Source organism: Chiloscyllium plagiosum, unplaced genomic scaffold (assembly GCF_037043375.1).
Source record: "Chiloscyllium plagiosum isolate Xiang-an unplaced genomic scaffold, Cpla_swu_hap1 HiC_scaffold_29, whole genome shotgun sequence".
In the NCBI taxonomy this organism is placed as follows: Eukaryota; Metazoa; Chordata; class Chondrichthyes; order Orectolobiformes; family Hemiscylliidae; genus Chiloscyllium; species Chiloscyllium plagiosum.
In genome coordinates, this window is record NW_028270167.1 from 84,588,309 (window position 1) to 84,660,397 (window position 72,089).

Genomic DNA, 72,089 nt, shown 5'->3' on the forward strand with positions numbered 1-72,089 from the left:
TCACTTTCTGAGGTATTGAGGTAGCACTTTCTGAGGTACTGGGGGGACACTTTCTGAGTTATTGAGGGAGCACTATCTGACGTACTGAGGAAGCACTATCAGAGGTACTAATGGATAACTATCTGAGGTATTGATGGAGCACTTTCTGAGGTACTGATGGAACACCATCTGAGGTATTGAGGGAGCACTTTCGAGGTATTGAGGGAGAATTACCTGAGATATTGAGGGAGCACTTTCTGAGGTACTGAGGAAGCACTATCTGAAGTATTGAGGGAGCACTTTCTGAGGTACTGAGGAAGCACTAGCTGAGGTTCTGAGTGAGTACTATCTGAGGTACTGAGGAAGCACTTTCTGAGGTATTGAGAAAGCGCTTTCTGAGGTATTGAGGAAGCACTTTCTGAGGTTTTGAGGGAGCACTATCTGAGGTATTGAGGAAGGACTTTCTGAGGTATTGAGGAAGCACTTTCTGAGGTACTGAGGGAGCACTTTCTGAGGTATTGAGGGAGCACTAACTGAGGTACTGAGGGAGCAAGGGCTGATGTATTGTGCACGCACACTCTGAGGTACTGAGGGAGAACAATCTGAGGTATTGATGAAGCACTTTCTGAGGTATTGAGGGAACACTATCTGAGGTACTGAATGAGCACTTTCTGAGGTATAGAGGAAGCACTTTCTGAGGTATTGAGGGAACACAATCTGATGTATTGAGGAAGCACTTTCTGAGGTATTGAGGGAGCACTTTCTGAGGTATTGAGGGAGCACTATCTGACGTACTGAGGCAGAACTATCTGTGGTATTGATGGAGCACTTGCTGAGGTATTGAGTAAGCACTTTCTGAGGTACTGAGTGAGCACTTTCTGAGGTACTGAGGGAGAACTATCTGAGGTACTGAGGGAGAACTATCTGAGGTACTGAGGGAGCACTTTCTGTGGTATTAAGGGAACACTATCTGAGGCATTGAGCGAGCAATATATGAGGTACTGAGGGAGCACTTTCTGAGGTATTTAGGGAGCACCTTCTGAGGTACTGCGGAAGCACTATCTGAAGTATTGAGGGAGCACTTTCTGAGGTACTGATGAAGCACTATCTGAGGTATTGTGGGAGCACCTTCTGAGGTACTGAGGAAGCACTATCTGAGGCACTGAGGGAGCACTTTCTGAGGTACTGAGGGAGAACTATCTGAGGTACTGAGGGACCACTTTCTGATGTATTGAGGGAGAACATTCTGAGGTATAGAGGGACCAGTATCTGAGGTATTCAGAAAGCACTTTCTGAGGTATTGAGGGAGCTCTTTCTGAGGCATTGAGGGATCACTTTCTGAGGTACTGAGGAAGCACTATCTGAGGTATTGAGGGATCGCTTTCTGAGGTACTGAGCGAGAAATATCTGAGGTATTGAGGGAGCCCGCTCTGAGGTATTGATTGAACACTTTCTGAGGTTTTGAAGGGATACTTTCTGAGGTATTGAGGGAGCAATATCTGCGGTATTGAGGAAGCACTATCAGAGGGACTGATGGAGAACTATCTCAGGAATTGATGGAGCTCTTTCTGAGGTATTGAGGGAGCACTTTCTGAGGTACTGATGGAACACTCTCTGAGGTATTGAGGGAGCACTTTCGAAGTATTGAGGGAGAACTACATGAGGTATTGAGAGAGCACATTCTGAGGTACTGAGGAAGCAATATCTGAGGTATTGAGGGAGCACCTTCTGAGGTACTGAGGAAGCACTATCTAAGGTACTGAGGGAGCACTTTCTGAGGTACTGAGGGAGAACTATCTGAGGTACTGAGGAACCACTTTCTGAAGTATTGAGGGAGCACTTTATGAGGTATTGAGAAAGCACTTTCTGAGGTATTGAGGAAGCACTTTCTGAAGGTATTGAGGGAGCACTTTCTGAAGTATTGAGGGAGCACTATCTGAGGTACTGAGGGAGCACTTTCTGAGGTATTGAGAAAGCGCTTTCTGAGGTATTGAGGAAGCACTTTCTGAGGTTTTGAGGGAGCACTATCTGAGGTATTGAGGAAGAACGTTCTGAGGTATTGAGGAAGCACTTTCTGAGGTACTGAGGGAGCACTTTCTGAGGTATTGAGGGAGCACTAACTGAGGTACTGAGGGAGCAATGTCTGATGTATTGAGCACGCACACTCTGAGGTACTGAGGGAGAACAATCTGAGGTATTGATGGAGCACTTTCTGAGGTATTGAGGGAACACTATCTGAGGTACTGAATGAGCACTTTCTGAGGTATAGAGGAAGCACTTTCTGAGGTATTGAGGGAACACAATCTGATGTATTGAGGAAGCACTTTCTGAGGTATTGAGGGAGCACTTTCTGAGGTATTGAGGGAGCACTATCTGACGTACTGAGGCAGAACTATCTGTGGTATTGATGGAGCACTTGCTGAGGTATTGAGTAAGCACTTTCTGAGGTACTGAGTGAGCACTTTCTGAGGTATTGAGGGAGCACCATCTGAGGTACTGAGGGAATAAGTTCTGAGGTATTGAGGAAGCACTCTCTGAGGTACTGAGGGAGAACTATCTGAGGTACTGAGGGAGAACTATCTGAGGTACTGAGGGAGCACTTTCTGTGGTATTAAGGGAGCACTATCTGAGGCATTGAGCGAGCAATATATGATGTACTGAGGGAGCACTTTCTGAGGTATTTAGGGAGCACTTTCTGAGGTACTGAGTGAGAACTATCTGAGGTACTGAGGGAGAACTATCTGAGGTACTGAGGGAGCTGTTTCTGAGGTATTGAGGGAGCACTTTCTGACGTACTGACGAAGCACTAGCTGAGGTTCTGAGTGAGTGCTATCTGAGGTACTGAGGGAGCACTTTCTGAGGTATTGAGGTAGCACTTTCTGAGGTACTGAGGGGATACTTTCTGAGGTATTGAGGGAGCACTATCTGAGGTATTGAGGAAGCACTATCAGAGGTACTGATGGAGAACTATCTCAGGTGTTGATGGAGCTCTTTCTGAGGTATTGAGGGAGCACTTTCTGAGGTACTGATGGAACACTCTCTGAAGTATTGAGGGAGCACTTTCGAGGTATTGAGGGAGAACTATCTGAGGTATTGAGGGAGCACTTTCTGAGGTACTGAGGAAGCACTATGTGAGGTATTGAGGGAGCACTTTCTGAGGGACTGAGGAAGCACTATCTGAGGTACTGAGGGAGCACATTCTGAGGTACTGAGGGAGAACTATCTGAGGTACTGAGAGAGCACTGTCTGAAGTATTGAGTGAGCACATTCTGAGGTATTGAGGGAGCACTATCTGAGATACTGAGGGAGCACTTTCTGAGGTATTGAGAAAGCACTTTCTGAGGTATTGAGGAAGCACTTTCTGAAGGTATTGAGGGAGCACTTTCTGAAGTATTGAGGGAGCACTATCTGAGGTACTGAATGAGCACTTTCTGAGGTATAGAGGAAGCACTTTCTGAGGTATTGAGGGAACACAATCTGATGTATTGAGGAAGCACTTTCTGAGGTATTGAGGGAGCACTTTCTGAGGTATTGAGGGAGCACTATCTGACGTACTGAGGCAGAACTATCTGTGGTATTGATGGAGCACTTGCTGAGGTATTGAGTAAGCACTTTCTGAGGTACTGAGTGAGCACTTTCTGAGGTATTGAGGGAGCACCATCTGAGGTACTGAGGGAATAAGTTCTGAGGTATTGAGGAAGCACTCTCTGAGGTACTGAGGGAGAACTATCTGAGGTACTGAGGGAGAATTATCTGAGGTACTGAGGGAGCACTTTCTGTGGTATTAAGGGAGCACTATCTGAGGCATTGAGCGAGCAATATATGATGTACTGAGGGAGCACTTTCTGAGGTATTTAGGGAGCACTTTCTGAGGTACTGAGTGAGAACTATCTGAGGTACTGAGGGAGAACTATCTGAGGTACTGAGGGAGCTGTTTCTGAGGTATTGAGGGAGCACTTTCTGACGTACTGACGAAGCACTAGCTGAGGTTCTGAGTGAGTGCTATCTGAGGTACTGAGGGAGCACTTTCTGAGGTATTGATGTAGCACTTTCTGAGGTACTGAGGGGATACTTTCTGAGGTATTGAGGGAGCACTATCTGAGGTATTGAGGAAGCACTATCAGAGGTACTGATGGAGAACTATCTCAGGTGTTGATGGAGCTCTTTCTGAGGTATTGAGGGAGCACTTTCTGAGGTACTGATGGAACACTCTCTGAGGTATTGAGGGAGCACTTTCGAGGTATTGAGGGAGAACTATCTGAGGTATTGAGGGAGCACTTTCTGAGGTACTGAGGAAGCACTATGTGAGGTATTGAGGGAGCACTATCTGAGGTACTGAGGAAGCACTATCTGAGGTACTGAGGGAGCACATTCTGAGGTACTGAGGGAGAACTATCTGAGGTACTGAGAGAGCACTTTCTGAAGTATTGAGTGAGCACATTCTGAGGTATTGTGGGAGCACTATCTGAGATACTGAGGGAGCACTTTCTGAGGTATTGAGAAAGCACTTTCTGAGGTATTGAGGAAGCACTTTCTGAAGGTATTGAGGGAGCACTTTCTGAAGTATTGAGGGAGCACTATCTGAGGTACTGAGGGAGCACTTTCTGAGGTATTGAGATAGCGCTTTCTGAGGTATTGAGGAAGCACTTTCTGAGGTATTGAGGAAGCACTTTCTGAGGTACTGAGGGAGCACTTTCTGAGGTATTGAGGGAGCACTAACTGAGGTACTGAGGGGGCAAGGTCTGATGTATTGAGCAAGCACACTCTGAGGTACTGAGGGAGAACAATCTGAGGTATTGATGGAGCACTTTCTGAGGTACTGAGGAAGCACTTTCTGTTGTATTAAGGGAGCACTATCTGAGGCATTGAGCGAGCAATATATGAGGTACTGAGGGAGCACTTTCTGACGTATTTAGGGAGCACTTTCTGAGGTACTGAGTGAGAACTATCTGAGGTACTGAGGGAGAACTATCTGAGGTACTGAATGAGCAATTTCTGAGGTATAGTGGATGCACTTTCTGAGGTATTGAGGGAACACAATCTGATGTATTGAGGAAGCACTTTCTGAGGTATTGAGGGAGCACTTTCTGATGTATTGAGGGAGCACTATCTGACGTACTGAGGCAGAACTATCTGTGGTATTGATGGAGCACTTGCTGAGGTATTGAGTAAGCACTTTCTGAGGTACTGAGTGAGCACTTTCTGAGGTATTGAGGGAGCACCATCTGAGGTACTGAGGGAATAAGTTCTGAGGTATTGAGGAAGCACTCTCTGAGGTAATGAGGGAGAACTATCTGAGGTACTGAGGGAGAACTATCTGAGGTACTGAGGGAGCACTTTCTGTGGTATTAAGGGAGCACTATCTGAGGCATTGAGCGAGCAATATATGAGGTACTGAGGGAGCACTTTCTGAGGTATTTAGGGAGCACTTTCTGAGGTACTGAGTGAGAACTATCTGAGGTACTGAGGGAGAACTATCTGAGGTACTGAGGGAGCTGTTTCTGAGGTATTGAGGGAGCACTTTCTGACGTACTGATGAAGCACTAGCTGAGGTTCTGAGTGAGTGCTATCTGAGGTACTGAGGGAGCACTTTCTGAGGTATTGAGCGATCACTTTCTGAGGTACTGAGCGAGAACTATCTGAGGTATTGAGGGAGCCCTCTCTGAGGTATTGGTGGAGCACTTTCTGAGGTATTGAGGTAGCACTTTCTGAGGTACTGAGGGGATACTTTCTGAGGTATTGAGGGATAACTATCTGAGGTACTGAGGGAGCACTATCTGAGGTACTGAGGGAGAACTATCTGAGGTACTGAGGGTTCACTTTCTGAAGTATTGAGGGAGCACATTCTGAGGTATAGAGGGACCAGTATCTGAGATATTAGGGAAGCAATTTCTGAGGTATTGAGGGAGCACTTTCTGAGGCATTGAGGGAGCATTATCTGAGGTACTGAGGGAGCACTTTCTGAGGTATTGAGAAAGCACTTTCTGAAGTACTGAGGAAGAACTTTCTGAGTTATTGAGGGAGCACTATCTGAGGTACTGAGGGAGCAAGGTCTGAGGTATTGAGGAAGCACACTCTGAGGTACTGAGGTAGAACTATCTGAGGTATTGATGGAGCAATTTCTGAGGTATTGAGGGAGCACTATCTGAGGTACTGAGTGAGCACTTTCTGAGGTATTGAGGAAGCACTATCAGAGGTACTGATGGAGAACTATCTCAGGTATTGATGGAGCTCTTTCTGAGGTATTGAGGGAGCACTTTCGAAGGTTCTGATTGAACACTCTCTGAGGTATTGAGGGAGCCCTTTCGAGGTATTGAGGGTGAACTACCTGAGGTATTGAGGGAGCAATTTCTGAGGTACTGAGAAGCACTATCTGAGGTATTGAGGGAGCACCTTCTGAGGTTCTGAGGAGGCACTATCTGAGGTACTGAGGGAGCACTTTCTGAGGTATTGAGAAAGCACTTTCTGAGGTATTCGGGAAACTCTTTCTGAGGTTTGAGGGAGCACAATCTGAGGTATTGATGAAGCAGTTTCTGAGGTATTGAGGAAGCACTTTCTGAGGTATTGAGGGAGCACTTTCTGAGGTATTGAGGGAGCACTAACTGAGGTACTGAGGGAGCAAGTTCTGAGGTATTGAGGAAGCACACTCTGAGGTACAGAGGGAGACCTATCTGAGGTATTGATGGAGCACTTTCTGAGGTATTAAGGAAGCACTTTCTGAGGTATTGATGGAACACAATCTGATGTATTGAGGAAGCACTTTCTGAGGTATTGAGGAAGGACTTTCTGAGGTATTGAGGAAGCACTTTCTGAGGTACTGAGGGAGCACTTTCTGAGGTATTGAGGGAGCACTAACTGAGGTACTGAGGGAGCAAGGTCTGATGTATTGAGCACGCACACTCTGAGGTACTGAGGGAGAACAATCTGAGGTATTGATGGAGCACTTTCTGAGGTATTGAGGGAACACGATCTTAGGTACTGAATGAGCACTTTCTGAGGTATAGAGGAAGCACTTTCTGAGGTATTGAGGGAACACAATCTGATGTATTGAGGAAGCCCTTTCTGAGGTATTGAGGGAGCACTTTCTGAGGTATTGAGGGAGCACTATCTGACGTACTGAGGCAGAACTATCTGTGGTATTGATGGAGCACTTGCTGAGGTATTGAGTAAGCACTTTCTGAGGTACTGAGTGAGCACTTTCTGAGGTATTGAGGGAGCACCATCTGAGGTACTGAGGGAATAAGTTCTGAGGTATTGAGGAAGCACTCTCTGAGGTACTGAGGGAGAACTATCTGAGGTACTGAGGGAGAACTATCTGAGGTACTGAGGGAGCACTTTCTGTGGTATTAAGGGAGCACTATCTGAGGCATTGAGCGAGCAATATATGATGTACTGAGGGAGCACTTTCTGAGGTATTTAGGGAGCACTTTCTGAGGTACTGAGGAAGCACTATCTGAAGTATTGAGGGAGCACTTTCTGAGGTACTGAGGAAGCACTATCTGAGGTATTGTGGGAGCACCTTCTGAGGTACTAAGGAAGCACTATCTGAGGCACTGAGGGAGCACTTTCTGAGGTACTGAGGGAGAATTATCTGAGGTACTGAGGGACCACTTTCTGAAGTATTGAGGGAGAACATTCTGAGGTATAGAGGGACCAGTATCTGAGGTATTCAGGAAGCACTTTCTGAGGTATTGAGGGAGCACTTTCTGAGGCATTGAGGGATCACTTTCTGAGGTACTGAGGAAGCACTATCTGAGGTATTGAGGGATCACTTTCTGAGGTACTGAGCGAGAACTATCTGAGGTATTGAGGGAGCCCTCTCTGAGGTATTGATTGAGCACTTTCTGAGGTTTTGAAGGGATACTTTCTGAGGTATTGAGGGAGCAATATCTGCGGTATTGAGGAAGCACTATCAGAGGGACTGATGGAGAACTATCTCAGGAATTGATGGAGCTCTTTCTGAGGTATTGAGGGAGCACTTTCTGAGGTACTGATGGAACACTCTCTGAGGTATTGAGGGAGCACTTTCGAGGTATTGAGGGAGAACTACCTGAGGTATTGAGAGAGCACTTTCTGAGGTACTGAGGAAGCAATATCTGAGGTATTGAGGGAGCACCTTCTGAGGTACTGAGGAAGCACTATCTAAGGTACTGAGGGAGCACTTTCTGAGGTACTGAGGGAGAACTATCTGAGGTACTGAGGAACCACTTTCTGAAGTATTGAGGGAGCACTTTCTGAGGTATTGAGAAAGCACTTTCTGAGGTATTGAGGAAGCACTTTCTTAAACTATTGAGGGAGCACTTTCTGAAGTATTGAGGGAGCACTATCTGAGGTACTGAGGGAGCACTTTCTGAGGTATTGAGAAAGCGCTTTCTGAGGTATTGAGGAAGCACTTTCTGAGGTTTTGAGGGAGCACTATCTGAGGTATTGAGGAAGGACTTTCTGAGGTATTGAGGAAGCACTTTCTGAGGTACTGAGGGAGCACTTTCTGAGGTATTGAGGGAGCACTAACTGAGGTACTGAGGGATCAAGGTCTGATGTATTGAGCACGCACACTCTGAGGTACTGAGGGAGAACAATCTGAGGTATTGATGGAGCACTTTCTGAGGTATTGAGGGAACACTATCTGAGGTATTGAGGGAGCACTATCTGACGTACTGAGGCAGAACTATCTGTGGTATTGATGGAGCACTTGCTGAGGTATTGAGTAAGCACTTTCTGAGGTACTGAGTGAGCACTTTCTGAGGTATAGAGGAAGCACTTTCTGAGGTATTGAGGGAACACTTTCTGAGGTATTGAGGGAGCACTATCTGACGTACTGAGGCAGAACTATCTGTGGTATTGATGGAGCACTTGCTGAGGTATTGAGTAAGCACTTTCTGATGTACTGAGTGAGCACTTTCTGAGGTATTGAGGGAGCACCATCTGAGGTACTGAGGGAGCTGTTTCTGAGGTATTGAGTGAGCACTTTCTGACGTACTGAGGAAGCACTCGCTGAGGTTCTGAGTGAGTGCTATCTGAGGTACTGAGGGAGCACTTTCTGAGGTATTGAGGTAGCACTTTCTGAGGTATTGAGGAAGCACTATCAGAGGTACTGATGGAGAACTATCTCAGGTGTTGATGGAGCTCTTTCTGAGATATTGAGGGAGCACTTTCTGAGGTACTGATGGAACACTCTCTGAGGTATTGAGGGAGCACTTTCGAGGTATTGAGGGAGAACTATCTGAGGTATTGAGGGAGCACTTTCTGAGGTACTGAGGAAGCACTATGTGAGGTATTGAGGGAGCACTTTCTGAGGTACTGAGGAAGCACTATCTGAGGTACTGAGGGAGCACATTCTGAGGTACTGAGGGAGAACTATCTGACGTACTGAGAGAGCACTTTCTGAAGTATTGAGTGAGCACATTCTGAGGTATTGAGGGAGCACTATCTGAGATACTGAGGGAGCACTTTCTGAGGTATTGAGAAAGCACTTTCTGAAGTATTGAGGAAGCACTTTCTGAAGGTATTGAGGGAGCACTTTCTGAAGTATTGAGGGAGCACTATCTGAGGTACTGAGGGAGCACTTTCTGAGGTATTGAGAAAGCGCTTTCTGAGGTATTGAGGAAGCACTTTCTGAGGTTTTGAGGGAGCACTATCTGAGGTATTGAGGAAGGACTTTCTGAGGTATTGAGGAAAAACTTTCTGAGGTACTGAGGGAGCACTTTCTGAGGTATTGAGTGAGCACTAACTGAGGTACTGAGGGAGCAAGGTCTGATGTATTGAGCAAGCACACTCTGAGGTACTGAGGGAGAACAATCTGAGGTATTGATGGAGCACTTTCTGAGGTACTGAGGGAGCACTTTCTGAGGTATTTAGGGAGCACTTTCTGAGGTACTGAGTGAGAACTATCTGAGGTACTGAGGGAGAACTATCTGAGGTACTGAATGAGCACTTTCTGAGGTATAGAGGAAGCACTTTCTGAGGTATTGAGGGAACACAATCTGATGTATTGAGGAAGCACTTTCTGAGGTATTGAGGGAGCACTTTCTGAGGTATTGAGGGAGCACTATCTGACGTACTGAGGCAGAACTATCTGTGGTATTGATGGAGCACTTGCTGAGGTATTGAGTAAGCACTTTCTGAGGTACTGAGTGAGCACTTTCTGAGGTATTGAGGGAGCACCATCTGAGGTACTGAGGGAATAAGTTCTGAGGTATTGAGGAAGCACTCTCTGAGGTACTGATGGAGAACTATCTCAGGTGTTGATGGAGCTCTTTCTGAGGTATTGAGGGAGCACTTTCTGAGGTACTGATGGAACACCCTCTGAGGTATTGAGGGAGCACTTTCGAGGTATTGAGGGAGAACTATCTGAGGTATTGAGGGAGCACTTTCTGAGTTACTGAGGAAGCACTATGTGAGGTATTGAGGGAGCACCTTCTGAGGTACTGAGGAAGCACTATCTGAGGTACTGAGGGAGCACTATCTGAGGTACTGAGGGAGAACTATCTGAGGTACTGAGGGATCACTTTCTGAAGTATTGAGGGAGCACATTCTGAGGTATAGAGGGACCAGTATCTGAGGTATTGAGGAACCAATTTCTGAGGTATTGAGGGAGCACTTTCTGAGGCATTGAGGGAGCACTATCTGAGGTACTGAGGGAGCACTTTCTGAGGTATTGAGAAAGCACTTTCTGAAGTACTGAGGAAGAACTTTCTGAGTTATTGAGGGAGCACTATCTGAGGTACTGAGGGAGCAAGGTCTGAGGTATTGAGGAAGCACACTCTGAGGTACTGAGGGAGAACTATCTGAGGTATTGATGGAGCACTTTCTGAGGTATTGAGGGAGCACTATCTGAGGTACTGAGTGAGCACTTTCTGAGGTATTGAGGAAGCACTATCAGAGGTACTGATGGAGAACTATCTCAGGTATTGATGGAGCTCTTTCTGAGGTATTGAGGGAGCACTTTCTAAGGTACTGATTGAACACTCTCTGAGGTATTGAGGGAGCCCTTTCGAGGTATTGAGTGTAAACTACCTGAGGTATTGAGGGAGCACTTTCTGAGGTGCTGAGAAGCACTATCTGAGGCATTGAGGGAGCACCTTCTGAGGTTCTAAGGAGGCAATATCTGAGGTACTGAGGGAGCACTTTCAGAGGTATTGAGAAAGCACTTTCTGAGGTATTGGGGATTCTCTTTCTGAGGTTTGAGGGAGCACAATCTGAGGTATTGATGAAGCAGTTTCTGAGGTATTGAGGAAGCACTTTCTGAGGTATTGAGGGAGCACTTTCTGAGGTATTGAGGGAGCACTAACTGAGGTACTGAGGGAGCAAGTTCTGAGGTATTGAGGAAGCACACTCTGAGGTACTGAGGGAGACCTATCTGAGGTATTGATGGAGCACTTTCTGAGGTATTGAGGAAGCACTTTCTGTGGTATTGACGGAACACAATCTGATGTATTGAGGAAGCACTTTCTGAGGTATTGAGGGAGCACTTTCTGAGGTATTGAGGGAGCACTATCTGAGGTACTGAGGCAGAACTATCTGTGGTATTGATGGAGCACTTGCTGAGGTATTGAGTAAGCACTTTCTGAGGTACTGAAGGAGCACTTTCTGAGGTATTGAGGGAGCACTATCTGAGGTACTGAGGGAATAGGTTCTGAGGTATTGAGGGATCACTATCTGAGGCATTGAGGGAGCAATATATGAGGTACTGAGGGAGCATTTTCTGAGGTATTTAGGGAGCACTTTCTGAGGTACTGAGTGAGAACTATCTGAGGTACTGAGGGAGAACTATCTGAGGTACTGAGGTAGCAATTTCTGAGGTATTGAGTGAGAACTTTCTGACGTACTGAGGAAGCACTAGCTGAGGTTCTGAGTGAGTACTATCGGAGGTACTGAGGGAGCACTTTCTGTGGTATTGAGGGATCACTTTCTGAGGTACTGAGGAAGCACTATCTGAGGTATTGAGGGATCACTTTCTGAGGTACTGAGCGAGAACTATCTGAGGTATTGAGGTAGCACTTTCTGAGGTACTGAGGGGACACTTTCTGAGTTATTGAGGGAGCACTATCTGACGTACTGAGGAAGCACTATCAGAGGTACTAATTGATAACTATCTGAGGTATTGATGGAGCACTTTCTGAGGTACTGTTGGAACACCATCTGAGGTATTGAGGGAGCACTTTCGAGGTATTGAGGGAGAATTACCTGAGCTATTGAGGGAGCACTTTCTGAGGTACTGAGGAAGCACTATCTGAAGTATTGTGGGAGCACTTTCTGACGTACTGAGGAAGCACTATCTGAGGTATTGTGGGAGCACCTTTGGAGGTACTGAGGAAGCACTATCTCAGGTACTGAGGGAGCACTTTCTGAGGTACTGAGGGAGAACTATCTGAGGTACTGAGGAATCACTTTCTGAAGTGTTGAGGGAGCACTTTCTGAGGTATAGAGGGACCAGTATCTGAGGTATTGAGGAAGCACTTTCTGAGGTATTCATGGAGCACTTTCTGAGGCATTGAGGGAGCACTATCTGATGTACTGAGGAAGCACTTTCAGAGGTTTGAGGAAGCACTTTCTGAAGTACTGAGGGAGAACTTTCTGAGTAATTGAGGGAGCACTATCTGAGGTACTGAGGGAGCAAGTTCTGAGGTATTGAGGAAGCACACTCTGAGGTACTGAGGGAGAACTATCTGAGGTATTGATGGAGCACTCTCTGAGGTATTGAGGGAGCACTATCTGAGGTACAGAGTGAGCACTTTCTCAGGTACTAAGGAAGCACTTTCTGAGGTACTGAGGCAGCACTTTCTGAGGTACTGAGGGAGAACTATCTGAGTTATTGTAGGAGCAATATCTGAGGTACTGAGTGAGAAGTATCTGAGGTATTGAGGGAGCACTTTCAGAGGTATTGAGGGAGAAGTGTCTGAGGTATTGAGGCTGCACTATCTGAGCTACTGAGGGAGAATTATCTGAGGTATTGTTGGAGCACTATCTGAGGTACTGAATGAGAACTATCTGAGGTGCTGAGTGAGAACTATCTGAGGTACTGAGGGAGAACTATCTGTGGTATTGATGGAGCACTTTCTGAGGTATTGAGTGAGCACTTTCTCAGTACTGAGGAAGCACTTTGTGAGGTACTGAGGGAGCACTTTCTGAGTTACTGAGGGAGAACTATCTGAGGTATTGTGGGAGCACTATCTGAGGTACTGAGTGAGAACTATCTGAGGTATTGAGGGAGCACTTTCAGAGGTATTGACGGAGAAGTGTCTGAGGTATTGAGGGAGCACTATCTGAGGTACTGAGGGAGAACTATCTGAGGTATTGTGGGAGCACTATCTGAGGTACTGAATGAGAACTATCTGAGGTGCTGAGTGAGAACTCTCTGAGGTACTGAGGGAGATTTATCTGAGGTATTGTGGGAGCACTATCTGAGGTACTGAGTGAGAACTATCTGAGGTATTGAGGGAGCACTTTCGGAGGTATTGAGGGAGAACTATCTGAAGTTTTGAGGAGCACTCTCAGAGGTATTGAGGGAGAACTATCTGAGGTATTGATGGAGCACTTGCTGAGGTATTGAGGAAGCACTATCTGAGGTACTGAGGGAGCACTTTCTGAGGTATTGAGGGAGCACTATCTGAGGTACTGAGGGAACAAGTTCTGATGTATTGAGGAAGCACTCTCTGAGGTACTGAGGGAGAACTATGTGAGGTACTGAGGGGGAACTATCTGAAGTACTGAGGGAGCACATTCTGAGGTATTAAGGGAGCACTATCAGAGGTATTGAGGGAGAACTATCTGAGGTGTTGAGGGAGCACTTTCAGAGGTATTGAGGGATAAGTATCTGAGGTACTGAGGGAGAACTATCTGAGGTTTTGAGGAGCACTATCAGAGGTATTGAGGGAGAACTATCTGAGGTATTGAGCGAGCACTTTCAGAGTTTTTGAGGGAGAACTATCTGATGTATTGAAGGAGAACTATCTTAGGTATTGAGGGAGCCCTCTCTGAGGTTTTGATGGAGCCCTCTCTGAGGTATTGATGGAACACTTGCTGAGGTATTGAGGTAGCACTTTCTGAGGTACTGAGGGGACACTTTCTGAGTTATTGAGGGAACACTATCTGACGTACTGAGGAAGCACTATCAGAGGTACTAATGGAGAACTATCTGAGGTATTGATGGAGCACTTTCTGAGGTACTGATGGAACACAATCTGAGGTATTGAGGGAGCACTTTCGAGGTATTGAGGGAGAATTACCTGAGCTATTGAGGGAGCACTTTCTGAGGTACTGAGGAAGCACTATCTGAAGTATTGAGGGAGCACCTTCTGAGGTACTGAGGAAGCACGATATGAGGTACTGAGGGAGCACTTTCTGAGGTATTGAGGAGCACTCTCCGAGGTACTGAGGGAGAACTATCTGAGGGACTGAGGGAGAAATATCTGAGGTACTGAGGGAGCACTTTCTGAGGTATTGAGGGAGCACTTTCTGAGGTACTGAGGGAGAAACTATTTGAGGTACTGAGGGAGCAGTTTATGAGGTATTGAGGGGGCACTTTCTGACGTACTGAGGAAGCATTGGAGAGGTTCTGAGTGAGTACTATCTGAGGTACTGAGGGAGCACTTTCTGAGGTATTGAGGGATCACTATCTGAGGTACTGAGGGAGCAAGTTCTGAGGTATTGAGGAAGCACACTCTGAGCTACTGAGGGAGAACTATCTGAGGTATTGATGGAGCACTTTCTGAGGTATTGATGGAGCACGATCTGAGGTACTGAGTGCGCACTTTCTCAGGTGCTGAGGAAGCATTTTCTGAGGTACTGAGGGAGCACTTTCAGAGGTATTGAGGGAGAAGTGTCTGAGGTATTGAGGGAGCACTATCTGAGGTACTGAGGGAGAACTATCTGAGGTATTGTGGGAGCACTATCTGAGGTACTGAGGGAGAACTATCTGAGGTTTTGAGGAGCACTATCTGAGGTATTGAGGGAGCACTATCTGAGGTGTTGAGGAAGCACTTTCTGAGGTATTGAGGGAGCACTTTCTGAGGTATTTAGGGAGAACTATCTGAGGTACTGAGGAAGCACTTTCTGAGGTATTGAGGGAACAGAATCTGATGTATTGAGCAAGCACTTTCTGAGGTATTGAGGGAGCACTTTCTGAGGTATTGAGGGAGCACTATCTGAGGTACTGAGGCAGAACTATCTGTGGTATTGATGGAGCACTTGCTGAGGTATTGAGGAAGCACTTTCTGAGGTACTGAGGTAGCACTTTCTGAGGTATTGAGGGAGCGCTATCTGAGGTACTGAGGGAACAAGCTCTGAGGTATTGAGGAAGCACTCTCTAAGGTACTGAGGGAGAACTATCTGAGGTACTGAGGGAGAACTATCTGAGGTACTGAGGGAGCACTTTCTGAGGTATTAAGGGAGCACTATCTGAGGCATTGAGGGTGCAATATATGAGTTACTTTGGGAGCACTTTCTGAGGTATTTAGGGAGCACTTTCTGAGGTACTGAGTGAGACTATCTGAGGTACTGAGGGAGAACTATCTGAGGTACTGAGGGAGCAATTTCTGAGGTATTGAGGGAGCAATTTCTGACGTACTGAGGAAGCACTGGCTGAGGGTCTGAGTGAGTACTATCTGAGGTACTAAGGCAGCACTTTTTGAGGTATTGAGGGATCACTTTCTGAGGTACTGAGCGAGAACAATCTGAGGTATTGAGGGAGCCCTCTCTGAGGTATTGATTGAGCACTTTCTGAGGTATTGAGGGGATACTTTCTGAGTTATTGAGGGAGCACTATCTGAGGTATTGAGGATGCACTATCAGAGGTACTGGTGGAGAACTATCTCAGGTATTGATGGAGCTCTTTCTGAGGTATTGAGGGAGCACTTTCCGGGGTGCTGATGGAACACTCTCTGAGGTATTGAGGGAGCACTTTCGAGGTATTGAGGGAGAACTACCTAAGGTATTGAGGGAGCACTTTCTGAGGTACTGAGGAAGCACTATCTGAGGTATTGTGGGAGCACCTTCTGAGGTACTGAGGAAGCACTATCTGAGGCACAGAGGGAGCACTTTCTGAGGTACTGAGGGAGAACTATCTGAGATACTGAGGGACCACTTTCTGAAGTATTGAGGGAGAACATTCTGAGGTATAGAGGGACCAGTATCTGAGGTATTGAGGAAGCACTTTCTGAGGTATTGAGGGAGCACTTTCTGAGGCATTGAGGGAGCACTATCTGAGGTACTGAGGGAGCACTTTCTGAGGTATTGAGGGAGCACTTTCTGAGGTATTGAGGGATCACTATCTGAGGTACTGAGGGAGCAAGTTCTGAGGTATTGAGGAAGCACACTCTGAGCTACTGAGGGAGAACTATCTGAGGTATTGATGGAGCACTTTCTGAGGTATTGATGGAGCACGATCTGAGGTACTGAGTGCGCACTTTCTCAGGTGCTGAGGAAGCATTTTCTGAGGTACTGAGGGAGCACTTTCAGAGGTATTGAGGGAGAAGTGTCTGAGGTATTGAGGGAGCACTATCTGAGGTACTGAGGGAGAACTATCTGAGGTATTGTGGGAGCACTATCTGAGGTACTGAGGGAGAACTATCTGAGGTTTTGAGGACCACTATCTGAGGTATTGAGGGAGCACTATCTGAGGTGTTGAGGAAGCACTTTCTGAGGTATTGAGGGAGCACTTTCTGAGGTATTTAGGGAGAACTATCTGAGGTACTGAGGAAGCACTTTCTGAGGTATTGAGGGAACAGAATCTGATGTATTGAGCAAGCACTTTCTGAGGTATTGAGGGAGCACTTTCTGAGGTATTGAGGGAGCACTATCTGAGGTACTGAGGCAGAACTATCTGTGGTATTGATGGAGCACTTGCTGAGGTATTGAGGAAGCACTTTCTGAGGTACTGAGGTAGCACTTTCTGAGGTATTGAGGGAGCGCTATCTGAGGTACTGAGGGAACAAGCTCTGAGGTATTGAGGAAGCACTCTCTAAGGTACTGAGGGAGAACTATCTGAGGTACTGAGGGAGAACTATCTGAGGTACTGAGGGAGCACTTTCTGAGGTATTAAGGGAGCACTATCTGAGGCATTGAGGGTGCAATATATGAGTTACTTTGGGAGCACTTTCTGAGGTATTTAGGGAGCACTTTCTGAGGTACTGAGTGAGACTATCTGAGGTACTGAGGGAGAACTATCTGAGGTACTGAGGGAGCAATTTCTGAGGTATTGAGGGAGCAATTTCTGACGTACTGAGGAAGCACTGGCTGAGGGTCTGAGTGAGTACTATCTGAGGTACTAAGGCAGCACTTTTTGAGGTATTGAGGGATCACTTTCTGAGGTACTGAGCGAGAACAATCTGAGGTATTGAGGGAGCCCTCTCTGAGGTATTGATTGAGCACTTTCTGAGGTATTGAGGGGATACTTTCTGAGGTATTGAGGGAGCACTATCTGAGGTATTGAGGATGCACTATCAGAGGTACTGGTGGAGAACTATCTCAGGTATTGATGGAGCTCTTTCTGAGGTATTGAGGGAGCACTTTCCGGGGTGCTGATGGAACACTCTCTGAGGTATTGAGGGAGCACTTTCGAGGTATTGAGGGAGAACTACCTAAGGTATTGAGGGAGCACTTTCTGAGGTACTGAGGAAGCACTATCTGAGGTATTGTGGGAGCACCTTCTGAGGTACTGAGGAAGCACTATCTGAGGCACAGAGGGAGCACTTTCTGAGGTACTGAGGGAGAACTATCTGAGATACTGAGGGACCACTTTCTGAAGTATTGAGGGAGAACATTCTGAGGTATCGAGGGATCAGTATCTGAGGTATTGAGGAAGCAATTTCTGAGGTATTGAGGGAGAACTTTCTGAGGCATTGAGGGAGCACTATCTGAGGTACTGAGGGAGCACTTTCTGAGGTATTGAGAAAGCACTTTCTGAGGTATGGAGGAAGCACATTCTGAGGTATTGAGGGAGCAGTATCTGAGGTATTGAGGAAGCACTTTCAGAGGTATTGAGGAAGCACTTTCTGAAGTACTGAGGGAGAACTTTCTGAGTTATTGAGGGAGTACTATCGGAGGTACTGAACGAGCAAGTTCTGAGGTATTGAGGAAGCACACTCTGAGGTACTGAGGGACAACTATCTGAGGTATTGATGGAGCACTTTCTGAGGTATTGAGGGAGCACCATCTGAGGTACTGAGTGAGCACTTTCTCAGGTACTGAAGAGGCACTTTCTGAGGTACTGAGGGATCACTTTCTGAGGTATTGAGGGAGAACTATCTGAGGTATTGTGGGAGCACTATCTGAGGTACTGAGTGAGAACTATCTTAGGTATTGAGGGAGCACTATCTGAGGTACTGAGGGAGAACTATCTGAGGTATTGTGGGAGCACTAACTGAAGTACTGAATGAGAACTATCTGAGGTGCTGAGTGAGAACTATCTGAGGTTCTGAGGGAGAACTCTCTGAGGTATTGTGGGAACACTATCTGAGGTACTGAGGGAGAACTATCTGAGGTTTTGAGGAGCACTATCAGAGGTATTGAGGGAGAACTATCTGAGGTATTGATTGAGCACTTGCTGAGGTATTGAGTAAGCACTTTCTGAGGTACTGAGGGACCACTTTCTGAGGTATTGCGGGAGCAATATCTGAGGTACTGAGGGAACAAGTTCTGAGGTATTGAGGAAGCACTCTCTGAGGTACTGAGGGAGAACTATGTGAGGTACTGACGGAGAACTATCTGAGGTATTGAGGGAGCACTTTCAGAGGTATTGAGGGATAAGTATCTGAGGTACTGTGGGTGAACTATCTGAGGTTTTGAGGAGCACTATCAGAGGTATTGAGGTAGAACTATCTGAGGTATTTAAGGAGAACTATCTTAGGTATTGAGGGAGCGCTCTCTGAGTTATTGATGTAGCATTTTCTGAGGTATTGAGGTAGCACTTTCTGAGGTACTGAGCGGACACTTTCTGAGTTATTGAGGGAGCACTATCTGACGTACTGAGGAAGCACTATCAGAGGCACTAATGGAGAACTATCTGAGGTATTGATGGAGCACTTTCTGAGGTACTGATGGAACACTCTCTGAGGTATTGAGGGAGCACTTTCGAGGTATTGAGGGAGAACTACCTGAGGTATTGAGGGAGCACTTTCTGAGGTACTGAGGAAGCACTATCTGAAGTATTGAGGGAGCACCTTCTGAGGTACTGAGGAAGCACTATATGAGGTACTGAGGGAGCACTTTCTGAGGTACTGAGGGAGAACTATCTGAGGTACTGAGGGAGCACTTTCTGAGGTATTGAGAAAGCACTCTCTAAGGTATTGAGGAAGCACTTTCTGAGGTGTAGAGGGACCACTACCTGAGGTATTGAGGAAGGACTTTCTGAAGTTTTGACTGAGCACTTTCTGAGGTCTTGAGGGAGCACTATCTGAGGTACTGAGGGCGCACTTTCTGAGGTATTGAGAAAGTAATGTCTGAGGTATTGAGGAAGGACTTTCTGAGGTATTGAGGGAGCACTATCTGAGGTATTGAGGAAGCACTTTCTGAGGTACTGAGGAAGCACTTTCTGAGGTATTGAGGGAGCAAGGTCTGAGATATTGAGGAAGCACACTCTGAGGTACTGAGGGACCAGTATCTGAGGTATTGATGGAGCACTTTCTGAGGTATTTAGGAAGCAATTTCTGAGGTATTGAGGAACATAATCTGATGTATTGAGGAAGCACTTTCTGAGGTATTGAGGGAGCACTTTCTGAGGTATTCAGGGAGCACTATCTGAGGAACTGATGCAGAACTATCTGTGGTATTGATGGATCACTTGCTGAGGTATTGAGGAAACACTTTCTGAGGTACTGAGGGAGCACTTTCTGAGGTATTGAGGGAGTATTATCTGAGGTACTGAGGGAACAAGTTCTGAGGTATTGAGGAAGCACTCTCTGAGGTACTGATGGAGAACTATCTGAGGTACTGAGGGAGAACTATCTGAGGTACTGCGGGAGCACTTTCTGAGGTATTTAGTGAGCACTTTTTGAGGTACTGAGTGAGAACTATCTGAGGTACTGAGGGAGAACTATCTGAGGTACTGAGTGAACAGTTTCTGAGGTATTGAGGGTGTACTTTCTGACGTACTAAGGAAGCACTAGCTGAGGTTCTGAGTGAGTACTATCTGAGGTACTGAGGGAGCACCTTCTGAGGTATTGAGGGAGCACTATCTGAGGTACTGAGGGAACAAGTTCTGAGGTATTCAGGAAGCCCTCTCTGAGGTACTGAGGGAGAACTACCTGGGGTACTGAGGGAGCACTTTCTGAGGTATTGAGGGTGTACTTTCTGACGTACTGAGGAAGCACTAGCTGAGGTTCTGAGTGAGAACTATCTGAAGTACTGAGGGAGCACTTTCTGAGGTATTGAGGGAGCACTATCTGAGGTACTGAGGGAACAAGTTCTGAGGTATTGAGGAAGCACTCTCTGAGGTACTGAGGGAGAACTATCTGGGGTACTGAGGGAGCACTTTCTGAGGTACTGAGTGAGCACTTTCTCAGGTACTGAGGAAGCACTTTCTGAGGTATTGATGGAGCACTTTCTAAGGTATTGAGGGAGCACCATCTGAGGTACTGAGTGAGCAATTTCTCAGGTACTGAGGACGCACTTTCTGAGGTACAGAGGGAGCACTTTCTGAGGTATTGAGGGAGAACTATCTGAGGTATTGTGGGAGCACTATCTGAGGTACAGAGTGAGAACTATCTTAGGTATTGAGGGAGCACTATCTGAGGTACTGAGGGAGAACTATCTGAGGTATTGTGGGAGCACTATCTGAGGTACTGAATGAGAACTATCTGAGGTGCTGAGTGAGAACTATCTGAGGTACTGAGAGAACAAGTTCTGAGGTATTGAGGAAGCAGTCTCTGAGGTACTGAGGGAGAACTATCTGAGGTACTGAGGGAGAACTATCTGAGGTAGTGAGGGAGCACTTTCTGAGGTATTAAGGGAGCACTATCTGAGGCATTGAGGGTGCAATATATGAGGTACTGAGAGGGCTTTTTCTGAGGTATTTAGGGAGCACGTTCTGAGGTACTGAGTGAGAACTATCTGAGGTACTGAGGGAGAACTAACTGAGGTACTGAGGGAGCAATTTCTGAGGTATTGAGGGAGCACTTTCTGACGTACTAAGGAAGCTCTAGCTGAGGTTCTGAGTGAGTCCTGTGTGAAATACTAAGGGAGCACTTTCTGAGGTATTGAGGGATCACTTTCTGAGGTACTGAGCGAGAAATATCTGAGGTATTGAGGGAGCCCTCTCTGAGGTATTGGTGGAGCACTTTCTGAGGTATTGAGGGGATACTTTCTGAGGTATTGAGGAAGCACTATCAGAGGTACTGATGGAGAACTATCTCAGGTATTGATGGAGCTCATTCTGAGGTATTGAGGGAGCACTTTCTGAGGTACTGATGGAACACTCTCTGAGTTATTGAGGGATGACTTTCGAGGTATTGAGGGAGAACTACCTGAGGTATTTAGGGAGCACTTTCTGAGGTACTGAGGAAGCACTTTCTGAGGTATTGAGGGAGCACTATCTGAGGTACTGAGGCAGAACTATCTGAGGTACTGAGGGACCACTTTCTGAAGTATTGAGGGAGCACATTCTGAGGTATAGAGGGACCAGTATCTGAGGTATTGAGGAAGCACTTTCTGAGGTATTGAGGGAGCACTTTCTGAGGCATTGAGGGAGCACTATCTGAGGTACTGAGGGAGCACTTTCTGAGGTATTGAGGGAGCACTTTCTGAGGTATTCAGGGAGCACTATCTGAGGAACTGATGCAGAACTATCTGTGGTATTGATGGATCACTTGCTGAGGTATTGAGGAAACACTTTCTGAGGTACTGAGGGAGCACTTTCTGAGGTATTGAGGGAGCATTATCTGAGGTATTGAGGGAACAAGTTCTGAGGTATTGAGGAAGCACTCTCTGAGGTACTGATGGAGAACTATCTGAGGTACTGAGGGAGAACTATCTGAGGTACTGCGGGAGCACTTTCTGAGGTATTTAGTGAGCACTTTTTGAGGTACTGAGTGAGAACTATCTGAGGTACTGAGGGAGAACTATCTGAGGTACTGAGTGAACAGTTTCTGAGGTATTGAGGGTGTACTTTCTGACGTACTAAGGAAGCACTAGCTGAGGTTCTGAGTGAGTACTATCTGAGGTACTGAGGGAGCACTTTCTGAGGTATTGAGGGAGCACTATCTGAGGTACTGAGGGAACAAGTTCTGAGGTATTCAGGAAGCCCTCTCTGAGGTACTGAGGGAGAACTACCTGGGGTACTGAGGGAGCACTTTCTGAGGTATTGAGGGTGTACTTTCTGACGTACTGAGGAAGCACTAGCTGAGGTTCTGAGTGAGAACTATCTGAAGTACTGAGGGAGCACTTTCTGAGGTATTGAGGGAGCACTATCTGAGGTACTGAGGGAACAAGTTCTGAGGTATTGAGGAAGCACTCTCTGAGGTACTGAGGGAGAACTATCTGGGGTACTGAGGGAGCACTTTCTGAGGTACTGAGTGAGCACTTTCTCAGGTACTGAGGAAGCACTTTCTGAGGTATTGATGGAGCACTTTCTAAGGTATTGAGGGAGCACCATCTGAGGTACTGAGTGAGCAATTTCTCAGGTACTGAGGACGCACTTTCTGAGGTACAGAGGGAGCACTTTCTGAGGTATTGAGGGAGAACTATCTGAGGTATTGTGGGAGCACTATCTGAGGTACAGAGTGAGAACTATCTTAGGTATTGAGGGAGCACTATCTGAGGTACTGAGGGAGAACTATCTGAGGTATTGTGGGAGCACTATCTGAGGTACTGAATGAGAACTATCTGAGGTGCTGAGTGAGAACTATCTGAGGTACTGAGAGAACAAGTTCTGAGGTATTGAGTAAGCAGTCTCTGAGGTACTGAGGGAGAACTATCTGAGGTACTGAGGGAGAACTATCTGAGGTAGTGAGGGAGCACTTTCTGAGGTATTAAGGGAGCACTATCTGAGGCATTGAGGGTGCAATATATGAGGTACTGAGAGGGCTTTTTCTGAGGTATTTAGGGAGCACGTTCTGAGGTACTGAGTGAGAACTATCTGAGGTACTGAGGGAGAACTATCTGAGGTACTGAGGGAGCAATTTCTGAGGTATTGAGGGAGCACTTTCTGACGTACTAAGGAAGCTCTAGCTGAGGTTCTGAGTGAGTCCTGTCTGAAATACTAAGGGAGCACTTTCTGAGGTATTGAGGGATCACCTTCTGAGGTACTGAGCGAGAAATATCTGAGGTATTGAGGGAGCCCTCTCTGAGGTATTGGTGGAGCACTTTCTGAGGTATTGAGGGGATACTTTCTGAGGTATTGAGGAAGCACTATCAGAGGTACTGATGGAGAACTATCTCAGGTATTGATGGAGCTCATTCTGAGGTATTGAGGGAGCACTTTCTGAGGTACTGATGGAACACTCTCTGAGTTATTGAGGGATGACTTTCGAGGTATTGAGGGAGAACTACCTGAGGTATTTAGGGAGCACTTTCTGAGGTACTGAGGAAGCACTTTCTGAGGTATTGAGGGAGCACTATCTGAGGTACTGAGGCAGAACTATCTGAGGTACTGAGGGACCACTTTCTGAAGTATTGAGGGAGCACATTCTGAGGTATAGAGGGACCAGTATCTGAGGTATTGAGGAAGCACTTTCTGAGGTATTGAGGGAGCACTTTCTGAGGCATTGAGGGAGCACTATCTGAGGTACTGAGGGAGCACTTTCTGAGGTATTGAGGGAGCACTTTCTGAGGTATTCAGGGAGCACTATCTGAGGAACTGATGCAGAACTATCTGTGGTATTGATGGATCACTTGCTGAGGTATTGAGGAAACACTTTCTGAGGTACTGAGGGAGCACTTTCTGAGGTATTGAGGGAGCATTATCTGAGGTACTGAGGGAACAAGTTCTGAGGCATTGAGGAAGCACTCTCTGAGGTACTGATGGAGAACTATCTGAGGTACTGAGGGAGAACTATCTGAGGTACTGCGGGAGCACTTTCTGAGGTATTTAGTGAGCACTTTTTGAGGTACTGAGTGAGAACTATCTGAGGTACTGAGGGAGAACTATCTGAGGTACTGAGTGAACAGTTTCTGAGGTATTGAGGGTGTACTTTCTGACGTACTAAGGAAGCACTAGCTGAGGTTCTGAGTGAGTACTATCTGAGGTACTGAGGGAGCACTTTCTGAGGTATTGAGGGAGCACTATCTGAGGTACTGAGGGAACAAGTTCTGAGGTATTCAGGAAGCCCTCTCTGAGGTACTGAGGGAGAACTACCTGGGGTACTGAGGGAGCACTTTCTGAGGTATTGAGGGTGTACTTTCTGACGTACTGAGGAAGCACTAGCTGAGGTTCTGAGTGAGAACTATCTGAAGTACTGAGGGAGCACTTTCTGAGGTATTGAGGGAGCACTATCTGAGGTACTGAGGGAACAAGTTCTGAGGTATTGAGGAAGCACTCTCTGAGGTACTGAGGGAGAACTATCTGGGGTACTGAGGGAGCACTTTCTGAGGTACTGAGTGAGCACTTTCTCAGGTACTGAGGAAGCACTTTCTGAGGTATTGATGGAGCACTTTCTAAGGTATTGAGGGAGCACCATCTGAGGTACTGAGTGAGCAATTTCTCAGGTACTGAGGACGCACTTTCTGAGGTACTGAGGGAGAACTATCTGAGGTAGTGAGGGAGCACTTTCTGAGGTATTAAGGGAGCACTATCTGAGGCATTGAGGGTGCAATATATGAGGTACTGAGAGGGCTTTTTCTGAGGTATTTAGGGAGCACGTTCTGAGGTACTGAGTGAGAACTATCTGAGGTACTGAGGGAGAACTATCTGAGGTACTGAGGGAGCAATTTCTGAGGTATTGAGGGAGCACTTTCTGACGTACTAAGGAAGCTCTAGCTGAGGTTCTGAGTGAGTCCTGTCTGAAATACTAAGGGAGCACTTTCTGAGGTATTGAGGGATCACCTTCTGAGGTACTGAGCGAGAAATATCTGAGGTATTGAGGGAGCCCTCTCTGAGGTATTGGTGGAGCACTTTCTGAGGTATTGAGGGGATACTTTCTGAGGTATTGAGGAAGCACTATCAGAGGTACTGATGGAGAACTATCTCAGGTATTGATGGAGCTCATTCTGAGGTATTGAGGGAGCACTTTCTGAGGTACTGATGGAACACTCTCTGAGTTATTGAGGGATGACTTTCGAGGTATTGAGGGAGAACTACCTGAGGTATTTAGGGAGCACTTTCTGAGGTACTGAGGAAGCACTTTCTGAGGTATTGAGGGAGCACTATCTGAGGTACTGAGGCAGAACTATCTGAGGTACTGAGGGACCACTTTCTGAAGTATTGAGGGAGCACATTCTGAGGTATAGAGGGACCAGTATCTGAGGTATTGAGGAAGCACTTTCTGAGGTATTGAGGGAGCACTTTCTGAGGCATTGAGGGAGCACTATCTGAGGTACTGAGGGAGCACTTTCTGAGGTATTGAGGGAGCACTTTCTGAGGTATTCAGGGAGCACTATCTGAGGAACTGATGCAGAACTATCTGTGGTATTGATGGATCACTTGCTGAGGTATTGAGGAAACACTTTCTGAGGTACTGAGGGAGCACTTTCTGAGGTATTGAGGGAGCATTATCTGAGGTACTGAGGGAACAAGTTCTGAGGCATTGAGGAAGCACTCTCTGAGGTACTGATGGAGAACTATCTGAGGTACTGAGGGAGAACTATCTGAGGTACTGCGGGAGCACTTTCTGAGGTATTTAGTGAGCACTTTTTGAGGTACTGAGTGAGAACTATCTGAGGTACTGAGGGAGAACTATCTGAGGTACTGAGTGAACAGTTTCTGAGGTATTGAGGGTGTACTTTCTGACGTACTAAGGAAGCACTAGCTGAGGTTCTGAGTGAGTACTATCTGAGGTACTGAGGGAGCACTTTCTGAGGTATTGAGGGAGCACTATCTGAGGTACTGAGGGAACAAGTTCTGAGGTATTCAGGAAGCCCTCTCTGAGGTACTGAGGGAGAACTACCTGGGGTACTGAGGGAGCACTTTCTGAGGTATTGAGGGTGTACTTTCTGACGTACTGAGGAAGCACTAGCTGAGGTTCTGAGTGAGAACTATCTGAAGTACTGAGGGAGCACTTTCTGAGGTATTGAGGGAGCACTATCTGAGGTACTGAGGGAACAAGTTCTGAGGTATTGAGGAAGCACTCTCTGAGGTACTGAGGGAGAACTATCTGGGGTACTGAGGGAGCACTTTCTGAGGTACTGAGTGAGCACTTTCTCAGGTACTGAGGAAGCACTTTCTGAGGTATTGATGGAGCACTTTCTAAGGTATTGAGGGAGCACCATCTGAGGTACTGAGTGAGCAATTTCTCAGGTACTGAGGACGCACTTTCTGAGGTACTGAGGGAGAACTATCTGAGGTAGTGAGGGAGCACTTTCTGAGGTATTAAGGGAGCACTATCTGAGGCATTGAGGGTGCAATATATGAGGTACTGAGAGGGCTTTTTCTGAGGTATTTAGGGAGCACGTTCTGAGGTACTGAGTGAGAACTATCTGAGGTACTGAGGGAGAACTATCTGAGGTACTGAGGGAGCAATTTCTGAGGTATTGAGGGAGCACTTTCTGACGTACTAAGGAAGCTCTAGCTGAGGTTCTGAGTGAGTCCTGTCTGAAATACTAAGGGAGCACTTTCTGAGGTATTGAGGGATCACTTTCTGAGGTACTGAGCGAGAAATATCTGAGGTATTGAGGGAGCCCTCTCTGAGGTATTGGTGGAGCACTTTCTGAGGTATTGAGGGGATACTTTCTGAGGTATTGAGGAAGCACTATCAGAGGTACTGATGGAGAACTATCTCAGGTATTGATGGAGCTCATTCTGAGGTATTGAGGGAGCACTTTCTGAGGTACTGATGGAACACTCTCTGAGTTATTGAGGGATGACTTTCGAGGTATTGAGGGAGAACTACCTGAGGTATTTAGGGAGCACTTTCTGAGGTACTGAGGAAGCACTTTCTGAGGTATTGAGGGTGTACTTTCTGACGTACTGAGGAAGCACTAGCTGAGGTTCTGAGTGAGAACTATCTGAAGTACTGAGGGAGCACTTTCTGAGGTATTGAGGGAGCACTATCTGAGGTACTGAGGGAACAAGTTCTGAGGTATTGAGGAAGCACTCTCTGAGGTACTGAGGGAGAACTATCTGGGGTACTGAGGGAGCACTTTCTGAGGTACTGAGTGAGCACTTTCTCAGGTACTGAGGAAGCACTTTCTGAGGTATTGATGGAGCACTTTCTAAGGTATTGAGGGAGCACCATCTGAGGTACTGAGTGAGCAATTTCTCAGGTACTGAGGACGCACTTTCTGAGGTACAGAGGGAGCACTTTCTGAGGTATTGAGGGAGAACTATCTGAGGTATTGTGGGAGCACTATCTGAGGTACAGAGTGAGAACTATCTTAGGTATTGAGGGAGCACTATCTGAGGTACTGAGGGAGAACTATCTGAGGTATTGTGGGAGCACTATCTGAGGTACTGAATGAGAACTATCTGAGGTGCTGAGTGAGAACTATCTGAGGTACTGAGAGAACAAGTTCTGAGGTATTGAGGAAGCAGTCTCTGAGGTACTGAGGGAGAACTATCTGAGGTACTGAGGGAGAACTATCTGAGGTAGTGAGGGAGCACTTTCTGAGGTATTAAGGGAGCACTATCTGAGGCATTGAGGGTGCAATATATGAGGTACTGAGAGGGCTTTTTCTGAGGTATTTAGGGAGCACGTTCTGAGGTACTGAGTGAGAACTATCTGAGGTACTGAGGGAGAACTATCTGAGGTACTGAGGGAGCAATTTCTGAGGTATTGAGGGAGCACTTTCTGACGTACTAAGGAAGCTCTAGCTGAGGTTCTGAGTGAGTCCTGTGTGAAATACTAAGGGAGCACTTTCTGAGGTATTGATGGATCACTTTCTGAGGTACTGAGCGAGAAATATCTGAGGTATTGAGGGAGCCCTCTCTGAGGTATTGGTGGAGCACTTTCTGAGGTATTGAGGGGATACTTTCTGAGGTATTGAGGAAGCACTATCAGAGGTACTGATGGAGAACTATCTCAGGTATTGATGGAGCTCATTCTGAGGTATTGAGGGAGCACTTTCTGAGGTACTGATGGAACACTCTCTGAGTTATTGAGGGATGACTTTCGAGGTATTGAGGGAGAACTACCTGAGGTATTTAGGGAGCACTTTCTGAGGTACTGAGGAAGCACTTTCTGAGGTATCTGAGGTACTGAGGCAGAACTATCTGAGGTACTGAGGGACCACTTTCTGAAGTATTGAGGGAGCACATTCTGAGGTATAGAGGGACCAGTATCTGAGGTATTGAGGAAGCACTTTCTGAGGTATTGAGGGAGCACTTTCTGAGGCATTGAGGGAGCACTATCTGAGGTACTGAGGGAGCACTTTCTGAGGTATTGAGGGAGCACTTTCTGAGGTATTCAGGGAGCACTATCTGAGGAACTGATGCAGAACTATCTGTGGTATTGATGGATCATTGCTGAGGTATTGAGGAAACACTTTCTGAGGTACTGAGGGAGCACTTTCTGAGGTATTGAGGGAGCATTATCTGAGGTACTGAGGGAACAAGTTCTGAGGTATTGAGGAAGCACTCTCTGAGGTACTGATGGAGAACTATCTGAGGTACTGAGGGAGAACTATCTGAGGTACTGCGGGAGCACTTTCTGAGGTATTTAGTGAGCACTTTTTGAGGTACTGAGTGAGAACTATCTGAGGTACTGAGGGAGAACTATCTGAGGTACTGAGTGAACAGTTTCTGAGGTATTGAGGGTGTACTTTCTGACGTACTAAGGAAGCACTAGCTGAGGTTCTGAGTGAGTACTATCTGAGGTACTGAGGGAGCACTTTCTGAGGTATTGAGGGAGCACTATCTGAGGTACTGAGGGAACAAGTTCTGAGGTATTCAGGAAGCCCTCTCTGAGGTACTGAGGGAGAACTACCTGGGGTACTGAGGGAGCACTTTCTGAGGTATTGAGGGTGTACTTTCTGACGTACTGAGGAAGCACTAGCTGAGGTTCTGAGTGAGCACTTTCTCAGGTACTGAGGAAGCACTTTCTGAGGTATTGATGGAGCACTTTTTAAGGTATTGAGGGAGCACCATCTGAGGTACTGAGTGAGCAATTTCTCAGGTACTGAGGACGCACTTTCTGAGGTACAGAGGGAGCACTTTCTGAGGTATTGAGGGAGAACTATCTGAGGTATTGTGGGAGCACTATCTGAGGTACAGAGTGAGAACTATCTTAGGTATTGAGGGAGCACTATCTGAGGTACTGAGGGAGAACTATCTGAAGTATTGTGGGAGCACTATCTGAGGTACTGAATGAGAACTATCTGAGGTGCTGAGTGAGAACTATCTGAGGTACTGAGAGAACAAGTTCTGAGGTATTGAGGAAGCAGTCTCTGAGGTACTGAGGGAGAACTATCTGAGGTACTGAGGGAGAACTATCTGAGGTAGTGAGGGAGCACTTTCTGAGGTATTAAGGGAGCACTATCTGAGGCATTGAGGGTGCAATATATGAGGTACTGAGAGGGCTTTTTCTGAGGTATTTAGGGAGCACGTTCTGAGGTACTGAGTGAGAACTATCTGAGGTACTGAGGGAGAACTATCTGAGGTACTGAGGGAGCAATTTCTGAGGTATTGAGGGAGCACTTTCTGACGTACTAAGGAAGCTCTAGCTGAGGTTCTGAGTGAGTCCTGTCTGAAATACTAAGGGAGCACTTTCTGAGGTATTGAGGGATCACTTTCTGAGGTACTGAGCGAGAAATATCTGAGGTATTGAGGGAGCCCTCTCTGAGGTATTGGTGGAGCACTTTCTGAGGTATTGAGGGGATACTTTCTGAGGTATTGAGGAAGCACTATCAGAGGTACTGATGGAGAACTATCTCAGGTATTGATGGAGCTCATTCTGAGGTATTGAGGGAGCACTTTCTGAGGTACTGATGGAACACTCTCTGAGTTATTGAGGGATGACTTTCGAGGTATTGAGGGAGAACTACCTGAGGTATTTAGGGAGCACTTTCTGAGGTACTGAGGAAGCACTTTCTGAGGTATTGAGGGAGCACTATCTGAGGTACTGAGGCAGAACTATCTGAGGTACTGAGGGACCACTTTCTGAAGTATTGAGGGAGCACATTCTGAGGTATAGAGGGACCAGTATCTGAGGTATTGAGGAAGCACTTTCTGAGGTATTGAGGGAGCACTTTCTGAGGCATTGAGGGAGCACTATCTGAGGTACTGAGGGAGCACTTTCTGAGGTATTCAGAAAGCACTTTGTGAGGTATTGAGGAAGCACATTCTGAGGTATTGAGGGAGCAGTATCTGAGGTATTGAGGAAGCACTTTCAGAGGTATTGAGGAAGCACTTTCTGAAGTACTGAGGGAGAACTTTCTGAGTTATTGAGGGAGCACTATCGGAGGTACTGAGGGAGCAAGTTCTGAGGTATTGAGGAAGCACACTCTGAGGTACTGAGGGACAAATATCTGAGGTATTGATGGAGCACTTTCTGAGGTATTGAGGGAGCACCATCTGAGGTACTGAGTGAGCACTTTCTCAGGTACTGAGGAAGTACTTTCTGAGGTACTGAGGGATCACTTTCTGAGGTATTGAGGGAGAACTATCTGAGGTATTGTGGGAGCACTATCTGAGGTACTGAGTGAGAACTATCTGAGGTGCTGAGTGAGAACTATCTGAGGTACTGAGGGAGAACTATCTGAGGTATTGTGGGAGCACTATTTGAGGTACTGAATGAGAACTATCTGAGGTGCTGAGTGAGAACTATCTGAGGTACTGAGGGAGAACTATCTGAGGTATTTTGGAACACTATCTGAGGTACTGAGTGAGAACTATCTGAGGTATTGAGGGAGCACTTTCGGATGTATAGAGGGAGAAGTATCTGAGGTATTGAGGGAGCACTATCTGAGGTACTGAGGGTGAACTATCTGAGGTTTTGAGGAGCAATATCTGAGGTACTGAGGGAGCACATTCTGAGGTATTGTGGGAGCACTATCTGAGATGTTGAGGGAGGACTATCTGAGGTATTGAGGGAGCACTTTCAGAGGTATTGAGGGATACGTATCTGAGGTACTGAGGGAGAACGATCTGAGGTTTTGAGGTGCACTATCAGAGGTATTGAGGGAAAACTATCTGAGGTATTGAGCGAGCACTTTCAGAGTTTTTGAGGGAGAACTATCTGATGTATTGATGGAGCACTTTCTGAGGTATTGAGGTAGCACTTTCTGAGGTACTGAGGGGACACTTTCTGAGTTATTGAGGGAGCACTATCTGACGTACTGAGGAAGCACTATCAGAGGTACTAATGGAGAACTATCTGAGGTATTGATGGAGCACTTTCTGAGGTACTGATGGAACACTCTCTAAGGTGTTGAGGCAGCACTTTCAAGGTATTGAGGGAGAACTACCTGAGGTATTGAGGGAGCACTTTCTGAGGTACTGAGGAAGCACTATCTGAAGTATTGAGGGAGCACCTTCTGAGGTACTGAGGAAGCACTATATGATGTACTGAGGGAGCACTTTCTGAGGTACTGAGGGAGAACTATCTGAGGTACAGAGAGAGCACTTTCTGAGGTATTGAGAAAGCACTTTCTAAGGTATTGAGGAAGCACTTTCTGAGGTGTAGAGGGACCACTCTCTGAGGTATTGAGGAAGGACTTTCTGAAGAATTGAGTGAGCACTTTCTGAGATATTGAGGGAGCACTATCTGAGGTACTGAGGGCGCAATTTCTGAGCTATTGAGAAAGCACTGTCTGAGGTATTGAGGAAGGACTTTCTGAGGTATTGATGGAGCACTATCTGAGGTATTGAGGAAGCACTTTCTGAGGTACTGAGGAAGCACTTTCTGAGGTATTGAGGGAGCACTATCTGAGGCATTGAGGGAGAACTTTCTGAGGTATTTAGGAAGCAATTTCTGAGGTATTGACGAACATAATCTGATGTATTGAGGAAGCACTTTCTGAGGTATTGAGGGAGCACGTTCTGAGGTATTCAGGGAGCCCTATCTGAGGTACTGAGCGAGCACTTTCTGAGGTATTGAGGAAGCACTCTCTGAGGTACTGATGGATAACTATCTGAGGTACTGAGGGAGAACTATCTGAGGTACTGAGGGAGCACTTTCTGAGGTATTAAGGGAGCACTATCTGAGGTATTGAGGGAGCAATATCTGAGATACTGCGGGAGCACTTTCTGAGGTATTTAGGGAGCACTTTCTGAGGTACTGAGTGAGAACTATCTGAGGTACTGAGGGAGAACTATCTGAGGTACTGAGTGAGCAGTTTCTGAGGTATTGAGGGTGTACTTTCTGACGTACTGAGGAAGCACTAGCTGAGGTTCTGAGTGAGTACTATCTGAAGTACTGAGGGAGCACTTTCTGAGGTATTGAGGGAGCACTATCTGAGGTACTGAGGGAACAAGTTCTGAGGTATTCAGGAAGCACTCTCTGAGGTACTGAGGGAGAACTATCTGGGGTACTGAGGGAGCACTTTCTGAGGTACTGAGTGAGAACTATCTGATGTACTGTTCGAGAACTATCTGAGGTATTGAGGGGGAACTATCTGAGGCATTGTGGGAGCACTATCTGAGGCATTGAGGGAGAACTAACTGAGGTATTGAGGGAGCACTTTCAGAGGTATTGAGGGAGAACTATCTGAGGTATTGAAGGAGCACTATCTGAGGTACTGAGGGAGAACTATCTGAGGTTTTGAGGAGCACTATCTGAGGTATTGAGGGAGAACAATCTGAGGTATTGAGCGAGCACTTTCAGAGGTTTTGCGGGAGAACTATCTGATGTATTGAAGGAGAACTATCTTACGTATTGAGGGAGCATTCTCTGAGGTATTGATGGAGCACTTTCTGAGGTATTGAGGTAGCACTTTCTGAGGTACTGAGGGGACACATTCTGAGGTATTGAGGGAGCACTTTCTGAGGTATTGATGGAGCACTTTCTGAGGTATTGAGGGACCACTATCTGAGGTATTGAGGGAGCACTTCCTGAGGTATTGAGAAAGCACATTCTGTGGTATTGAGGAAGCACTTTCTGAGGTATTGACGGAGCACTATCTGAGGTATTGAGGAAGCACTTTCTGAGGAACTGAGGGAGCACTTTCTGAGGTACTGGGGGAGCACTATCAGAGGTACCAAGGGAGGGATGTTCTGAAGTATTGAGGAAGCATACTCTGAGGTACTGAGGGATAACTATCTGAGGTATTGATGGAGCCCTTTCCGAGGGATTGAGGGAGCACTATCTGAGGTACTAAGGGAGCACTTTCTGAGGTATTGAGGGAGCACTTTCAGAGGTATTGTGGGAACACAATCTGATGTATTGAGGAAGCAATTTATGAGGTATTGAGGAAGAACTTTCTGAGGTATTGAGGGAGCACTATCTGAGGTACTCAGGGAGACTAATCTGTGGTATTGATGGAGCACTTTCTGAGGTATTGAGGAAGCACTTTCTGAGGTACTGAGGGAGCACTTTCTGAGGTATTGAGGGAGCACTTTCTGAAGTACTGAGGGAACAAGTTCTGAGGTATTGAGGAAGCACTCTCTGAGGTACTGATGGAGAACTATCTGAGGTACTGAGGGAGAAATATCAGAGGTACTGAGGGAGCAGTTTCTGAGGTATTGAGGGAGCACTATCTGTGGTACTGAGGGATAACTTTCTGAGGTATTGAGGGAGCACTATCTGAGGTATTGAGGGATAAATTTCTGAGGTATTGAGGAGCACTATCTGAGGTATTGAGGGAGAACTATCTGAGGTGTTGAGCGAGCACTTTCAGAGGTTTTGAGGGAGAACTATCTGAGGTATTCAAGGAGAACTATCTTAGGTATTGAGGGAGCCCTCTCTGAGGTATTGATGGAGCACTTTCTGAGGTATTGAGGTAGCACTTTCTGAGGTACTGAGTGGACACTTTCTGAGGTACTGAGGGAGCACTATCTGACGTATTTATGGAGCACTTTCTGAGGTATTGAGGGGGCACTTTCTGAGGTACTGATTGGTCACTCTCTGAGGTATTGAGGGAGAACTTTCGAGGTATTGAGGGACAACTACCTGAGGTATTGAGGTAGCACTTTCTGAGGTACTGAGGAAGCACTATCTGAGGTATTGAGGGAGCACCATCTGAGGTATTGAGGAAGCACTATCTGAGGTACTCAGGGAGCACTTTCTGCCTTATTAAGGGAGCACTTTCTGAGGTATTGAGGGAGCACTATCTAAGGTACTGAGGGAGCACTTACTGAGGTATTGAGGAAGGACTTTCTGAGGTATTGTGGAAGCACTTTCTGAGGTCTTGAGGGAGCACTGTCTGAGGTATTGAGGAAGCACTTTCTGAGGTATTGAGCAAGCACTTTCTGAGGTACTGAGGGAACACTTTCTGAGGTATTGAGGGAGCACTTTATGAGCTATTGAGGAAGCACTTTCTGAGGTATTGAGGGAACACAATCTGATGTAATTAGGAAGCACTTTATGAGGTATTGATGGAGCACTTTCTGAGGTATTGAGGGAGCACTATCTGAGGTACTGAGGGTGCACTATCTGATGTGTTGAGGAAGCACTTTCTGAGGTATTGAGGGAGCACTTTCTGAGGTATTTAGGGTGAACTTTCTGAGATACTGAGGCAGAACTACCTGAGGTACTGAGGGAGCACTTTCTGAGGTATTAAGAGAGCACTATCTGAGGCATTGAGGGAGCAATGTCTGAGGTACTGAGGGAGCACTTGCTAAGGTATTGGGGGACTACTTTATGAGGTACTGCGGGAGCACTTTCAGAGCTATTGAGGGAGAACTATCTGAGGTATTGAGGGAGCACTATCTGAGGTATTGAGGGAGCACTATCTGAGGTGTTGTGGAAGCACTTTCTGAGGTATTGAGGGAGCACTTTCTGAGGTATTTAGGGAGAACTATCTGAGGTACTGAGGAAGCACTTTCTGAGGTATTGAGGGAACACAATCTGATGTATTGAGGAAGCACTTTATGAGGTATTGAGGGAGCACTTTTTGAGGTATTGAGGGGGCACTATCTGAGGTACTGAGTGTGCACTATCTGAGGTGTTGAGGAAGCACTTTCTGAGGTATTGAGGGAGCACTTTCTGAGGTATTTAGGGAGAACTATCTGAGGTACTGAGGCAGAACTACCTGAGGTACTGAGGGAGCACTTTCTGAGGTATTAAGGGAGCACTGTCTGAGGCATTGAGGGAGCAATTTCTGAGGTACTGAGGGAGCACTTGCTGAGGTACTGAGGGAGCACTTTCAGAGGTATTGAGGGAGAACTATCTGAGGTATTGAGGGAGCACTATCTAAGGTACTAAGGGAGAACTATCTGAGGTGTTGAGGGAGTAATTTCAGAGGTTTTGAGGGAGAACTATCTGACATATTGTGGGAGAACTATCTTAGGTATTTATGGAGCACTTTCAGAGGTATTGAGCGAGCACTGTCTGAGGTATTGATGGAGCACTTTCTGAGGTATTGAAGGAGCACTATCTGACGTACTGAGGAAGCATTATGTGAGGTACTGAGGGAGAACTATCTGAGGTATTGATGGAGCACTTTCGGAGGTATTGATGGAGCACTTTCGGAGGTATTGCGGGAGCACTTTCTCAGGTTCTATGGGGACACTTTCTGAGGTATTAAGGGAGCACTTTCAGAGGTATTGAGGGAGAACTATCAGAGGTATTGAGCGAGCACTTTCTGATGTATGGAGGGAGCACCTTCTGAGGTACTGAGGAAGCACTATCTGAGGTATTGAGGGAGCACTACCTGAGGTACTGAGGGAGAACTATCTGAGGTACTGAGGGAGAACTATCTGAGGTACTGAGTGACCTCTTTCTGAAGTATTGAGGGAGCACTTTCTGAGGTACTGAGGGAGTACTATCTTAGGTCCTGAGGGAAAATTATCTGAGGTACTGAGGGAGCACTTTCTGAGGTCTTGAGGGAGAGGTATCTGAGGTACTGTGGGGAGCACTTTCTGAGTTATTGAGGGAGCACTATCTGAGGTACTGAGGGAGAACAATCTGAGGTTGTGAGGGAGCACTTTCTGTGGTATTGAGGAAGCACTTTCTGAGTTATTGAGGGAGCACTATCTGAGGTATTGAGGAAGCATTATGTGAGGTACTGAGGGAGAACTATCTGAGGTATTGATGGAGCACATTCGGAGGTATTGCGGGAGCACTTTCTCAGGTTCTATGGGGACACTTTCTGAGGTATTAAGGGAGCACTTTCAGAGGTATTGAGGGAGAACTATCAGAGGTATTGAGCGAGCACTTTCTGATGTATGGAGGGAGCACCTTCTGAGGTACTGAGGAAGCACTATCTGAGGTATTGAGGGAGCACTACCTGAGGTACTGAGGGAGAACTATCTGAGGTACTGAGGGAGAACTATCTGAGGTACTGAGTGACCTCTTTCTGAAGTATTGAGGGAGCACTTTCTGAGGTACTGAGGGAGTACTATCTTAGGTCCTGAGGGAAAATTATCTGAGGTACTGAGGGAGCACTTTCTGAGGTCTTGAGGGAGAGGTATCTGAGGTACTGTGGGGAGCACTTTCTGAGTTATTGAGGGAGCACTATCTGAGGTACTGAGGGAGAACAATCTGAGGTTGTGAGGGAGCACTTTCTGTGGTATTGAGGAAGCACTTTCTGAGTTATTGAGGGAGCACTATCTGAGGTATTGAGGAAGCATTTTCTAAAGTATTGAGGGAGCACTTTCTGAGGTACTGAGGGAGCACTTCCTGAGGTATTGAGGGACACTTTCTGAGGTACGGAGGGAGAAATATCAGAGGTATTGAGGGAGCACTATCTAAGGTACTGAGGGAGAACTATCTGAGGTATTGAGGGAGCAATTTCAGAGGTTTTGAGCGAGAACTATCTGACATATTGTGGGAGAACTATCTTAGGTATTTAGGGAGCACTTTCAGAGGTATTGAGCGAGCACTGTCTGAGGTATTGATGGAGCACTTTCTGAGGTATTGAAAGAGCACTATCTGACGTACTGAGGAAGCACTATGTGAGGTACTGAGGGAGAACTACCTGAGGAATTGATGGAGCACTTTCGGAGGTATTGAGGGAGCACCTTCTGAGGTTCTGAAGGGACACTTTCTGAGGTATTAAGGGAGCACTTTCAGAGGTACTGAGGGAGAACAATCTGAGGTTGTGAGGGAGCACTGTCTGTGGTATTGAGGAAGCACTTTCTGAGTTATTGAGGGAGCACTATCTGAGGTATTGAGGAAGCATTTTCTGAGGTATTGAGGGAGCACTTTCTGAGGTACTGAGGGAGCACGTCCTGAGGTATTGAGGGACACCTTCTGAGGTACTGAGGGAGCACTTCCTGAGGTATTGAGGGACACTTTCTGAGATATTGAGGGAGCACAATCTGAGGTATTGAGTGAGCACTTTGTGAGGTATTGAAGAAGCACTTTCTGAGGTATTGAGGGAACACTATCTGAGGTATTGAGTAAACGCTTTCTGAGTTATTGAGGGAGCACTTTCTGAGGTATTGAGGGAGTACTATCTGAGGTACTGAGGGAGCACTTTCTGAGGTATTGAGGGAGCACTTTCGAGGTATTGAGTGAGAACTACCTGAGGTATTGAGGGAGCACTTTCTGAGGTACTGAGGAAGCACTATCTGAGGTATTGAGGGAGCGCTATCTGAAGTATTGAGTGAGCACTTTCAGAGGTATTGAGGAAGCACTTTCTGCGGTACTGAGGAAGCACTTTCTGAGGTATTGAGGAAACACTTTCTGAGGTATTGAGGGAGTACTTTCAGAGGTATTGAGGGAGAACTATCTGAGGTACTGAGGGAGCAAGTTCTGAGGTATTCAGGGAGCGCTATATCAGGTACTGTGGGAGAACTATCTGAGGTATTGATGGAGCACTTCCTGAGGTATTGAGGGAGCACTATCTGAGGTACTGAGGGAGCACTTTCTGAGGTACAGAGGAAGCACTTTCTGAGGTATTGAGGGAGCACTATCTGAGGTATTGAGCAAGCACTTTCTGAGGTATTGAAGGAGCACTTTCTGAGGTATAGAGGGAGCACTACCTGAGGTACTGAGGAAGCACTTTCTGAGGTATTGAGCGAGCACTTTCTGAGGTATTTAGGAAGCACTTTCTGAGGTATTGAGGGAGCACTTTCTGAGGTACTGAGGCAGCAATTTCTGAGGAATTGAGGAAGCACTTTCTGAGGTATTGAGGGGGCACCTTATGAGATACTGATGGAGCACTTTCTGAGGTATTGAGGGAGCACTATCTGAAGTACTGAGGGAGCACTTTCTGAACTATTGAGGAAGCACTCTCTGATGTACTGAGTGAGAACAATCTGTGGTATTGAAGTAGCAATTTCTGAGGGATTGAGGAAGCACTTTCTGAGGTACTCAGGGAGCACCTTCTGAGGTATTGAGGGAGCACTATCTGAGGTACTGAGGGAACAAGTTCTGATGTATTGAGGAAGCACTCTCTGAGGTACTGAGGGAGAACTATCTGAGGTACTGAGGGAGAACTATCTGAGGTACTGAAGGAGCACTTTCTGAGGTATTATGGGAGCACTATCTGAGGCATTGAGGGAGCAATATCTGAGGTACTGAGGGAGCACTTTCTGAGGTATTTACGGAGCACTTTCTGAGGTACTGAGTGAGAACTGTCTGAGGTACTGAGAGAGAACTATGCAGAGGTACTGAGGGAGCAGTTTCTGAGGTATTGAGGGAGCACTTTCTGACGTACTGAGAGGCACTAACTGAGGTTCTGAGTGAGTACTATCTGAGGTACTGAGCGAGCACTTTCTGAGGTATTGAGGGAGCACTTTCTGAGGTACTGCGGGAGCACTTTCTGAGGTATTAAGGGAGAAATGTCTGAAGGAATTAAGGGAGAATTATCTGAGGTACTGAGGGAGAACTACCTGAGGTACTGAGGGAGCAGTTTCTGAGGTATTGAGGGAGCAATTTCTGACGTACTGAGGAAGCACTAGCTGAGGTTCTGTGTGAGTACTATCTGAGGTACTGAGGGAGCACATTCCGAGGAATTGAGGGAGCACTTTCTGAGGTACTGAGGGAGAACTATCTGAGGTATTGTCAGATCACTATCTGAGGCATTGAGGAATCACTTTCTGATGTATTGAGGGAGCACTTTCTGAAGTACTGAGGGAGCACTTTCTGAGGTATTGAGTGAGCACTATCTGAATTACTGAGGGAGCACTTTCTGAGGTATTGAGGAAGCACTCTCTGAGGGACTGAGGGAGAACAATCTAAGGTATTGATGGAGCACTTTCTGGGGTATTGAGAAAGCACTTTCTGAGGTACTGAGGGAGCATTTCTGAGGTATTGAGGGAGCACTATCTGAGGTACAGAGGGAACAATTTCTGAGGTATTGAGGAAGCACTCTCTGAGGTACTGAGGGAGAACTATCTGAGGTACTGAGGGAGAACTATCAGAGGTACTGAGGGAGTACTTTCTGATGTATTAAGGAAGCACTATCTCAGGCATAAAGGGAGCAATATCTGAGGTACTGAGGGAGCACTTTCTGAGGTATTTAGGGGGCACTTTCTGAGGTACTGAGTGAGAACTATCTGAGGTACTGATGGAGAAATATCTGAGGTACTGAGGGAGCAGTTTCTGAGGTATTGAGGGAGCACTTTCTGATGTACTGAGGAAGCACTAGCTGAGGTTCTGAGTGAGTAGTATCTGAGGTACTGAGGGAGCACATTCTGAGGAATTGAAGGAGCACTTTCTGAGGTACTGCGGGAGCACTATCTGAGGTATTGAGGGAGAACTATCTGAGTATTGTGTGAGCACTATCTGAGGCATTGAGGGAGAACTATCTGAGGTATTGAGGGAGCACTGTCAGAGGTATTGAGGGAGAACTATCTGAGGAAATGAGCGAGCACTTTCAGAGGTTTTGAGGGAGTACTATCTGAGGTATTGATGGAGAACTATCTTAGGTATTGAGGGATCCCTCTCTGAGGTATTGATGGAGCACTTTCTGAGGTATTGAGGTAGCACTTTCTGTGGTACTGAGGAGACACTTTCTGAGGTATTGAGGGAGCACTATCTGACGTACTGAGGAAGCACTATCAGAGGTACTGATGGAGCACTTTCTGAGGTATTGAGGGAGCACTTTCTGAGGTACTGATGGAACACTATCTGAGGTATTGAGAAAGCACTTTCTGAGGTATTGAGGGAGCACTTTCTGAGGTATTGAGGGAGCACTTTCTGAGGTACTGCGGGAGCACTCTCTGAGGTATTAAGGGAGAACTATCTGAGGTACTATGGGAGAATTATCTGAGGTACTGAGGGAGAACTATCTGAGGTACTAAGGGAGCACTTTCTGAGGTATTTAGGGAGCACTTTCTGAAGTACTGAGTGAGAACTATCTGAGGTACAGAGGGAGAACTATCTGAGGTACTGAGGGAGCAGTTTCTGAGGTATTGAGGGAGCACTTTCTGACGTACTGAGAAAGCACTAGCTGAGGTTTTGAGTGAGAATTATCTGAGGTACTGAGGGAGAACTATCTGAGATACTAAGGGAGCACTTTCTGAGATACTGAGGGAGCACTTTCTGAGGTACTGAGGGAGAACTATCTGAGGTGCTGAGGGAGAACAATCTGAGGTACTGAGGGAGCACTATCTGAGGCATTGAGGGAGAACTATCTGAGGTATTGAGGGAGAACTTTCTGAGGTATTGAGGTAGCACTTTCTGAAGTACTGAGGGGACACTTTCTGAGGTATTGAGGGAGCACTATCAGAGGTACTGATGGAGAACTCTCTGAGGTATTGATGGAGCACTTTCTGAGGTATTGAGGGAGCACTTTCTGAGGTACTGATGGAACATTATCTGAGGTATTGAGGGAGCACTTTCGAGGTATTGAGGGAGAACTACCTGAGGTACTGAGGAAGCACTATCTGAGGTATTGAGGGAGCACCTTCTGAGGTACTGCGGAAGCACTTTCTGAGGTCCTGAGGGAGAACTATCTGAGGTACTAAGGGAGCACTTTCTGAAGTATTGAGGGAGCACTTTCTGAAGTATTGAGGGAGCACTATCTGAGGTACTGAGGGAGCACTTTCTGAGGTATTGAGAAAGCACTTTCTGAAGTATTGAGGAAGCACTTTCTGAGGTACTGAGGGAGCACTGTCTGAGGTATTGAGGGAGCACTTTCGAGGTATTGAGGGAGAACTACCTGAGGTATTGAGGGAGCACTTTCTGAGGTACTGATGGAACACTATCTGAGGTATTGAGAAAGCACTTTCTGAGGTATTGAGTGAGCACTTTCTGAGGTATTGAGGGAGCACTTTCTGAGGTACTGCGGGAGCACTCTCTGAGGTATTAAGGGAGAACTATCTGAGGAACTATGGGAGAATTATCTGATGTACTGAGGGAGAACTATCTGAGGTACTAAGGGAGCACTTTCTGAGGTATTTAGGGAGCACTTTCTGAAGTACTGAGTGAGAACTATCTGAGGTACTGAAGGAGAACTATCTGAGGTACTGAGGGAGCAGTTTCTGAGGTATTGAGGGAGCACTTTCTGACGTACTGAGAAAGCACTAGCTGAGCTTTTGAGTGAGAATTATCTGAGGTACTGAGGGAGAACTATCTGAGATACTAAGGGAGCACTTTCTGAGGTACTGAGGGAGCAATTTCTGAGGTACTGAGGGAGAACTATCTGAGGTACTGAGGGAGAACTATCTGAGGTACTGAGGGAGCACTATCTGAGGCATTGAGGGAGAACTATCTGAGGTATTGAGGGAGAACTTTCTGAGGTATTGAGGGAGCACTTTCTGAGTTATTGAGGAAACACTTTCTGAGGTACTGAGGGAGAACTATCTGAGGTACTGAGGGAGCAAGTGCTGAGGTATTGAGTGAGCACTATCTGAGGTACTGAGGGAGAACTATCTGAGGTACTGATGGAGCACTTCCTGAGGTATTGAGGGAGCACTATCTGAGGTACTGAAGGAGCACTTTCTGAGGTACAGAGGAAGCACTTTCTGAGGTATTTAGGGAGCACTATCTGAGGTATTGAGGAAGCACTTTCTGAGGTATTGAGGGAGCACTTACTGAGGTACTGAGGAAGCACTTTTTGAGGTATTGAGGGAACACTTTCTGAGGTACTGAGGGAGCACTTTCTGATGTATTGAGGGAGCACTTTCTGAAGTACTGAGGGAGCATTTTCTGAGGTATTGAGTGAGCACCTTCTGAGGTACTGAGGGAGCACTATCTGAGGTATTGAGGGAGAAATATCTGAGTATTGTGTGAGCACTATCTGAGGCATTGAGGGAGAACTATCTGAGGTATTGAGGGAGCACTGTCAGAGGTATTGAGGGAGAACTATCTGAGGTATTGAGCGAGCACTTTCAGAGGTTTTGAGGGAGAACTATCTGAGGTATTGATGGAGAACTATCTTAGGTATTGAGGGAGCCCTCTCTGAGGTATTGATGGAGCACTTTCTGATGTATTGAGGTAGCAATTTCTGCGGTACTGAGGAGACAATTTCTGAGGTATTGAGGGAGTACTATCTGACGTACTGAGGAAGCTCTAGCTGAGGTACTGATGGAGCACTTTCTGAGGTATTGAGGGAGCACTTTCTGAGGTACTGATGGAACATTATCTGAGGTATTGAGGGAGCACTTTCGAGGTATTGAGGGAGAACTACCTGAGGTATTGAGGGAGCACTTTCTGAGGTACTGAGGAAGCACTATCTGAGGTATTGAGGGAGCACCTTCTGAGGTACTGCGGAAGCACTTTCTGAGGTCCTGAGGGAGAACTATCTGAGGTACTAAGGGAGCACTTTCTGAAGTATTGAGGGAGCACTTTCTGAAGTATTGAGGAAGCACTATCTGAGGTACTGAGGGAGCACTTTCTGAGGTATTGAGAAAGCACTTTCTGAAGTATTGAGGAAGCACTTTCTGAGGTACTGAGGGAGCACTGTCTGAGGTATTGAGGGAGCACTTTCGAGGTATTGAGGGAGAACTACCTGAGGTATTGAGGGAGCACATTCTGAGGTACAGAGGAAGCACTATCTGAGGTATTGAGGGAGCACTATCTGAAGTATGGAGTGAGCACTTTCTGAGGTATTGAGGAAGCACTTTCTGCGGTACTTGGGGAGAACTATCTGAGGTACTGAGGGAGCACATTCTGAGGTATTGAGGGAGCACTTTCTGACGTACTGAGAAAGCACTAGCTGAGCTTTTGAGTGAGAATTATCTGAGGTACTGAGGGAGAACTATCTGAGATACTAAGGGAGCACTTTCTGAGGTACTGAGGGAGCAATTTCTGAGGTACTGAGGGAGAACTATCTGAGGTACTGAGGGAGAACTATCTGAGGTACTGAGGGAGCACTATCTGAGGCATTGAGGGAGAACTATCTGAGGTATTGAGGGAGAACTTTCTGAGGTTTTGAGGGAGCACTTTCTGAGTTATTGAGGAAACACTTTCTGAGGTACTGAGGGAGAACTATCTGAGGTACTGAGGGAGCAAGTGCTGAGGTATTGAGTGAGCACTATCTGAGGTACTGAGGGAGAACTATCTGAGGTACTGATGGAGCACTTCCTGAGGTATTGAGGGAGCACTATCTGAGGTACTGAAGGAGCACTTTCTGAGGTACAGAGGAAGCACTTTCTGAGGTATTTAGGGAGCACTATCTGAGGTATTGAGGAAGCACTTTCTGAGGTATTGAGGGAGCACTTACTGAGGTACTGAGGAAGCACTTTTTGAGGTATTGAGGGAACACTTTCTGAGGTACTGAGGGAGCACTTTCTGATGTATTGAGGGAGCACTTTCTGAAGTACTGAGGGAGCATTTTCTGAGGTATTGAGTGAGCACCTTCTGAGGTACTGCGGGAGCACTATCTGAGGTATTGAGGGAGAAATATCTGAGTATTGTGTGAGCACTATCTGAGGCATTGAGGGAGAACTATCTGAGGTATTGAGGGAGCACTGTCAGAGGTATTGAGGGAGAACTATCTGAGGTATTGAGCGAGCACTTTCAGAGGTTTTGAGGGAGAACTATCTGAGGTATTGATGGAGAACTATCTTAGGTATTGAGGGAGCCCTCTCTGAGGTATTGATGGAGCACTTTCTGATGTATTGAGGTAGCAATTTCTGCGGTACTGAGGAGACAATTTCTGAGGTATTGAGGGAGTACTATCTGACGTACTGAGGAAGCTCTAGCTGAGGTACTGATGGAGCACTTTCTGAGGTATTGAGGGAGCACTTTCTGAGGTACTGATGGAACATTATCTGAGGTATTGGGGGAGCACTTTCGAGGTATTGAGGGAGAACTACCTGAGGTATTGAGGGAGCACTTTCTGAGGTACTGAGGAAGCACTATCTGAGGTATTGAGGGAGCACCTTCTGAGGTACTGCGGAAGCACTTTCTGAGGTCCTGAGGGAGAACTATCTGAGGTACTAAGGGAGCACTTTCTGAAGTATTGAGGGAGCACTTTCTGAAGTATTGAGGAAGCACTATCTGAGGTACTGAGGGAGCACTTTCTGAGGTATTGAGAAAGCACTTTCTGAAGTATTGAGGAAGCACTTTCTGAGGTACTGAGGGAGCACTGTCTGAGGTATTGAGGGAGCACTTTCGAGGTATTGAGGGAGAACTACCTGAGGTATTGAGGGAGCACATTCTGAGGTACAGAGGAAGCACTATCTGAGGTATTGAGGGAGCACTATCTGAAGTATGGAGTGAGCACTTTCTGAGGTATTGAGGAAGCACTTTCTGCGGTACTTGGGGAGAACTATCTGAGGTACTGAGGGAGCACATTCTGAGGTATTGCGGAAGCACTTTCTGAGGTACTGAGGGAGAACAATCTAAGGTTGTGAGGGAGCACTTCCTGTGGTATTGAGAAAGCACTTTCTTAGGTATTGAGGGAGCACTATCTGAGATATTGAGGAAGCAAATTCTGAAGTATTGAGGGAGCACGTTCTGAGGTACAGAGGGAGCATTTCCGGAGGTATTGATGGACACTTTCTGAGGAACTGAGGGAACACTTCCTGAGGTATTGAGGGACACTTTCTGAGATATTGAGGGAGCACTATCTGAGGTATTGAGGGAGCACCTTCTGATGTATTGAAGAAGCACATTCTGAGGTATTGAGGGAACACTATCTGAGGTATTGAGGAAGCACTTTCTGAGATATTGAGGGAACACTATCTGAGGTATTGAGGAAGCACTTTCTGAGGTATTGAGGGAGCACTTTCTGAGGTATTGAGGGAGTACTATCTGAGGTACTGAGGGAGCACTTTCTGAGGTATTGAGGAAGCACTTTCTGAGGTATTGAGGAAGCACTTTCTGAGGTACTGAGGGAGCACTCTCTGAGGTATTTAGGGAGCAATTTCGAGGTATTGAGTGAGAACTACCTGAGGTATTGAGGGAGCACATTCTGAGGTACTGAGGAAGCACTATCTGAGGTATTGTGGGAGCACTATCTGAAGTATTGAGTGAGCACTTTCTGAGGTATTGAGGAAGCACTTTCTGCTGTCCTGAGGGAGAACTATCTGAGGTACTGAGGAAGCACTTTCTGAGGTATTGAAGAAGCACTTTCTGAGGTATTGAGGGAGCACTTTCAGAGGTGCTCCCTCTTTACCTCAGCGAGGTATTGAGGGAGCACATTCGAGGTATTGAGGGAGAACAACCTGAGGTATTGCGGGGGCACTTTCTGAGGCACTGAGGAAGCACTATCTGAGGTATTGAGGGAGCACCTTCTGAGGTACTGAGGAAGCACTATATGAGGTACTGAGGGAGCACTTTCTGAAGTACTGAGGGAGAACTATCTAAGGTACAGAGGGAGCACTTTCTGAGGTATTTAGAAAGCAGTTTCTAAGGTATTGAGGAAGCATGTTCTGAGGTATTGAGGGAGCACTTTTTGAGGTATTGAGGGAGTACTATCTGAGGTACTGAGGGAGCACTTTCTGAGGTATTGAGGAAGCACTTTCTGAGGTATTGAGGAAGCACTTTCTGAGGTACTGAGGGAGCACTTTCTGATGTATTGAGGGAGCACTTTCTGAAGTACTGAGGGAGCATTTTCTGAGGTATTGAGTGAGCACCTTCTGAGGTACTGAGGAAGCACTATCTGAGGTATTGTGGGAGCACTATCTGAAGTATTGAGTGAGAACTTTCTGAGGTATTGAGGAAGCACTTTCTGCGGTCCTGAGGGAGAACTATCTGAGGTACTGAGGAAGCACTTTCTGAGGTATTGAGGAAGCACTTTCTGAGGTATTGAGGGAGCACTTTCAGAGGTGCTCCCTCTTTACCTCAGCCAGGTATCGAGGGAGCACTTTCGAGGTATTGAGGGAGAACAACCTGAGGTATTGAGGGGGCACTTTCTGAGGTACTGAGGAAGCACTATCTGAGGTATTGAGGGAGCACCCTCTGAGGTACTGAGGTAGCACTATATGAGGTACTGAGGGAGCACTTTCTGAGGTACTGAGGGAGAACTATCTGAGGTACAGAGTGAGCACTTTCTGAGGCATTGAGAAAGCTCTTTCTAAGGTATTGAGGGAGCACTTTCGAGGTATTGAGGGAGAACTACCTGAGGTATTGAGGGAGCACTTTCTGAGGTACTGAGGAAGCACTATCTGAGGTATTGAGGGAGCACCTTCTGAGGTACTGCGGAAGCACTTTCTGAGGTCCTGAGGGAGAACTATCTGAGGTACTAAGGGAGCACTTTCTGAAGTATTGAGGGAGCACTTTCTGAAGTATTGAGGAAGCACTATCTGAGGTACTGAGGGAGCACTTTCTGAGGTATTGAGAAAGCACTTTCTGAAGTATTGAGGAAGCACTTTCTGAGGTACTGAGGGAGCACTGTCTGAGGTATTGAGGGAGCACTTTCGAGGTATTGAGGGAGAACTACCTGAGGTATTGAGGGAGCACATTCTGAGGTACAGAGGAAGCACTATCTGAGGTATTGAGGGAGCACTATCTGAAGTATGGAGTGAGCACTTTCTGAGGTATTGAGGAAGCACTTTCTGCGGTACTTGGGGAGAACTATCTGAGGTACTGAGGGAGCACATTCTGAGGTATTGCGGAAGCACTTTCTGAGGTACTGAGGGAGAACAATCTGAGGTTGTGAGGGAGCACTTCCTGTGGTATTGAGGAAGCACTTTCTTAGGTATTGAGGGAGCACTATCTGAGATATTGAGGAAGCAAATTCTGAAGTATTGAGGGAACACGTTCTGAGGTACAGAGGGAGCATTTCCGGAGGTATTGATGGACACTTTCTGAGGAACTGAGGGAACACTTCCTGAGGTATTGAGGGACACTTTCTGAGATATTGAGGGAGCACTATCTGAGGTATTGAGGGAGCACCTTCTGATGTATTGAAGAAGCACATTCTGAGGTATTGAGGGAACACTATCTGAGGTATTGAGGAAGCACTTTCTGAGATATTGAGGGAACACTATCTGAGGTATTGAGGAAGCACTTTCTGAGGTATTGAGGGAGCACTTTTTGAGGTATTGAGGGAGTACTATCTGAGGTACTGAGGGAGCACTTTCTGAGGTATTGAGGAAGCACTTTCTGAGGTATTGAGGAAGCACTTTCTGAGGTACTGAGGGAGCACTCTCTGAGGTATTTAGGGAGCAATTTCGAGGTATTGAGGGAGAACTACCTGAGGTATTGAGGGAGCACATTCTGAGGTACTGAGGAAGCACTATCTGAGGTATTGTGGGAGCACTATCTGAAGTATTGAGTGAGCACTTTCTGAGGTATTGAGGAAGCACTTTCTGCTGTCCTGAGGGAGAACTATCTGAGGTACTGAGGAAGCACTTTCTGAGGTATTGAAGAAGCACTTTCTGAGGTATTGAGGGAGCACTTTCAGAGGTGCTCCCTCTTTACCTCAGCGAGGTATTGAGGGAGCACTTTCGAGGTATTGAGGGAGAACAACCTGAGGTATTGCGGGGGCACTTTCTGAGGCACTGAGGAAGCACTATCTGAGGTATTGAGGGAGCACCTTCTGAGGTACTGAGGAAGCACTATATGAGGTACTGAGGGAGCACTTTCTGAAGTACTGAGGGAGAACTATCTGAGGTACAGAGGGAGCACTTTCCGAGGTATTTAGAAAGCAGTTTCTAAGGTATTGAGGAAGCACGTTCTGAGGTATTGAGGGAGCACTTTTTGAGGTATTGAGGGAGTACTATCTGAGGTACTGAGGGAGCACTTTCTGAGGTATTGAGGAAGCACTTTCTGAGGTATTGAGGAAGCACTTTCTGAGGTACTGAGGGAGCACTCTCTGAGGAATTGAGGGAGCAATTTCGAGGAATTGAGGGAGAACTACCTGAGGTATTGAGGGAGCACTTTCTGAGGTACTGAGGAAGCACTATCTGAGGTATTGTGGGAGCACTATCTGAAGTATTGAGTGAGAACTTTCTGAGGTATTGAGGAAGCACTTTCTGCGGTCCTGAGGGAGAACTATCTGAGGTACTGAGGAAGCACTTTCTGAGGTATTGAGGAAGCACTTTCTGAGGTATTGAGGGAGCACTTTCAGAGGTGCTCCCTCTTTACCTCAGCGAGGTATTGAGGGAGCACTTTCGAGGTATTGAGGGAGAACAACCTGAGGTATTGAGGGGGCACTTTCTGAGGTACTGAGGAAGCACTATCTGAGGTATTGAGGGAGCACCCTCTGAGGTACTGAGGTAGCACTATATGAGGTACTGAGGGAGCACTTTCTGAGGTACTGAGGGAGAACTATCTGAGGTACAGCGTGAGCACTTTCTGAGGCATTGAGAAAGCTCTTTCTAAGGTATTGAGGAAGCACTTTCTGAGGTATAGAGGGACCACTATCTTCCGTATTGAGGAAGCACGTTCTGAAGTATTGAGTGAACATTTTCTGAGGTATTGAGGGAGCACTATCTGAGGTACTGAGGGAGCACTTTCTGAGGTATTGAGAAAGCACTTTCTGAGGTATTGAGGAAGCACTTTCTGAGGTATTGAGGATGCACTATCTGAGGTATTGAGGAAGCATTTTCTGAGGTACTGAGAAAGCACTTTCTGAGTTATTGATGGAGCACTATCTGAGGTACTGAGGGAGCAAGTTCTGAGGTATTGAGGAAGCACACTCTGAGGTACTGAGGGAGAACTATCTGAGGTATTGATGGAGCACTTTCTGAGGTATTGAGGGAGCACTATCTAAGGTACTGCGTGAGCACTTTCTGAGGTATAGAGGAAGCACTTTCTGAGGTATTGAGGGAACATAATCTGATGTATTGAGGAACCACTTTCTGAGGTATTGAGGGAGCACTTTCTGAGGTATCCAGGGAGCACTATCTGAGGTTCAGATGCAGAACTATCTGTGGTATTGATGGAGCACTTGTTGAGGTATTGAGGAAGCACTTTCTGAGGTACTGAGGGAGCACTTTCTGAGGTATTGAGGGAGCACTATCTGAGATACTGTGGGAACAAGTTCTGAGGTATTCAGGAAGCACTCTCTGAGGTACTGAGGGAGAACTATCTGAGGAACTGAGGGAGCACATTCTGAGGTATTGAGGGAGCACTTTCTGAGGTACTGAGGGAGAACTATCTGTGGTATTGAGGGAGAACTGTCTGAGGTATTGTGGGAGCACTATCTGAGGCATTGAGGGAGAACTATCTGGGGTATTGAGGGAGCACTTTCAGAGGTGTTGAGTGAGAAATATCTGAGGTATTGAAGGAGCACTATCTGAGGTACTGAGAGAGAACCATCTGAGGGTTTGAGGAGCACTATCTGAGGTATTGAGGGAGAACTATCTGAGGTATTGAGCGAGCACTTTCAGAGGTTTTGACGGAGAACTATCTGATGTATTGAAGGAGAACTATCTTACGTCTTGAGGGAGCATTCTCTGAGGTATTGATGGAGCACTTTCTGAAGTATTGAGGTAGCACTTTCTGAGGTACTCAGGGGATACTTTCTGAGGTATTGAGGGAGCACTTTCTGAGGTATTGAGGGAGCACTTTCTGAGGTATTGAGTGACCACTATCTGAGGTATTGAGGAAGCACTTTCTGAGGTATTGAGGGAGCACTTTTTGAGGTATTGAGGGAGCACTATCTGAGGTACTGAGGGAGCACATTATGAGGTATTGAGGGAGCACTATCTGAGGTATTGAGGAAGCACTTTCTGAAGTATTGAGGAAGCACTTTCTGAGGTACTGAGGGAGCACTTTCTGAGGTATTGAGGGAGCACATTCGGAGGTACAAAGGGAGGAAGTTCTGAAGTATTGAGGAAGCACACTCTGAGGTACTGAGGGAGTAGTTTCTGAGGTACTGAGGGAGCACTTTCTGACGTACTGAGGAAGCACTAGCTGAGGTTCTGAGTGAGTCCTATCTGAGGTACTGAGGGAGCACTTTCTGAGGTATTGAGGGAGTACTTTCTGAGGTACTAAGGGAGAACTATCTGAGGTATTGAGGGAGAACTATCTGAGGTATTGTGGGAGCACTATCTGAGGCATTGAGGGAGATCTATCTGTGGTATTGAGGGAGCACTTTCAGAGGTATTGAGGGAGAACTATCTGAGGTATTGAAGGAGCACTATCTGAGGTACTGAGGGAGAACTATCTGAGGTTTTGAGGAGCACTATCTGAGGTATTGAGGGAGAACTATCTGAGTATTGAGCGAGCACTTTCAGAGGTTTTGAGGGAGAACTATCTGATATATTGAAGGAGAACTATCTTATGTATTGAGGGAGCATTCTCTGAGGTATTGATGGAGCACTTTCTGAGGTATTGAGGAAGCACTTTCTGAGGTACTGAGGGGATACTTTCTGAGGTATTGAGGGAGCAATTTCTGAGGTATTGAGGGACCACTATCTGAGGTATTGAGAAAGCACTTTCTGAGGTATTGAGGGAGCACTTTTTGAGGTATTGAGGGAGCTCTATCTGAGGTACTGAGGGAGCACATTCTGAGGTATTAAGGGAGCACTTTCTGAGGTACTGAGGGAGAACTATCTGTGGTATTGAAGGAGAACTATCTTACGTCTTGAGGGAGCATTCTCTGAGGTATTGATGGAGCACTTTCTGAAGTATTGAGGTAGCACTTTCTGAGGTACTCAGGGGATACTTTCTGAGGTATTGAGGGAGCACTTTCTGAGGTATTGAGGGAGCACTTTCTGAGGTATTGAGTGACCACTATCTGAGGTATTGAGGAAGCACTTTCTGAGGTATTGAGGGAGCACTTTTTGAGGTATTGAGGGAGCACTATCTGAGGTACTGAGGGAGCACATTATGAGGTATTGAGGGAGCACTATCTGAGGTATTGAGGAAGCACTTTCTGAAGTATTGAGGAAGCACTTTCTGAGGTACTGAGGGAGCACTTTCTGAGGTATTGAGGGAGCACATTCGGAGGTACAAAGGGAGGAAGTTCTGAAGTATTGAGGAAGCACACTCTGAGGTACTGAGGGAGTAGTTTCTGAGGTACTGAGGGAGCACTTTCTGACGTACTGAGGAAGCACTAGCTGAGGTTCTGAGTGAGTCCTATCTGAGGTACTGAGGGAGCACTTTCTGAGGTATTGAGGGAGTACTTTCTGAGGTACTAAGGGAGAACTATCTGAGGTATTGAGGGAGAACTATCTGAGGTATTGTGGGAGCACTATCTGAGGCATTGAGGGAGATCTATCTGTGGTATTGAGGGAGCACTTTCAGAGGTATTGAGGGAGAACTATCTGAGGTATTGAAGGAGCACTATCTGAGGTACTGAGGGAGAACTATCTGAGGTTTTGAGGAGCACTATCTGAGGTATTGAGGGAGAACTATCTGAGTATTGAGCGAGCACTTTCAGAGGTTTTGAGGGAGAACTATCTGATATATTGAAGGAGAACTATCTTATGTATTGAGGGAGCATTCTCTGAGGTATTGATGGAGCACTTTCTGAGGTATTGAGGAAGCACTTTCTGAGGTACTGAGGGGATACTTTCTGAGGTATTGAGGGAGCAATTTCTGAGGTATTGAGGGACCACTATCTGAGGTATTGAGAAAGCACTTTCTGAGGTATTGAGGGAGCACTTTTTGAGGTATTGAGGGAGCTCTATCTGAGGTACTGAGGGAGCACATTCTGAGGTATTAAGGGAGCACTTTCTGAGGTACTGATGGAACACTCTCTGAGGTATTGTGGGAGCCCTCTCTGAGGTATTGATGGAGCACTTTCTGAGGTATTGAGGTAGCACTTTCTGAGGTAATGAAGAGACACTTTCTGAGGTATTGAGGGAGCACTATCTGACGTACTGAGGAAACACTATCAGAGGTACTGATGGAGCACTTTCTGAGGTATTGAGGGAGCACTTTCTGAGGTACTGATGGAACACTCTCTGAGGTATTGAGGGAGCACGTTCGAGGTATTGAGGGAGAACTACCTGAGGTATTGAGGGAGCACTTTCTGAGGTACTGAGGAAGCAAAATCTGAGGTATTGAGGGAGCACCTTCTGAGGTACTGCGGAAGCACTTTCTGAGGTTTTGAGGGAGAACTATCTGAGGTACTGAGGGAGCACTTTCAGAGGTTTTGAGGGAGAACTATCTGATGTATTGAAGGAGAACTATCTTACGTATTGAGGGAGCATTCTCTGAGGTATTGATGGAGCACTTTCTGAGGTATATGCCTTCCTCACCGCACTATTTACCTGGGTGGCAACTTTCAGAGATCTGTGTACATGGACACCAAGATCCCTCTGCTCATCCACACTACCAAGTATCCGACCATTAGCCCAGTACCCCATCTTTTTGTTTTTCTTCCCAAAGTGAATCACCTCACACTTAGCTACATTGAATTCCATTTGCCACCTTTCTGCCCAGCTCTGCAGCTTCTCTATATCCTGCTGTAACCTGCCACATCCTTCCTCACTGTCAACAACTCCTCCGACTTTCGTATCATCCGCAAACTTGCTCACCCAACCTTCTGACCCCTCTTCCAGGTCATTTATAAAAATGACAAACAGCAATGGTCCCAAACCAGATCCTTGCGGAACACCGCTAGTGACGGCACTCCATGAAGAAACTTTGCCATCAACTAATACCCTCTGTCTTCTTCCATCCAGCCAATTCCTAATCCAAACCTCCAACTCACCCTCAATGCCATATCTCCGTATTTTCTGCAGTAGCCTACCATGGGGAACCTTATCAAACGCCTTACTAAAATCCATATATACCACATCTACCGCTTTCCCCTCATCAACCTCCTTCGTCACCTTTTCAAAGAATTCAATAAGGTTTGTGAGGCACGACCTGCCCTTCACAAAACCATGCTGACTATCCTTGATCACATTATTCCTATCCAGATGTGCAGAAATCCTATCCCTTACAATTCTCTCTAAGACTTTGCCCACAACAGAAGTGAGACTCACCGGCCTATAGTTACTAGGGTTATCCCTACTCCCCTTTTTGAACAAGGGAACCACATTTGCTATCCTCCAGTCTTCTGGCACTACTCCTGTAGACAAAGTGGACATAAAAATCAAGGCCAATGGCTCTGCAATCTCCTCCCTTGCTTCCCATAAATATTGAATAATGAGAAGAGTGTAATAGATCCGCACTGATAATGACAACCGATAAAATGCAGAAAGATACCAAACATAATTGGATAAACTCCTGTCTATTTTTGGAACATGCCAGTCAAATGTTCCCAGATTCTGATATATTTTTGGAACATTCCAGTCTAATGTTCTCAGATTCTGATCCATTGTAGGAACATTCCAGTCTAATGTTCTCAGATTCTGATCTCTCCTCCCCCTCTCTCCAAATCTGCTGATCCCTGTCAGTGCTGTCGGTGATGGTCCCGCTCATGTTTTGGGATAACACATTCAACGGCGCCCATTTATCATTTAAAGATGGAAACCAACTACTGGAATTATTAGAATCCATGGAGATTGGCATTAATCACAGTCAATGATCAACCACTGGGAAACCGAGCAAAGGCTACAACAATAGATGAATGGGCACAGCACAACAATCAACAGACAGGAGTGTTCCCTCCCAGTTGGGGAACACTTCAGTGGCCCAGGACCTTCAACCTCGGACCTTCAGGTGACCACCCTCCAAGGCGGACTTCAGGACAGGCAGCAGCGAATGTGGCCAAGCAGAGGCTGATAGCTAATTTCGATAAACATAGGGAGGACCTCAACCGGGGCCTTGGATTCATGTCACATTACAGATGACCACCATTGCACTATACACACACACAGGCACTCCTGTACACACACATGCATACGGACACACATGTGCACAGACACGCACCCAGACACGCACGCACACCCTTACAGACACACACGATCCCACGCTTACACGGCATCCTCTCAGAGACTTAGACCACTCTACATATTGGACACACATATGCATTTTCTCTCACTGATACTCAAAACTCCCCACCCCAGACACGCACAAACTCCCACACTCACAAATGCACCCCCTCACAGACTTAAGACACTCGACATCACTCCACACACATATACATTTTCTCTCACGCTCACAGCCCGCCAACCCAGACAGACACAGACACACACACACACAAACCGACAAAGATCCACATCACACACATATATTTTGTGGGATGATTTTGTACTTGCAGAGTTACATAGTAATTTGCTCAAAAACTGAATGAATTCATGTAAATCTCTGAGCTCAAAAACTGCATGGATTCATGTAAAACTCTGTTATCTCACTTTTCAGATTAGAATCAATTTAAACATCATGGCATAGACAGAGAACACAGGGGGCGAATACCTTCAACATATTGTCTAGCTAATACTCACTTTTACAGCTAACATAAGAATGCAACAATTATTTTTTTAAACAATTGTGATTTACACATGAAAGAAGTGATACTATCATGATATTCGAACAGATGAAAGACCCAACAGACAATCAAGGTATTTTTCAATGTATAATTTCAGTTACATCACACTGTACATTTTGCTATAAATTCTGTGCCTTAGAAGTGTGTCCTGCACTATCACCTGATGAAGGACCGGCACTCCGAAAGCTCGTGTGCTTCCAATTAAACTTGTTGGACTATAACCTGGTGTTGTGTGAATTTTAACTTTGTACATCTAGGTCCAACACCGGCATCTCCAAATAATGACTGAGCAAACAGGCTCAATTAACCAGTTCCACACATCACTTTTCATATAACTACAAAAGAGAACATGTACTGGGTTTGGATGGAATGGATTAGGGTTGCTGAGGGATGGACCATAAATCTTTAAATCTTATTTTAAACTTGGATATGAGAGTATTAACAGAACACTGCAGGGTTCTATATACGTTCCACTCTCTTTATGAAACAGGCAGTTATAAAATAGCAGATCGGTTGCATAAAGAAAGGTCAGGTGGGCAAGTTTCTAGATTCCTTATTGACCAGTGTGAGGCTACTCCTGGTTTTAAGTGCCCTGCTACCACATCCTTTCATAACCTTGAGACAGAGCATTGAGACTGCTGCTCAGCAACACGCCGAAACAATTCTGTCCCTATGGGCCTCTTACAGAGAAAGAAGAGAAGGCTATTCAGCCCATTTTCGGCTGTTGCTACTTGAAAAGGTGGAAATCTAGAATATTGGCACATTTTGACAACAAGGAGAAAGTGACAACTGATGATACTGCAGATCAGAGCTGAAAAATGTGTTGCTCCTGCTCCTTGGATGCTGCCTGACCTGCTGCACTTTTCGAGCAATACATTTTTCAGCACATTTTGCCAGCAGAATCATTCAAAACAAAGAGCTGTATTGCTGCAGCTATATGAGGTGTTACTGAGAGGGGACCGGGAATACATTGTGTTGGTTATGTTTCTGTAACTGAGAAGGGATGGACCTCCATCAGATACAGTTTAACTGCTGCTCATAATCCACGGGTTGCTGTCTCATTTAATGTCTCGGGTCTGTTACACAAGGAGAAAGTGAGGACTGCAGATGCTGGAGATCAGAGCTGAAAATGTGTTGTTGGAAAAACACAGCAGGTAAGGCAGCATCCAAGGAACAGGAGAATCGACGTTTCGGGCATAAGCCCTTCTTCAGGAACAAGGACAGGAGGAGGGCATTCAGCCTTTCCAGTCTATTACAGAGGGCCACGAGGAGCCCATTCAGCCTCTCGAGCCTGTTACAGAGGGGCAGAAAGTGTTTCTTTAACTTTCTGTTACGCATAAATATTAATTTTAAATTAATTGAGGAATAGGAAAGACCTGATGTAAACATTAAAGTTCTAACTTTGAACAAGGCCAACTTTGAAAGGGAGGGCGAGCCCTGTGCAAGGCTAATTGGAATACCCTATTCACAGGTAAAGGGATGGTTGGAAAATGCAAGGCCATCAAAACCTGTTTTCAGAGATTCCAGAGCCAACGTGTTCCTATTGGTGAGAGGGGCAAGGCTCGTGGGTGCAGGGAGTTCTAGATTGCTAGATATATTGATGCTTTGATCAAGGTAAGGAAGGATGCATATGTCAGGTAAACAGAGCTGAGATAAAGTAAATCCCGAGAGGAGTATGAGGGAAGTAAGTGCATAGTCAATGCGGAAATCGGGCCAGAAAAATGTGGACATGAGATGGCTTTAAAAATAGGGTTAACGGGGCATTGAAAAAATCCACAATTCCTTTAATGGCAAAAGATTAACTAGGGAGAGAACAGGGTCCCTTAAAGATCAGTCAGGCTACCTATGTGTGGAACCACAGCAGATTGGAGGGATACTAAACAAGAATTTCTCCTTAGTATTTACTGTGGTGGTGGTTACAAGAGCGAGAGAATGAATAAATATATAGTGATACATTGAAAAGTGTCTATATTACAAGGAGGTGTTTGACATTTTAAAACACATAAAGGTGAACAAATCACTGGGACCTGATCAGTTGTATCCCAAATGTTTGTGGGAAGCTAGGAAAGAGATTGGTCAGAATTTTGCTGTTATCTTTGTATCATTGATTTCCACAGGTGAGGTGTCAAAAGACAGGAGGACTGCTAACATAGTGTCATTATTTAAGAAAATAAGGAAAACAACAGGTAACTATAGATCGGTGAGCCTGACGTCAATGGTGACTAAATTGTTGGAGAGGATTTGGTGGAAAAGGATCTACATGCATTTAAAAAGACAAGGACTGAAGAGGGTTTTGTCCATTGGAGATCACGTCCCACTGATTGGTGTAATTTTTTGAGGAAGTGATGAAGATGATTGACGACGGCAGGACAGTGGATGTTGTCTTTATGGAATTCAGTAAGAAAACCAATATGCTCAACATGGTAGACTGGTTAACAAGGTTAGACTGCCTGGGATCCAGGGAGAGCTCGGCACTTAGATCCAACATTTTCATGAATATTGGAGACAGGGCGTGACAGTGGACATTTGTTCATTAAACTTGGAGACCTGTGACCAGTGGCGTGCTGCAAAGATCAATAATGGGTCCACTTCATTTTGTGACTTATACAAATCATTTGCATTTGAGTATATGAAGTATGGTCAGCAGATTTGTAGATAATAACAAATTTGGTGGCATCGTCGACAGTGAAGAATGATCTCTCAGACTATAATGGGACCTTGTTTAGGTGAACCGAGGAGTGGCAGATAGAGTATATTTTAGTTACGTGTGAGGTGTTGCATTTTGGGAAGACAAATCAAGTCAAGATATATCGGTAGTGCCCTGTTGAAAGCTGCCAATGAAGGAGAACTCCATAGAAATTATCGAATCCCTACAGTTATGAAACAGGCTTTTCGGCCCATCGAGGCCACACCGATCCTTTAAACAATATCCCATTGGACAAACACATGCCCTATCACTCTGAGCCTGCATTTCCCATGGCTAATCCACCTCCCCTACACATCCCTGGGTACAGTGCGCAATTTAGCATGGCCAATCTACCCTGACCTGTATATCCTTATCCTGTCAGAGTAAAACATAGTATCCGGAGGAAACTCACGCATACACGGGGAGAATGTACAAACACCACACAGCCAGTCATTCAAGGATGGAATTAAACCCAGGTCGCTGCCCTGTGAGGCAGCAAAGCTAGCCTTGTGGTGCAGGTTCTCCGTTCCTTTAAAGTGCCGTCACAGGTAGATAGCGCAGTGATGAAGGCACTTGGTGATCTTCCCTTTATTGGTGCGTGCTTGAGTCGAAACATTTGCATGACAAAATCTGTACAGGACATTGGTTTGGCCACTTTTGTGATATTGCCTTTCATTCTGGTCACCCTGCTGTCGGAAAGGCGTTGTCAAACTTGAAAGGATGCAGAAGAGATTTAAAAGAATGTTGCAGGTGTTGGAGGGTTAGAGTTATAAGGAGAGTTTGAATAGGCTGGGGCTATTTTCAAGTGTTGAGGCTGAAGGGTGACCTTAAAGAGGTTTATAAAATCATGAGGGGCATAGATAAGGTAAACAGTCAATGTCTCTTCCCAGGATAGACGAGTCCAAAATTGGAAGACAAAGGTTTAAGGTGAGAGGAGAAAGATTTAAAAAGGGACATGAGGGACAACATTTTCACACAGAGACTGCTGTGTGTATGGATTGAACAGCCAAAAGAGGTGGTGGAGGCAGGTACAGTTACACCATTTAAAACGCATTTGGATGGATATATGCTTGGGAAGTGTGTAGAGGGAGATGGGCCAATTGCTGGCAAGGGGGACGAGATTAATTTAGGATACTTGGCGGTATGGATGACCAGACCGAACGATCTTTTTCCTTGCTGTACATCTCTGAGAGTCTATTGACTCTTCAGTGTATAACACTGGAACAGGAGGAGGCTATTGAGCATCTGAATTCTGTCAGTCGGCTTGTTTGTTCAATTACAGAGAGTCAAATACAAAAATACATCATTCAGATTTTGATGGTGTTTTACAGAAACAGGGGAAAGGTCTTTGGTCAAGAAAAAGCTGTAAAGAATGTGAAGAGGCCATTCAGTCGCTCACCTCAATTCCACAGGAGCAGCAGGTGAGCACAGAGCTATTGGAACCTGTTACTCAGGAACAGGAGAAGGGCATGTATTTTCACAAACTTGGGATCAGGAGGCAATCATTCAACTGCTTGAAACTGGGACACAGGAGCAGGAGACTCAACCGTTCGAGACTGGGACACAGGAACAGGAGGCAGTCACTCATCTGCTCAAAACTGGGGCACAGGGACAGGAGACAGTCACTCAACTGTTCGAGACTTGGACACAGGAACAGTAACCAGTTATTCAACTGCTCAAAACTGGGGCACAGGGAAATCTGGAGGCTACTGAGGCCTGAGGATCCTGTTACGCAGGAACAGGAAGAGGTGACTCACTCCCCACCAGTATGGGACACTGGGAGAGAGGGGGAGTTTGCTTGGAATAAACAGAAATATATGAATAAGTTACATTAGTAGTCCATTAAATCCTACCCCACCATTCACTAAGACCACGGCTGATCTGATGGTGATTCCCTCATTCCATTTTACGGAGATTGTCCTCTCTGCAGCCTCTGCTCCATTTTTTTGGTTTGGTCATGTTGCCGACACAGATGCTGTAACAACAGTCACCATGACTCATCCAGAGGGATGGGTCTAACCGGATGAGTCAGGATTTGAAGGGTCCAATCAGCTTGAATCCAAATTCACTACAGTAAAGAAAAATAACACATAGAGAGAGAATACGACGCCTTAAAATCCAAAATGGGCATGCATGTGTAAAACTTTAAGAGATGGGTGAGGTCCTCAATTTCCCCTCTGTGTTTATCATGAAGAAAGACATGAAGACCTGTGACTTTTGGGAGGTTAATTGTGATATCTTGGGACAGTCCATATCACAGTAGAGGTGCTGTTGGACATATTAGAATACACAAAGTCAGATAAATCTCTTGGTCCTGACCAGATATACCTAAGCGCACTGCACGAGGCGAGAGAAGATAGTTCAGGGGCAAGTTCCTGGAAGACTGGGCAGTAGCAAATGTAGTGCCCTTATTCAGAAGGGCTGCAAAGAAAAGCCTGGGAAATACAGACCAGTAAACTTCACATCTGTTTCTGGAAACCACTTGAGAAGGTTGGGAGATATAAGATATGCATGCATTTGGGAAGACAGAGCTTGACTTGGAGCAGTCAGCATAGCTTTATGCATGGCAGATCATGCCTGACAAATTTTGATAGACTTATTTGAAGAAGTGACCAGGAATGTTGACGAGGGCAGGGTGGTGGACATAGTCTATATGGATTTCAGTAAGGCCTTTGAAAAGGTTCCACAAGGTTCCGCTCTGGAAGAGTAGATTACATGGACTCCAATGTAAACTGTCAAATTGGCGACACAGTTGGCTTGACATTATGAAGCAAATGGCTATGGTAGAGTTATGCTTGTCGGACTGGAGGCCTGTGACTCGTGGAGTGCCTCAGTGATCGATCCTGGGCCCATTGATGTTTGTTATCTATATCAATGATTTGGACCAGAGTGCACAACGCAAGGTTAGTAAGTTTGCAGATGACACTAAATTAGGAGACATCATTTACAGTGAGGAACGTTATCAGAAATTGCAGCAGTACCTTGATCAGCTGGGGAAGTGGGCTGAGAAATAACAAATGGAGTTTAATATAGATAAGTGTGACGTCTTGCATTTTGGAAAGTCAAATCCAGGTAGGAGTTTAATGATGAATGAGAGGGCCTTAAGGAGTGTAGTGGAACAAAAGGACGTTGGAGATCAGGTGCGCAGTTATCTGAAATTTGAGTCACAGATACACAGGACAGTGAAGAAGGCTGTTGGCACATTGGCCTTCATCAACGCATTGAGTATAGAAGTTGGGACGTTATGTTGCAATTTTACAGTATGGTGGTAAGGCTGCAGTTGGAGTATTGTGTTCAGTTTTGTTCACCTTGCTCTAGAAAGGATATTATTGAACTAAAAAGTATGCAGAACGAATTTCCGAAGATGTTTCCTGGGCTAAAGGCTCTAAGTTATAGGCAGAGGTTGGACAGGTTAGAACTTATTTCATTACAGTGTAGGAAACCGAGGGGTTTTTATAGAAGTGTAACTCTTATAAAATCATGAGAGGTGTGCATGGGGTGAATACTTCAAATTTGTTTCCCAAGGTTGGTGAATCTTGGACGAGAGGGGATCAAGTAATGTTTGGAATGGATAAAAAATATAAAAAGGAAACTGAGGGGCAACTTTTTTACATAGAGTGTGGTACGCATATGGACTGAGCTTTCCGTGGAAGTGATTGAGGTGGGTCTAATAACAACATTGAAAAGGCAATTGGACAAATACACAGATAGGAAAGGATTAGAGGGATACATAGCAAGGGCAGGGAAATGGGGTGAGTCTGGATGTACATTTTGGTTGCCATGGACCAGCTGGGCCAAATGGACAGTCGTACTGGCAGTCTCGTGCAAAATGACTGTACATGAGTGTGTTTTGGGGTGGAGACAGCATGGGGGGGTGGAGACTGAGATAAAATGTCATGGAGGGATGTGTTCACAGGTTTCAGAATGAAGGCATTTCGATAGTATCATCCAACACTGGTCAGTATTTCGAAGAATTATGAGTGAAAGGGATATTTCTGTGAGTTCAGGCGATGGAGAGTTTTGGATGAGCATTTGTTCTGCAGCTTTGTAACTAGAAATGAGGACAGTAGAGTCTTCACCTCACTGGGCTGAATCTAACAAAAAACTGTCGCAGTGACATTTTCATTGAGTGTGACAGAGGGGTTGTCTGCACGAGGCCGAGCTCGTTTCCTGGTGCTATCTTACCAAACTCATCTCATTAACTACCCACCCCACTCCATAGTGTCCCTCTCATACAATTCCAGCCCCAGTCTGCCACCCATCATGAGTGGTGGTACTCACAATCGCCCGGATGCCCCTGGATATTCTGTGATCCGTGACACTGGTGCCATATTTAAAAGGCCAATGGGCACACGGTTGCGCTTTCTCAGTTTGGAGCTGCCCTGCACATTTTCCCCAAGCATGGCAGCGAAGTGGAAATTACACCACGGTTTGTCGACAGCAGCACGGAGGTCCTGGTGGATGGGCTAGTATAAAAGGGGACCATGCTCTTCCCAGAGGGGGCCACACTACCAGACCTACCGAGCGTGGTCTGTTCTCACCACCCAGCTCAGTGCAGTATCTGCGGTCTGAAGAAATGTCCATCAATACAGGACAAGCATCAATAACCTTCCCCACTCTGTAGGGATAAGGGTCACCGTATTCTCTCTGCTCCCTCACACTCACTGTATATCTGTTATAGCACCGACCCCGAACAAGGCTCATGGTCCACCACTCTCACTACTGCATGCAGCACCTTCCCTCTCTTTCTCTCTTGCCTTTCTCATGCCCCCCACATCGTTATAGGATATTCTGGGGAATGCCAATTATGGAATATTCTAGGTATTATTCCAACTTAGTCCCAGTTTCAGGAAAACGGCTGTGCCCCAGTGTGGAACACGAAAGAGGATGGAGTAGACATGTACGTTTTTCAAATCACACACAATTAAAATCCATCATGAGGACATTCAGTACTTCAAATATGTTCCAACATTCAATATGTTTGGGGTGATCTGATGGTCTTCTCAGCTCCATGTTACAGAAACTTTCAGTCATTCAACCCCCAGCTTCCTGTTACCGAGCAGACGATTCTCAGACACTTCATACCCCGGGTATGTGTTCAGAAGGCATTTCCCATGGGGACGGATTCTCCTTACAATACATTTCATCTGATTTATAAATTCATGCAACAATCAGCATGCTTTCCTCAGACCATTCAAAAACATGCACTTATTTTATGGTTATCTGTATCCAATCACATTTAGTCATCCTGGTCATTTCACTTGTCTCACCTTATTGTATTCAGCCAAAGACAGCTTCCAAACACTTGTCTCATTATAAAATACAATTTCTAGCAGATAACATTCTTGTCCCAAATACACCTTTTTCCTTGTCATTAAAATTTCTCTTGCCCTTTTTCTGCGGCTGATTCTGTGTGTAGCAGTTGAACCATCTCCCACTGAGTTGGCTGGATGGTTGGTTTGTGGTGCAGAGGTAGGCTACTAACGCAAGTTCAATTCCCCACACTGACAGAGGTTACCATGAAGGGGATGTTCTCTCAACCTCACCCCGTCACCCGTGTGGTGACCTTCAACGTAAACCACCACGAGTGGTCTCTCGAATGAGAGTTATTTGGGACTCGAATCTATCAATGTTAGCATTTTAATTTTTTAGCAAATTTTTTTATTGAAAAAGATATTTTTATTATTATATTAAACCAATAACAAAACAACTCAAATAACTGAACAAAATTACACCCATGTGCATGTATATACAAAAGAAGTTAGTCTCTAAACGGACAGAAGAAAAACAAAAATAAACAATAAATAATAAATAAATAATACGGTTCAGCATAACAAAGTGATAGCTCGCGTTCTTCGAGAGCATTAACTGATACACATGCATACGTTCATAATTCCTAATGTGTGATTCATTAGACAATATCGTCATGACTATATAAAGGCCCTTTTTAGAGTGGCAGATAAGCCTGTATCGCGGTAATCCAAAAAGGGTTGCCATACCTTACATAAATCTCTGCCTTTCGGTGCACCATACTGGTGAGAAAGTTCAAAGGGATTTTCTCCATGACGACCTTACAACTACCCAATAGACCCGGAGGTTTATCAGACATCCAAAACAACAGAATACGTTTCCTAGCAGAGGAAGTATGGGGGAATACGAAAGGAGTATTGTGCATCAGTATTTACTGTGGAAAATGATATGGAAGATATAAAATGTCGGGAAATAGATGGTGACACCTTGCACACTGTCCATATTACAGAGGAGGAAGTGCTGGATGTCTTGACACGGGTAAAGGTGGATAAATCCCCAGTACCTAATCAGGTGTATCCTAGAACTCTGTGGGAAGCTGGAGAAGTGATTGTTGGGCATCTTGCTGAGATATTTGTAACATGGATAGTAACAGGTGAGGTGCCGGAAGACTGGAGGTTGGCAAACGCTGTGCCATTGTATAAGAAGGGTGTTAAGTACAAGCCAGGGAACTATAGACCAGTGGGCCTGATGTTGGAGATGGGCAAGTTGTTGGAGGGAATCGTGAGGGACAGGATGTGCATGTATTTGGAAAGGCAAGGACTGATTAGGGATAGTCAACATAACTTTGTGCGTGAGAAACATGCCTCGAAAACTTGTTTTAGTTTTTTGAGGAAGTAACAAAGAGGATTGATGAGGGCAGAGGGGTAGATGTGATCTATATGGACTTCAATAAGGGTTTTGATGAGGTTCCCCATGGGAGACTGAATGGCATGGTTCGATCTCATGGAATACATGGAGAACTAGCCATTTGGATACAGAACTGGCTCAAAGGTAGAAGACAGAGGGTGGTGGTGGAGGGTTGTTTTTCAGACTGGAGGCCTGTGACAAGTGCAGTGCCACAAGGATCGGTGCTGGATTCACTACTTTTTGTCATTGACATAAATGATTTGGATGTAAGCATAAGAGGTACAATTAGTAAGTTTGCAGATGACACCAAAATTGGAGGTGTAGCGGAGAGCGAAGAGGGTCACCTCAGATTGACCAAATGGCCAATGGGCTGAGGAGTGGCAGATGGTGTTTAATTCAGATAATTGCGAGGTGCTGCATTTTGCGAAAGAAAATCTTAGCAGGACTTATACACTTAATGATAAGGTCGCAGGGAGTGTTGCTGAACAAAGAGACCTTGGAGTGCAGGTTCATAGCTCCTTGAAAGGGGAGTTGCTTGTAGATAGGATAGTGATGAAGGCGTTTCCTTTATTGGTCAGAGTATAGAGTACAGGAGTTGTAAGATCATGTTGCGGCTGTACAGGACACTAGTTAGGCCAGTGTTGGAATGTTGCATGCATTTCCGGTCTCCTGCCTATCGAAAAGATGTTGCGAAACTTGAAAGGGTTCAGAAAAGGTTTCACGGATGTTGCCAGGGTTGAAGGATTTGAGCTATAGAGAGAGGCTGAACAGACTGGGGCTGTTTTCCCAGGAGCGTCGGAGGCTGAGTGCTGACATTATAGAGTTTTACAAAATTATGATGGGCATGGATAGTCTTTTTCCTGGGTAAAGTCTTTTTCCTGGGGTCGGGGAGTCAGAACGAGAAGGTATAGGTTTAGGGTGAGAGGGGAAAGATATAATAGAGAACTACGGGGCAACTATTTCACACAGAGAATAGTACGTGTATGGAATGAACTGCCAGGTGATGTCGGGGAGGCTGATACAAGTGCAACATTGAAGAGGCATTTGGATGGGTGAATGAATAAGAAGGATTTGGAGGAATATGGGCCGGGTGCTGGCAGGTGGGACTAGAATGGGTTGGGATACCATGGACGGGTTGGACCGAAGGGTCTGTTTCTGTGCTGTACATCTCTATGACTCTATGACCCGATGACTGACATTGATCTATGTTTTTGTTGCACCATGTTGGTATTAAAGTCCAAAGGGATATTCTCAATGATGAGCTTACAAAGTCCCAACAGACACGGGGAGTTTTCAGGCATACAACACAACATAATATTTTCCCTAGCCCAGAAAGTAAAGATATATTTTCTTTCCCATGTGCATCTGTGTAAGATACTCTGGGCAGGCCCAGGAAAAGAGAAACCGGGTCTATCTCCAATTCGGACCCCAAGACCCACTCTACCACATCTAACGCAGTGCTCCAATATATACGAGGCCTGCAGCAGGACCACGTGCAATGAGTAAGAGTGTCTGTAGTCATTCTGCATTTAGGACACGCTGAAGATAATCCCACTTTGAATTTTGAGAGAAACCCTGTGAAGAATTTTCAACTGCATGGAATGGGTCCTATTTCAGATCAAAATCCTTAGAGCATTTCCACAAACATCCTCCCATGTCTCCGAAGAGATCGAAACCCCCAACTCTTTCGCACAGACGTCACGAAGCTGCACAGTCTTGTCTGAGGGGACACACTCCAACAAATGGTAAAGGGTACTGACAGAGAGTGTATTCTTTACAGTAATCACCTGCTTCTCTGTATTGGATCTGTAAGTGTCTTTTAAAATTGTGTTTTTTAATCAAATCTCTAATCTGGAAAAAATAAACCGAAGAAGTCTCTACTCCGTAGTCCATACTTACGAGTTACTTGATCAAACGGTATCATTGTTTCTCCTTCAAGTAACACGTGGTGGCTCGGTGGTTTGCACTGCTGACTCACCGCACCAAGGTCACAGGTTTGGTTCCAGCCTTGGGTGACTGGCTGTGTGAGTTAGTATATTCTCAACTGTGACTGCGTAGGTTTCCTCCCACAGTCACAAACATGTGCAGGTTAGCTGACTTGGCCATTACTCAATCGCTCATCGTGTTCCAGGATATGTAAGTTGGGGCATTAATCAGGGTAAATATAAGATGGGAGGGGAACGGATGTGGGTGGGTTACTCTTCAGAGGATCGAAGTGGACTTGCTGGGCCAAAGGACCTGTTTCCACACTGTAGGGATACTACTAATTCTAAATCACCCAAACAAGGTACCCCCCTCGCTGCCCACAGTTTAAACCAGGAATCCATTATCCCCGGTATACCAATTATAGGGTAAGAAACATGGTTTTGGCTGTATTGCCTCGATCTGACGCATTGTCCTTCAAGTTTTAACAGTATTGATAATCATTATTTTATGACAATATTCCATAAATGTTGTCATTTTATCTAAGAACAACAGACTAATAAGGGTTCACTTTGTCTGAGAGGGCTCAATGTCTAGCCATATTGATGTCGAGACCTCAGCGGCCCAGGCACTAACATACGATTAAAAAAAACTTAATTGATTGCTTTTAATCGGGGAGATCTACTCCTCACAATCTGCGGGGCAGTTGCAATTTTATTAGCTAGATAAAGAATCGTTTATGGTGCCAAATAACAGAGCTAAATCAGCCATTATGTTTCCGAAATAACTGTCTGGGAAACATCATAGAAAGCATTCGCACGGGACGAAGGAAATGAGGAAGTTCATTCATTTTAATAAAAGCTATCGGACCTAGCCAGGATATTGAAAATGCCTCCCATCTTTGAAGGTCTTGTTTAATTTTGTCAAACAAATGGACATAGTTCACATTAAATAAATGATCAAAGACAAATGTAATGAATATACTGAAATAGGGAAACCACCCCCGTGACCATTTAAAAGGAAACCAGGATTTGCCCTCAGTATCAGGTATTTCCCTAAGACCTCCCATAGGCATGGCCTCCAACTTTGTAAAATTAATCTTATTGCGAATTAATGCATTGCATCACATGAACTACCGAAATTGCGGGATTTGACAAAAAAACATAAGACCCTCATCTGCATACAATGTAATCTCACGCGACTTCTATCCCACTTCTGGGGCAGATGTGTTGGCATCCCGACGGATGGTCTCCGCCAGTGGCTCAATCACCAATGTAAACAAGAATGGTGAAAGGTGTCAGCCTTGTCGGCTGCCTGGAGAAATATTAATATTACTGGTTGGCACACCATTTGTGAGAACCGCAGCCAGAGGATCACGGTAAAGGACCCTCAACCACTTGATAAAAACTTTGCGAAGACCAAACCGTTCTAATGTTCAGAAGAGATCCGGCCACTCAACCCAATCAAATGCCTTCTCTCGTCTAAAGAGATCAATAATCCCTGGACAGATTGTTGTTGACACTCTTGGATCATATTGAGTAACCTCTTAACATTGTCGGAAGATCTGCGGCCCTTTATAAAGCCTCTTTGGTTAGAGAAGGCAGCAAAGTTTCCAACCTTAATGCACGGGTCTCAGACAGGATTTTGAAACCAACATTTAAATGTGAGATTGGCATGTAAGAAGCACAATCCTCCAGGGTCTTCCTTTCTTAAGCATCAGAGAGATATGAGCCTCTTTTAAGGATGGAGGGAGGGGTTACTGACTGTATGAGTGACAGAACATGTTAAACATCAGCCCTGACCATAGGTTTATAAATTATATATAAAATTCACTAGGAAATCCATCAAGAACGTGCACCTTTGCATTCTGAAGCTGCTTTCCACCCTCCTGTGCTGACAATGGTGTATTAAGACACAATACTTATTAAGGGGTTACTCCTGGAATACCCAGGTTCTTGAAAAATGACTCCATCTTAATCCATCTATCCTCAAAATGTTCAGTCTGAAATAATTCGGAGGAAAATCTCGGACAGGCTTCATTAATCTTTTTGGAATCGGAGGGAAGGATCCCAGTACCTTCCCTAATTGAGGTAATGGCTAAAGAGAGGCGCTCGTTTTCCTGGCAAGTTAGGCTAAATACTTGCCTGGCTTATCACCATGTTCAAACAGCCTTTGTTTTTCAAAAGTAAGTTCCTTCCTGGCTGTTTGTGTGAGCGAGGAATTCACTGCAGACAGAAGCGTTGTGATCCTCTGCAGATTAGGCACTGAGAGGCTATCACAGTATTCCGTCTCGGCTGTCCTCAGCTGTGCCTCAGGCCAGCGTTCCTGCTCCCCCTTCTGTCTCTTCCTGAGGAATAACTATTCCCTTGGCATGAGCGTTAGCAGTTTCCCATAGAATGGATGTGTTACTGGTTGAATCTGCATTAATGGCTAATAAAGATCTGAAACCTTTACAGAAATACTCAATGAACTAACTAGCCTTAAGAAAAAAAGGATCCATTCCCCAGCGTCTCGAAACTGTTATACTGCTTCATGGTCAGAAATGGTAATTTTCCCAATTGTGCAGGATGCCACCGAATCTAAGATTGTTGCAGGGATGGAGAAGAGATCAACATTCGTGTGGCATTTATGCGGGTTATAGGAGAAAATAAAATCCCTACTTGTGATGTGGACCTGCCTCCAAACATCCACCAGCTCTAGTTCTGCACAAGAATCAACTAATTTCTTACATTATGACGAGGGTATTGGGTGACCTTTGGACATTCTGTCCACTGTGGGGTCCATAAGACTGTTGAAATCATCTACACTAACGCACCATGAGACATGATAACTTAATTTGGAAAATGCATCCACCACGGTATTAAGAGGGTGCTCCGGGAGGCAATAGCCATTCAAAATACTGTATTCTTTCCCACAGTTCAAGGGTTTGGGGATTATGATCCTCCTGTGAATGTCTAATGTAATCTAGTAATTTAATTGGAAGATTCTTCCTATCCAATATGGCTTCTCCCCTACTCCTACTATTAATAAAACGAGAAATAAACCCGACCAAACCCGCCCTGCTGTAATGTCAAATGTTCCTTGTCATCAAGGTGCATCTCCTGCATTAGGACAACATCCACCCTCTCCTTTCTAAGACTAGAAAGTACATTTTTCCTCTTGACTGGACGATGGCTCCGCTTCTTGTTCCAGGTACACCATTTAAGAACATCATTATGCATCACACGCTGTAGCAACATTTGAGCTCTAGAGCGGAAGAACTCGAATTACACATCACTGATCATGAATGAAAAAAGACTCATAGAGCTTAAAAACAACACAAACTAAGACTACTACATCTAACAAGCTCTCAAAACTTTCCAAAACTAAACACACAAAAAAACAAAAAAATGAAACAAAATCCAAAGTGCAAATGACACTCCATAGGGAATTTATCCCCTCCCCCTCCCACCACCACGCCCGACCAGTGGGGACGGTTACATACCCCAAAACGTCATCTTCTGCCCGCTACCAATATGACATCCAGAGCAATTAACAACAAAAATCGAGCTTCAACTGCCCTTTGGTCGGTATTTAATCATCACAACCAGCTTTGTAACCCATTCCAGCTTGAGCCGTATACCAGACACAAGCAAGGAAAGAGAAAAAGCGTAGTAATACTAATGAAGAAGTTAAAAGTGAGTATTCTACCCATCTACCCATCCCCGACTATAATTTAACACTGGTTGATACCAGAAAAATCCAAGAAAGTTTATTTAAGAGAGAAACATGATTATTGAAACATCTATCTTACTTTAAAATGTCACAAAGTTTTCACTTTCTCTGGAGTGTCAGACGAGTGTATGGATCCATTGAAAGCAATACTGAGCACCGCTGGGTACATTAAGGAATACTGAGTCCAGAGTTCCCTTACTCTTCTCTTGATATCATCAAAAGATTTTCTTTCCTGAATCACCGCCGTTGAAAAGTCCTGAACGAACATAATCCTGGAGCCCTCGTGAATAAAAGCAATCGGATCTTTCCCCTGGGTTCTGGAAGATTCCATCAGTCTTTGTTTATCCCCATAAATATGTAATCGCACAAGGACAGGGCGAAGGTATTGGTCTGAGTCTGACCTCCGCACCATAACCCAAAGAACTGCCTCAGTCTTCACCTGTCCCTTTTCAGTTTTGAAGTGAAGGAATCGCGGCAGCCAGTTCTCAATAAACTCACCCGCTGACCACCTTCCGTTCGGTCCAGCAAACGGACGCTGTGAACATTCTTCATCCTACCCCTGTTCTCGAGGTGGCCGTCATGTTCAGTTAAGGTATGGACCTGGCTTTCAAAGGCGAGGATCCTCTCCTGAAAGGAATTGATCGCGGTCTCTGTCACTGCAGTTTGGGGCTTGACATCGTCTGTTCTGGTTCCAAGGCTGTCAAGTTGCTGCTCATGTTTTTGGGGAACGGCTGGGAGCGGCTCTCGCCACGGCTGAACCCTTCTTCAATCATGGCTTCAAACATTTCACAAAACTTGGTGCACTCAGTGACCAAGGCCTGGTGAGTAACTGGGTCCATGGAATGAGCAGAGTGAGTTGCAGCTACAGCCTCAGGCAGGCTCGATGCTTCTGACGGGTGCACAGTGTGTTGGGACTTACTCGATCCTTTCCCGTGTTTTGTCATTTCCACTTGACAAAACGGGATTAGTAAAGATTCTATCGCTCTTTTAGTGTTGCGTTTTATGTAAATGGGATGCGATGGGTTAGAGAACCACTTTGCCCTTGCTGTGATGCAGAGCCCAGCAAAGCAGACCTTCCGGATCGCCTCCATCTTGGATTCTCACTTAATGTTTTATCAATATTATCATTTAATTTTGCATTATATTCCTGGATGTTCTGGACCCGTGTAATTTGATACCACTGTCTACATTTTCCCCTACACTGCAAATTGCTGCCCATTCCTCGATAATCCTTGACTCTGTTGTTATTTATGAACCTTCTGTCGGTGCCTCAAAAATATTCAATATTTCTGCCTCCAATAGTATGTTGAGAAAACAATTATAAACATTATGATCTGAGTGTGAGATTTGTTTTTTTGTGTCTCCTTATTACATTGAAAGCAGTTCAGAGATGTTTCATTTCATGTATTCCTGGGGTGAAGGGCTTATATTATGAAGGCTTTTAAAGGTTATTCTTGGAATGAGAATGAAACATACAAGGCGTTGATAAGAGTGGATTAGGGATGTACCCACTGGGTGTTTGTATAGTCCAAATTTATTGTCATTGTCATAGAATCTCTACAGTGTGGAGGCAGGGCATTACGTCCATGACGTCCGCACTGATGCACCAAACAGCATCCTACCTGGACGTGCCCTCCTACCTTATCCATGTAACCCTACATTTCCCATAACTAACCCACCTAACCTACACATCCCTGCGCACTATGGGCAATCCAATTTAAAGTGCACATTTTTGGATTGTGGCAGGAAATTGGAGCACTGGGAGGAAACCCACACAGGTATGGGGAGGATGTTCAAACTCCACAGAGAGGGTCGCCCGAGGTTGGAATTGAACCCAGCTCCTTGGTGATGTGAGGAAGCAGTGCTACCCACAGATCCACCATACTCCTCCGTTAGTTCTGTGAGTAACTTGTGGCTGACTAAAGAAATCTGCCTGACTTGTTCTTATCAATGAACCTGACCCAGTCTGAGACCTTTATCATCGGCCATATCACCAAGCTAGTTACATTTACAATTTGTTGTGAGCAGTGGAGGGGTGGGACTAGAAAAGGAAATAGTGACACCCTTCATTCTCAGTCACAAATGGAGTGAGAAGAAATTCACAAAGTGGGAATTCAGTCAAGTGGAAATCCTCTTTCCTCGAAGTTTGGGATGGCTGAATCTTTATATTATATCGAGACTGGCTTCGTCTGATTTTCCATAGACAGGTGAATCAGGGATAATAGTGCATGGAGAGAAAAGTGCAGAAGGGAGCACAATGAGATGAGCCATGACCTTACTTACTGGTGGAGTCGTGTTAAAAGGTCGATTGGCCCACTCCTATCCCTCAGCC